Here is a 72,089-nt window from a genome sequence, read left to right as displayed (position 1 = left end):
AGCTCTTGTCTTAAACTTCTCATTCCTAATGTAGTTAATATCAAATCTCTTAGCTACAGTATAAGCTGCTAAAGCATTCTTGAATTGAGAACTATTAGTAAAACTCATTCCAAGCTGGAATTTAAATATTGTGACTGATGTATCAAATAAGAAATCTTTCCTTTTCATACAAGCTAACTCACCATCTGAATCAGTTTCATAACTACCCAACTCAGAAGATCCTAAATACTCAACTTCATCTCCACCAGACCTATCAAAATATGCTTCTATATCATTTACTTTCCTACTATTTATTTTCTTCCTCTTAATTTCACTAGTGAGGTCTTCAAAATTTAGTTCAAGTTAAAGGCCATCTACCATAACAATTCTCTTTTTTTTTTCCTTTAAAAGCTTTATATTTTTCCCTATATTTTTCTCTAATCCCTTTTATCTCTTTATCCTCATTATCAGGCCCACCCTCTAACTCCTCTGTACCACTAGAGACCATCTTCTCATCATTCTCTAAACTTGTGACTCAATTATATTATCATTACCCCTTATACCACTAACATAATTAGATCCACCAAACCCACCCGTCTCTTTACTACTCCTTTTCCGTTAGCTTAAATCACCTATCTCAATTTCTATACTATGAAATAAAGGCTCAGAGTCTACATCAATTGGTGCACTAATCAAATCCATGTTCTACTCTGCAAAAACAACCATTTACAAGCCTACACTTACTGCTTTTAATAGCCCATTTTTCAGTGAAATCGGAACAGTGGTTTCGGGACCACAAATCTGATCCGAAAATAAGGTTTATTTTTATTTCATTATATGGTTCTTATTATAATAGACATGTCGTGTGAAAATTTTGATACTAAAATTTCATCGATTAAGTGTTTAATTACGAGAAGGACTAAATCGCATAAAATGCGAAAGTTGAATTCTAGTAGCTGTAAGGATTAAATATCTATGGAATTCAAATCTAGAGATCCTTATATGGTAATTAGACCATTATGTAGAATCTTGGTGACTCATCCATGGAATTATAGAAAAAGGGCAAGGACTAAATTGGAAATTGTAAAATATGAAATTAATTAAAAGATGAAAAGAAAAATATCATCTTACTTTCTCATCATCTTCAACCTAAAAACACCTAGAAACCCTAGGAGAGAGAGAGAAACTTTCAAGGCCTAATTGGGTAAGTTTTCTTGTCTTGCTTTTAGTAATTTTGATATTTTTGAAACCGGAATAGCTTAATCTCTCTATTTGAGGGATTAATTTGAAAATTTATCAAAGTATGGAAAATGGGTCAAGTATGTATATGCTGAAAATTAGAAATTTATGGTAGACAATGAAAGGTTGTTGATAGATAAACAACCTTTACAAAGTGATTTTTGATGGAAACATGATTTAGGGACTAAAATGTAAACTTGTGAAATTGAAGACAAAAATTCTAAATTTTTATGAATACAAGTGCTGTAGAATTTGTAATGGGATTTTGGTTAGGCTTGGAATAGGAAGTAAATTGCACAACTTTCATTTTCCGAGCCTAGGGATGAAATTAGAATTTATGGAAAAGTTAAGGGCAAAAAGGTAATTTTACCTAAGACGTAAATTGAGTCCATTTAAATATGAAATGTGTGAAATTGATGATTAAATTTATATATATAGATTCAAACAATATTAATTTGAGGTTAGATTGAGGAAAAGAAAAGGTTTCGAATTAGTAGATTTCTAACGCGAACAAGTATCGAGGTAAGTTCTTGTAACTTAATCAGGCATGTGATATGTTTAATTGAATGTTGTATTGAATGGAATGTGACTTTTATTTATGTACATTACTTGAATGCTATAATGAGAGAACTAATACATGCTTGATATGGTGAAAAAGGGGTTAAGTCCGGATTGAATATTGAATTCCGATGAATATTGCGCTTTCCTGAAACGAATAAGGTCTTACATTTGTTGCGAACGGGATTTAGCTCTAACGAGTAATCCTATCAACCTTATTATGTAAAGGATTTATCCCAGATGGGTAATCCTAATATAATACCTCTCAAGTATACGTTATGACTAGGGTTTAGCCTAGACTGGTAACCCTAATTGAACTCTTTGAGCATGCATTATATAAAGGATTTAGCCTGGACTGGTAATCTTGTTATACGATATGTTGCTCGAAAGTGTGTTCCTTGATTAAGTGCCCTAATGGGTTTTATTGAATAAGAATTGATGGATTATGGAATCATACACCTCGAGTGTACTACTTGAGCATCCATCGGAATTTCAATGATTCAACAGACATATAACTCTAGACATAACATGAGAATTATGAGATGAAATGATAATGTTTTGAAAGAGTATTGCATGATGAGTTCATCTATTCTTCTTGATGTATATGTAAAATTTATGACTAACATGTTTGATTGGATGCATGTGTTTAGGCAATTTAGCCAAATGGATGGAAAACTTGTTATTGTATGCTTAGATTTAATAAACGAGATTGGTAAGTTTAGTTTTCATTATGCGAACTTACTAAGCATGTAATGCTTACTCCGTTTGTTTTTCCCTTTTTGATAGTGTTCAGAAGCTCACGAAGGTTGGAAGATTATTGGAGCATCGTCACACTATCAACTAGTCATTTTGGGTATATTTAGTAAAATCATTTTGGTATAATGACATGTATAGGACAACTTGACCATTAGTAGCTTGATAATTGTTTTGTGACCTAACCATTGGAATGGCTAGTAATGGCTTATTTTGGTATGATTAAATAGGTTATTAATATATATATTCAAATGTGTTATTGTAACACCTCTAACCCGTATCCGTCGCCATAGTAGAGTTACGAGGCATTATTTGACAAAACACAGCTTAAACAGGTATTCATTACATTTCATGCTTCGCAAATTAACCACATCAATGCACTTATCCAATTCAAATTTCTAATCATAGTACTACAATATTCACATCCATCACATATTACTACATTATTTAAGTCTATATTATTATATGACATATATCGTACATATATCAAAACAAACATTTTCAAAAACTGACTATCAAACATTTTATTCCAATACATGTGCATATTATACTTATTATGCAATATCACATGACATATAAAACAAAACACATTTGGTATAAACAACCTCACCAAATAATCAAATATAAATTTTTCAGACATCAAAGTCATGTACTCATTTTAACTAATTAATATAAACCATTTTAAAGCACATATTACAAATCAAAGTATACTCAATTTACAAATTTAATAATCAAGCCAAACCACATATATCTATATATTCACCTCATGAACTATTCTGCTAGCATAATAACCTAAATTAAATTATTATCACTGCATAGTAAACACATATATTTTACACATAAACAATCTTTACAATAAGATGAATTATACCTCTTCACTCATCATGAAATTATATGCATAACTCCACATTAATTTAAACCCTCTTGAGCACAAATAACAACTAAAATTACACCCATTTCACATGTCCACTACCTTAGCTGAATATGCTCACACATTATTCATCATTTCTAACCGAATCACCAATACCAACATACTATTTCAAATCGAATCAAAATAACCACATTCTTTAATCAAATTATTAAAGCCTAACCTAGTCCACACATGACCAATACAACAAATTCAAAATTAACATTTTACAAAACACTTGACTAAATAATTTAAACCATCAATACCGAATCACAAAGTTGATTATAATCATCACATAGCCGAATAGACAAGCACATTTTAAACAATTTCCAAACTGATTTATATACCAATTACACCACATACAAGTACCATGAAACCTAATTTCCCACATGAACATATATCATAATCAAAACTACATAATCATAAGCATCATTTCTAGCCATTTTCGCATGGCTTTATATAAATATACAAATCCAAAACCAACTAACACAAAGGCTAGCCTATACATGCCATAAGTCATAGTTTTAAACTTTTGTAATGCCATAATAACGATCGATAGTGTGACAGATTTCCTTGACGATCCCCGAGCTCGTAACCAGCTTTCAAGAATCTATAAAACAAAGAATAAAAACTCACACAATAAGCTTAAATAGCTTAGTAAGACATAAGAAAATAATTCATTTTAATGACATCCATAATTCAATTTAACTAGATCGAACTAAACAAATCTTAACCAAATGTACATGTACCATACTTACAAAATCATACATATCTCATAATCATTAACATTTTAATATCAATGGTCGAATATACATATACTCATAAACATATATAAATCTCACTTTTATAATGCATATTTCAGATATATATCACAAGTACACACTTACCTTATTTTCCCAATCATTTAACTTAGCACATACCTGACCTCTTAGCTTGATTTCACATTCAATCATTACTCAATATTGCCTGTTGAACCATTTGGAATTAATAAGGATACTCGAATAGTTAAAAAGCTCGTACAATGCCAATGTCCCAGACGTGGTCTTACATGTAATCACATTCGATGCCACTGTCCCAGATAGGGTCTTACATGAACTCATATATGATGCCAATGTCTGAGACATGGTCTTACACGTAAATCAAAAATCGAGGCCAACGTCCTAGACATGGTCTTATACAAAATCACATACCGGAATCCTATGTCATGACATATGTATCCTAACTATTCTTAAGGTTCATACGGGGCTTTTGGATGTCGTAACTTGATCGATTCAAGCTTGCAAATATTGCTTCCATGCTTAATTCAATTCAACATATACATATACACAAGTAATAATTCAATTCAACACTATTAAAATATAGACAATCAAATTTAACGACATTTATTTACTTATGACTTACCTCGGAAGAAGACGAATGAACCGAGACGACTATTCGACAACTTTAGTTTCCCCTGATCCAATTCTGATTTCCTATTTTCTTGATCTAAATTAATATAAATTTGACTTATTTAATCTCACATTCATTCAAATTAATCCAAAACCACATAAATGGGCAAATTACACTTTTGCCCCTGACATTTCATATTTTTCACAATTTAGTTCCTATTTCACAAAACACAAAATATTCAAAATTTGACCACACCAATGCTTGGCCAAATTTCACTAAGGTCCCTAGTAACCCATTTATTTCATTTATTTCACATTTTAACCCCAAAATTTACAAAATTTGCAATTTAATCCTAAATAGGCATTTTTACTAAAAATCACTTAATTAAATTTAACAATCTAACAACATATATTTATTTTTCATCATCAAACACAAAATTCATCAAGCTATCAACAGTGAACATTCATGAATACATCATCAAATTCACAAATTCAAGCATGGGCTAGCTAAAACACGAAGCAACGATCTCAAAAACGTAAAAATTATCAAAAACGAGCTAAATACATACCTTAATTGGACTTGGACAAGACCGAACCTAAGAACTCTTTTTTCTTTTCTTTTTCTTTTGACTTTCGGCTAAGATGAACACAAAATGCATGCCTTTTTTTAATTTTTATTTTATTATATCATTATTAATTTGCATTTTTACCATATTAACCTTTTTAATTTAATAACCAAACAACATATATCAAGTCCAATATCATCCATGCATGGTTCCAAGGGTGAAATTTCATCTTAAGGACTCCACATTATAAAAACAATAGCAATGTAGCACTTTAACAATTAGCCAGCCACTTTTACATTTTACGCAATTTAGTCCTTTTAACTAAATCAAGCACACAAACGATAAAATTTTCACACGAAATTTTCACACATATAAATTAACATGCTGTAGACACCACAAATAATATTAAAATATTTTTTAACTTGGATTGGTGGTCCCGAAACCACTATCCCGAATAGGGTCTAAACTGTGTTGTTACAGATATGTTAAGTACATGTGATCAAATTATGTTAATGCCTAGTAAATCTAAGGTAATATTGTAAACATGATTGCATGTGATGATATGTCATGTTGAATGATGAAAATATCTTAATTTGAATGCTTGAAATGGTTGGAATGTGTTTGTATGTTTTGGTGTAGAAAAATAGTGAGTTTTGGGTGACAAATGAGGGTAGGAAATGGCCTTATTTTGTCCACAATGGTAGACATACGGGCGTGTTTTTTGGCCGTGTGTGACACACGGCTTATCCCATGGGCATGTGGTCAGGCCGTGTGTCCCCTACATATTAAAACTAAGAAACAATTGGGCACACGGGCAGAGACACCGGGTGCGTGTCTCAGCCATGTGGTTGACACGGCCTTGGACACGAGCGTGTTACATGGCCGTGTGAAAACTGCACCTAAATTTTGAAAATTAAATTCGCCACACAGCCTAGCACACAGGCTTATGACTTGGCTGCGTGACTTCAATTCCTTCATGCCTTAAAAGTCAGAGAGTTACAGGGGTTAGGGACAAGGGCGTATGTAATAAACGACCTGACCACACGAGCGTGTCCCTAGACCAGAAGGGCGCGTGAGCCTTGCAACTTTGGAAAATTTTTGAAATGTCGCAAAAAATTTTATGAGTTTTTGATTAAGTCCCAACTTGATTCTAATGCTCGTATTGGACCTTGAGGGTCCAATTAAGGGATGTTTTCAATGATCTCAGTAAATTAATAATAAATTTATAAGAATTATCTATAAAATATTTTGAATGTTCTGGTAATACTCTTAAACCCTGTTCTAACGATTGGTACGGGTTAGGGGTGTTACATTTTTTGGTATCAGAGCTACGGTTTAGTCGATTCTCAGATTTGACGTAGCAAACACGATTTTAGCTATACATGCCATTATATAAGTTGTGATAGTGTGATGACTCCTAATCATTTTAAACATGTTTTTCATATAGTAATGTCATCCAACTGAGCTAGAGCTGGATCCGAGGAAGCTGAGAGCAATACTTCAGCTTTAGTTCAAAGAGTTGAGTCTGTATCTTGTAGTGAAAGGCCAGTGTTTGATGGCCAAAATGAAGAGGCAAAACAAGCCTTCTTTCAAATGATGAATGAATGGTTTACCCAGTATCTGAGAACAAACCCTGTTGTACAATGACCTTCCCCACCTACTCCCCAACTGATTTCTAAGGTACCACAGGGCGCTGAATCTGTTAGAATTGGTAAGCCTCCGATAAATAAAATTCGTAAGCATGAGGCAGAAGAATTTAGAGCTACCGCAGATGACGATCTGGAAAGGGTTGAGTTTTGGCTAGAAAATACTATCAGGCTTTTTGATGAATTATCCTGTACACCTGCTGAATGTCTGAAATGTGCAGTATCTCTACTGAAAGATACAACTTGTCATTGGAGGAATACCATAACTTCAGTAGTACCGAGGGAGAATGTCACATGGGAATTCTTCTAGGTTGAATTCAGGAAGAAGTATGTGAGTCAGAGATTCATGAATCAAAAAAAGAAAGAATTTTTAGAGCTCGAACAAGGGAATATGCTCGTGTCTGAATATGAACGAGAATTTGTTCGGTTGAGCAAATATGCCAGAGAATAGATTCTAACAGAGTTTGAAACGTGTAAAAAATTTGAAGGGGGTTTAAATGAAGATATCAAGTTATTGATTTGTATTCTCGAAATAAGGGAATTTGCGGTGTTACCTGATAGAGCACACAAAGCTGAGGAATTGAGTAAGGAAAAAAGACAAGCTGAAAGAGAGTCTCGAGTTTCCAGAAAAAGAACCATGAGTAACTCACAATCATTTTCTTCTAAGAAGTTCAAGAAGTATTATGATCATGTTACCACCTCTATCAGATATTTTGGAAGAGAGCGAGGCTCTCAACGTTCTAACCCGAGGTCTTCATCTCCGTCTGTGACCGGTGTGGGTAGTGTTGGTAATCCCAAACCGAAATGTAAACATTTTAACAAATTTCATCATGGGGAATGTCAGTCTAGAAGTGGAGCCTATTTTGGATGTGGTTCACTTGACCATTTTCTTAGAGATTGTCCAGAAAGAGTTGAAAAAGAGATAGAACCAGCTCCAAAGCCAAGTAATCCTGTCTCAAAGGGCAGACCACCCCGTCATCCCGACAATATTAGTGGTAGTTGAGGTACTACCAAGGATACAACAGTTAGATCCGAGGCACGAGCACCTGCAAGGACATGCTATTCGTGTAAGAAAATATGCCTCTGCACCAAACGTCATTACTGGTACATTTTCTCTACTTCAAACTGATATTAATATACTGATATATCCTGGTTCCACACATTCATACATATGACGAACTTAGTGATAGTTAAAAATTTACCTGTTGAATTCACTGAATTTGTGATTAAAGTTTCAAACCCCCTAGGCAAGTGTGTTTTGGTGGATAAAGTCTGTAAGAACTGTCCATTAATGGTAAAAGGTTATTGCTTTTCGACTGACTTGATGTTATTACCATTTGATGAATTTGATGTGATCTTGGGAATGGATTGGTTAACCCAATATGATGTAGTGGTGAATAGTAAGCAGAAATAGATTATATTAAAATGTGAGAATGGTGAATTATTCCATATTGAATCTGATAAACTGGATAGATTACCTAATGTGATTTTAGCAGTATCTCCATAAAAAATATGTCAAAAAAGGTTATGACGCTTATCTTGCATATGTGTTGGATACTAAAGTGTCTGAGTCAAAATTCAGTCAATGCCCGTTGTATGTGAATTTCTTGATGTATTCCCAAAAGAATTACCTAGTTTACCACTGGATAGAGAAATGCAATTCTCTATAAATCTTGTTCTAGGTACAACACCTATACCTATAGCACCTTACAGAATGGCTTCTACTGAATTGAAAGAGCTGAAAGTACAGTTGCAAGAATTGATTGACAGAGGTTTTTCTCGACCTAGTTTCTCACCTTGGGGTACTCCAGTTCTATTAAAGAAGAAGGATGGATCGTTGAGGCTGTGCATTGATTATAGATAGCTCAACAAAGTTAAAATAAATAATAAGTATCCATCGCCTCGAATCAATGATTTTTTTAACCAGTTAAAATGTGCCACTATATTTTCAAAGATTGATATCTGTTCTGGTTACTATCAACTAGGGGCAAAACAATCAGATGTGCCAAAGACAGCTTTTAGAACTAGGTTTGGGCACTATGAGTTTCTTGTGATGCCATTCCGCTTGAAAAATGCACCTACAGTGTTTATGGATCTGATGAACATAATTTTCAGCCTATATTTGGATACATTTGTGGTGGTATTTATAGATGATATTTTGGTTTATTCCCGATATGAAAATTAACATGATGAACATTTGAGAATAGTGTTGCAAACTCTGCAAGGGAAACAATTTTATGTCAAATTCAGTAAATGTGAATTTTGGCTACGGAAAGCTAGTTTTCTTGGGCATATAGTATCTACTAAAGGTGTTAGGGTAGATCCGAATAAGATTTCAGCCATTGTTAATTGGAAGCCACCGAAGAATGTGTCTGAAGTCTGAAGTTTTCTGGGACTAGTTGGTTATTATCAGAGATTTGAAAAAGTTTTTCAATAATAGCTTCTTCGATGAATCATTTACTACAGAAAGATGTAAAGTTTGAGTGGACTGATAAATACCAACAAATTTTTGACAGATTGAAAGCTTTATTGACAGAAGCAACAGTGTTAGTTCAACCAGAATCGGGTAAGGAATTTATTGTTTACAGTGATGCGTCATTGAATGGTTTAGGTTGTGTTTTGATGCAAGATGGTAAAGTAGTATCCTGTGCTTCTCAACAGCTAAAGCCACATGAAAAGAACTACCCGACACACGATCTCAAATTGGCAGCCATAGTATTTGCATTGAAAATCTGGCGACATTACTTATTTGGTGAAAAATGTCACATATTCACCAATCATAAAAGTCTGAAATATTTGATGTCATAGAAAGATTTGAAATTGAGATAGTGCAAATGGCTTGAGTTATTGAAAGATTATGATCTTGTTATTAACTACCACCCAGGAAAAGCCAATGTGGTAGCGGATGCTTTGAGTAGAAAATCCATGTATACTTTGCTAGCAATGAACACCCGATTGTAATTGTCTAATGATGGTTCAATCATAGCTGAGTTAAAAGCTAGGCCAATGTTTTTGCTACAGATCTCTGAAGCTCAGAAAAATGATAGTAAGTTGCAAGCAAAACGAGTACAAAGTGAATCGACTTCTGACTCAGAATTTCAAATCAGGACTGATGGTTATTTATTATTCAAAGGCAGAGTACGTAAACCGAAAAGTTCAGAACTAGTACAGAAGATTTTGAATAAAGCTCACAATGGTAACATATCTATTCATCCTTCTAGTAATAAAATGTACAATGATCTGAAAAAGATGTACTAGTAGCCTGGAATGGAACGAGATATTTTGGAGTTCATATCTAAGTGTTTGATATGTCAGCAAGTAAAAGTTGAACATCAATTTCCTTCTGGACTGTTACAGCCAGTTACTATACCAGAATAGAAATGGGAAAGAATTACTATGGATTTTGTATTGGGGCTACCCCTATCTCTAAAGAAGAAAGATGCCATTTGGGTAATTGTTGATCGGTTGACAAAGTCTGCACACTTTATTCTGGTATGTATGGATTATTCCTTAGACAGATTGGCTGAATTATATGGTTCTAAGATTTTCAAATTGCATGGAGTGCTTGTCTCTATTATTTCAGATAGAGATCCTCAGTTTACATCTTATTTCTTGAGCAAATTACAAAAAGCTCTGGGTGCTCAGTACACTTTAGCACTGTATTTCATCCCAGACAGATGGTCAATCTGAATGGGTAATACAGATCTTGAAAGATATGCTTCGGTGTTGTATACTTGAGTTTGAAAGTAACTGGGAAAGGTATTTTCCTTTGGTTGAATTTGCTTATAATAACAGTTATCAGTCTAGTATTAAAATGGAACTGTATGAAGCCTTGTATGGTCGTAAATGTAGAACTCCATTGTACTGGAAAAAACTTAGTGAGAAAAAGTTACATTGAGTTAACTTGTTCCAAGAGACTAAAAAAAGTGAAAGTAATTTGAGACAGTTTGAAAGCAGCCTCTGATCTTCAAAATTCCTATTGATTTGAAGTGAAAAGAAATAGAATTTCAAGTCGGTGAAAAAGTAGTCTTGAAAGTGTCACCTTGGAAGGAAGTTCTCCAGTTTGGTCATAAAGGAAAACTAAGTCCACGGTTCATTGGACCATATGAGATTATAGAAATAATTGGACTGGTTGCTTATCAGTTAGCTTTACCACCAGAACTTGATCGAGTTCATAATGTGATCGTGTGATTCGTAACAAGTAATAAATATTTATAATGAAGATCAAACCTAGACTAACTATTATTACGACGAAAAGGCAAGCGCACCTATCGAACAATAGTATAGTAACGGCAAGACCGGGATATCGTACCCAAGGGAACCAAAAGTACCAGTAATAACTATCTTTTTATTATCTAGCCTACGAATAAAAGGATTTGTTTATTAAACTAATTAACTAATTTAATTAAAGTGAAGAGAAAATTTGAAAAAAGGCTTAAAGAGAAGCAATTGATGAAGACAACACCGAAGGAGGAATCCAGCACTTGACTTGATCCGTGAGACTCCCTAACCTATGTTATTATCCTTTCGAGACTAATAACGTCTAATCGTCAGTTGAATTAATCGAAATTTCTTTCTTAATTAAAACCCCTAGGGAAGCAATAAATCACTCTATGGACTCCCATATTATGTTTCACCCTGATCCGGCAAAATCTCGTAACCCTATTTCTAGGCGTTCGATCAACTCTGCTTAATTATGCCAAATCTACTCTTAGGCAGGGTCTATTCCTCCTCTGAATAAGCACATCAAATCATGAATTAATACCCAAAATATTAACTCAAGCATTAAGAACAAATCAAGTATTTATCATACAGTTCAGATAATAATAACAAGATCCATCATAGGTTTTATCCCCCTTAGGTATCTAAGGGGTTTAGTTCATAATAAAATAAGAGTACATCTCAAAAGTATAAAAATAAAAAAATATAAAGAAAACTCTAAAACCTTTGAAGGAATTCTGAGAGAGATCTTCAGTCTTGGAGTAGCTTCGGCTTTTGGGATAGATCGTCTGGCTTCCTTCAAGTAATTCCTGGCATGTGGTTCTGTATTCCAGAAAAGTTCTAGAAGAGGCCTCCCCTCTGGGTCATACTTAGGGTGTTTATATAGGCTTTGGATTGGCTTTCTTCCTCCCTAAGTACCCTTTTCCGTGTAAAATACAACTCTTTGAAAAAGGGACACGCTCGTGTGCCACGGCCGTGTGACGTAATTACCAGGCCGTGTTCGATCCGTTAAATTGCCACAGTCGTGTGGGCTCAATGAGCAGGCCGTTTGAATCGTGTAAACCTTGGTCGACACCCCCAAGGCCACGAGCATGTGAGATGCCCGTGTGGCAAGGCTTAGGCCGTGTAATCTTCTCGATTTGGTCCATTTTGTCCCTTTTTAGCTTGTTTTTGGCTCCTTTTGACTCTTGGTGCTCTCCTGAGTAAAAAACATGAAATAACCAGATTAAGAGCACCAAAATCCACAAATATAGTAGTAAACATCCATAAAATGCTAAGTATTTGGAGTAAAACTATGTATAATTTAACGTTTATCAAATACCCCCACACTTAAGCATTTGCTTGTCCTCAAGCAAAACTCTCATTTACTGCTAGAATTCATTCTTTTCAATCACATGATCAATATTGATAATGTTACAAACTATTCCATGGAAAATTATACAATAAGAATTTAACTATAGGGGCATTAAAAGCCTCAAACAATCTAAATCGGATATTTTGATAATAAAAATCATAGGTAATCTCCTTCCTCTAAGTAATCAACTTTAGTCCTAAATATACAAGATATGACATCCTTACTAAAGATTGACTCAAATCACTCAAAGTGTTTAAGGTTCCAGATTAAGCACTCGATTGTCTAACATGAAAAGTTATTACCATAAGCTTTCATAAAAATCAAATCTCCACCACTTGTAAATGATATGATACACTAATCAAAAGGTCTTTGCATGGTTGTAATGGGGTTTAGGTTACAGGTATGGATACAAGCTAAAGAACAGGGGTTAGAATCGAGATAATTTCAATATGTTACCCCACTATCAAAAACTTAATTACTGAATCACAAACAAATATCTAGAACTATTTTACATGAGTTCATGAGAACTTTAGCTTACTAAGAATTACATTTTTTTAAGAACAAATCAAGTCAATACAATACAGAAATCATACTTCATGATTCAGTAACAAAAAATGGGAACATAGTGAGGTAATAATATTAAATTTAATCTCGATAAAAAGGTAAATTAAGTAAGAGGATTTCAACAATAATAGGTTAATGGGTTAATGATAAGGGTTAATCAATAAAGAAAAAGGTTAGTAGGCTCAAAGGGGGTTCGATAAGGGTTTAATTATGTGGAAAGGCTTTTTATGGAGTAAATGGGTTAAATCCTAAGTGCCTTTATCATCTCAGTATATCAAATCATAGTGTGATCTCGACATATATAATCGAAGCAAGTTCTAGAATAACAGTTCAATGTTGACACACTCAAAAATTTGGGTTTTTGATGTCATTTCTGTATACTTAGGATTTCAAGATAATACCTCAATTTAGGAGAAATAGTCTAAAAATTTTATTTCTCAAAATATCAACTTATCATGCTCGATTCTTTAAGGTCCTATAATCAAATAATCATGCATAATTCCCTTGGTCTAATTTACGGCATATCAACAATAATTATAAATCAATCAGAATTCATTCTATCAATATTATGAGAAAATCACTTAAGCACAAGACCAAATTCAGGGATTTGAGAATAATGCAAAAAGTTAGGTTTCATGTTCACCCCCCACACACTTAAGATGTACATTGCCCTCAATGTACAGAGATAGATTATTCAAAATAAAGAAAATTATAAGAGGAAAGGAGGTGAAACTCCCAGTTATATGGATGTGGAGCTTGATTCTAAGGATGGAGTGTTCGGGGAAAGTGGTAGTTGCCATTGTTCTTGGTTAGATAAAGAAATTGGGTCGTTGAACATGGCACTCGTGAGGTATTGTTTCCCTTTTGTTTCCCTATTCCGTAAAATATTCCTAGCAGCTTTGCTTGGAAGTCTGTAGAATCATGAAGAGCTTATTAAGAGTTGGTGTGGAAGAGACGTAGTGGAATTACTTGTTAGAAATACCAGAAAATGGAAAAAAGTAAAATTTACTAATATAGATATGTCTTTCGAAATAAAATAATAAAATTGAAATGAAAATAAAAATCAAAAGAAAAATAAAAATAAAATAAAATAAAATAAAATAAAAATAAGAATAAATAAAAAAATAGGAGGATTCAATGATCCTCGTCTGTGGGGCCCTCAGGTGGTGGTGCTGGAGTGGCGATGTGAAAGTGCTGGCACAGCTGCTGCATCATGGCCTGCATATCGTCCATCTATCGGTCCCGTCACCGATCTCGCTCGTGAATCGTCTCGAACTGCGTAGTGCAATACTGCTCAAAGTGGGCGAGTCAGTCGGAAAGATGTGCCAATGACGCAGCCGCATGAACTGGTCGTTCCTTAGGTGGCGCGGTGGAAGGCTCCTCGTGCTGTGGGGAACATTATCAGGGATCTCCTCAAGATCCTCCTCATCAATGGCATGTGAGAGACGGTATTGAGGAGGATCGGTCTCACGTCGACGCTCGATCATCCTTATATGTAACATAGTCGTGATGTCCTGTGGGGACATCTGACCTATCAGGGTAAGCGCTGATGACTGGGCCGCGGTGTTGAGGAGGCCAAAGTGTCTGGCAAGGCACATCACTTAGGGGTCGATGGAGATCACTCCCTTCCTATGCCGCTTAGTCTGATGGCAAATGGCGAAAGCAATGAAGTAAGCCAAGTCAGTCACGTGTGCATTCACCATGCACCATAAATAGTAGGCGTCGTGGGTGTTGATGATGCCGGTGCTCTCTCTCCTTCCGGTCAAGGTGTGTGCCAATATGGCATAGAGACATCGTAGGGAAGGGGAGAGCTGAGGCCTTCAAGCGGCTGGGGTCGTAGGTGGAAAAGAGTGGTGCCAAAGCCTTCCAGCACAAGGAAGGGGAGATATGGATATTACGTGGTAGTGCATTCATGTCCTCCTCCTCCATAAACTCATCGCTGTAAAGGCCTAGAGCAACTCCAAACTCTGGGACACTCATCGCACGAACTAGACTGCCTAATCGGAAGTGAATGGTGCTTGGGTCATCATTGTTCGTCATCACCACCTGTAAATGAAAAGTAGAGCATAATCCTAAAGTTAGCTTTAAATAAGTGGGCTCGATAATAGCGAAGAACCGTTCCCATGGGTCTGTAGACAGGAGGGCGTTGATGGCATCAGCGAGCTGGACTTGCTCTACGACAGCCCAGTTGATGCAGCGACCTGTGGTGATAGATCGTGCGCGTAGTATCTGAAATAGCTCCTCCTGCAAAGCTTGTAAAAATTCAAGGAACGGGTGCCAAACTTCGGCTGTAGCACGTACTGAGGAAGTACCCGGTCCCCTACGTCTCTTTGAGGAAGGGACCGCGGCCTTCTTGCCTCTTGATGACTACATAATATACCTGAAAATACATGAGCATTGATAGAATCCAAGATACATCAGTAGTTAAGCAATAGGCCTAAAATTAGTATATGCTATTTAGTAGCTTAAACAAGTCAAATATAGAAAATTCTAAAGCAAATTCCTAACTTGTCTAAACCATATTTGTAATAGTAACAATATCTATGCAAAGTATGTAGAATACTAATGTAGCAACACAAATTGGAAAAATAAGGTTGAGAAAGTGAACCAAAGGCTGTTGTAAGGCGGTGCACGGGCGTGTGGTGACGAGCACGGGCGTGTGACTCAGAGAGGAAGCTGTGTGGTGGGAAAATGGAAGGTATATGGAGGGGGAAATGGGGATTAATACAAGGCGACTGGATTTGAGGGTGGTTTGGGGGTTGGGAAAGTGAGAATCTGGCAATGGTGGCCGGAATAGAGATTAGGGGTTGGGGGAGGGTAGATTTCGGCTAGGTTTTTGAAAGGAGGAAGAAGATGAATAGTGGTTTGTTTATATAGGGAAGGGTCACACGGCTTAGGGCCACGCCCGTGTACTTTGAGGGTAAGCCCGAGTTTTTCGAGATCCCAAAGTTATGTAATTATCCCTATTCAAGACTAATAATGTCTAATCCCTAGATTGAATAACCGAGACTTTTCACTAATTAACACTCTAGGGTTGTATTAACTCGATCTATGGATCCCCTTATTAGGTTTCACCCTAATCCGGCAAAATCCTGTCACCCTATTTCTAGGTGCGCAATCAACTCCGCTTAACTATGGAAAATGTACTCTTAGACAGAGTCTATTCTCCTCTGAATAAGAGCGTGTCTTGAATCACTATCCTGGGATATCAAAACAAGAATTAAGAACACATAATTAAGATCAAGTTAAATATTTATCATATAATTCAGAAAATAATAACAAGATTCGTCTTAGGTTTCATTCCCCTTAGGTATTTAGGGGATTTAGTTCATAACTAAATAAGAAAAAATCTCAAAAGAATAAAGAATACAAAACATAAAGAAAACCTAAAACTCCTGAACGGGAATTGAGGAGAGATCTTTAGTCTTGATGATGAATCCGGCTTCTGAGATGGATCAATCGGCTTCCTTGGGGTAATTCCTTACCCCTCTTCTCCATCTCCCTTTTTCTCCTCATCTACTGCGTATTTATAGGCTTTGGAATGCCTAGAAACCCTCCAATGTGGCCTTTTTCGAATTAGACTTAACTTGGGCTCAATAGGGACACGCCGGTGTGACACGACCGGGTGACGTAATTGCTAGGCCGTGTTCGATCCGTTAAATTGCACACGGCCGTGTGGGTCAATTGCTAGGCCGTGTGAATCGTGAAAGCCTTGGTCGACACCCTCGAAAGACACGGGCGTGTGAGCTGCCCGTGTGGCAAGGTTTAAGCCATGTCATCCTCTCGATTTGGTCCGTTTTGTCCCTTTTTGGCTCGTTTTTAGCTTCTTTTGACTCTTAGTGCTCTCCTGAGTACAAAACATGAAATTAAAGCATTAGGAGCATCGAATTCACCAATTCTAATGAGAAATCATCTATAAAATGCATTAAACATAGGGTAAAAATATGTATAATTTACGGTTTATCAAATACCCCCACACTTAAGCATTTGCTTGTCCTCAAGTAAAATTCTCAACTCGTAATCAGAATAAATCCTTCTCAACTTATAATTTCTATCAATAATATCTGAAATTAATCCATAGGTAATCATACATTGAGAATTTAACTAAAAGAACATAAAAGTTTCAATCATTCCTAGTTGAGCATTTATCCCGAAAATATAAATGTCTTCCCTCATCTAAGTAATTACCTTTAATTCAAAATATCACAGAGTTTTACATCCTCACTAAAGATTCACTCAAATCACTCGAGGTGTTTTAAGGACAATAAAGGAAGCACTCAATAGTCAATAATGGAAAGTCATTACCATAGGCTTGTATGAAAATCAAGTCTCCACCACTTTAATTTTAAGATGTACATCAATCAAAAAGTCTTTAGAGGGTTGTAACGAGGCTTGGTTATGGGGTGTGGTCACAAGCTGATAGAAAGGGTTAGAATCGAGATTGAATTGAAAAGTTGCCTAACTAGAAAAAGAGTTAATCTTCACTTGCGTACAACAGAGCTTCTCTCAGAATATGAAATTACAGATATGCATACATAGTTGTGTTTTTTTTTAAGAACAAGTTAAATAATATAGACTAAATATCAGGAACGAAACATAGCTAGAAAATCCATTCAACTCAAATCTCAACAAAAATAGGGATTAATTTAGGAGATTTCAACAATAATGGGTTAAAAGTTAATATTAAGGGTAATACAAGAATTGGTTTGTTGGGCTCAAGGGGGTTTACTAGGGGTTAATCGTGGAGGTAGGGTTTTCATGGCATGAGTGGGTTAATCCTAAGTGCCTTAATCATCTTGATATATCAAATCAAATGGTGTGGTCTCGACATGCATAATCAAGCAAGTTCTAGAATAACAGTTCAATACTGACGCACTCAAAGCAATAACAAAAGTGAGCATGAAAGGATGAATAGATGCTCAAAAGGCTCAAAAATCTCACAAAAAATTATGGCTTTTTGATGTTTTGACTCGTGAATTCTAATTCAAAGTAATACCTAGACTTGGGGAAACAACCTATAATTTAATTTCTTAAAAATCAACTTATCATGCTTGATTCTCTAATGTCTTAAAGTTTAAATAATCAATGCATAAATCCCTATGTTTTAATTCAAAATATATCAATCAAAATCATAAATCAATTAAAATTTATCCTAAATATGATATGCGAGTTTTTCATGAGAACAAGGTGATTATTCAGGGATCTTTTTCTGATAGTGAAATAAATACCCCCCCACACTTAAGATGTACATTTCCCTCAATGTACAATGATAGATGTTAGAGAATAAAAATAAGATAGGGAGAGAAGTGAAACTTCCTGTATGATGAATTCCTTGAACTTAGAGTTTTTGAGAGTGATCGGTTTGAAAGTGGAGGAGGATACTCCGGCAATCGTAGAAGTTCATTAGGCCATAAGTCCTGCGCCAAAAGAATATTATATCTAGTGGTAGCTATGGTCATGGTCGAGCAGGACATGGTAGTCGTGGAGAACCTTCCCCGGTGGAGTTGTAGTTCCTATGTGATGATGAGCTTAGGATTTCTATATAACTATGATAAAATCAGGAACTTTTTAGGATATATTAGCAAGTATAATGATTCGAAAAGAAACAACCGAAATAAAGAATAAAAATAAAATTCTAAAATCTAATAAAAATAATAGAAATAGTTTCAATAATAAGTAAAAACAGAAAATAATAAATAAATTTTTCTAAACATCTTCATCGCTGGATGGTTCGCGAGGCGGGACTAGCGATGAGATGGGAAGGTGCTGACAACTCTGCTGTAGAGTAGCATCAATGTTGTCAAATTGTTGAAAACACTGAAGCTCGAATCGGACGAGGTGCTCAGAGATGTTAGCATATGAAGCTGCCACATGAATTGGCCGAGAGGGTAGTGGTGGCTGAGAATAGGGATCATGGAGTGGAGAAGGGGAGCTTTCAGCTAGGGCTTTTGAAAGGAAGAAGAAAATGAACAGTGATTTGCTTATATAGGGAAGGGCCACACGGCCTAGGGCCACGCCCGTGTACTTATGAGGGTGAGCCTGTGTGTTTCGAATTTTGCAATTTTAGGTCGTGATTGGCTATTCTCCAATGCCCGTGTGTCTTGGGCGTGTGTGGTACGCGGCCATATCGCACAGTCATGCCTAGCATTGTTTGCTTCTCTCCCGCCCATGTTTTATGGTCGCACACCTGTGTATTGTTCTACACGGCTGAAAGGCACGGGCATGTCGCACGCCCGTGTCGAAGAAATAGAATCGAGCCTTGTCCCTGGTACGCCCGTGTTTTTCCTATCAAGTTCACCCACGGCCAAGTCGCATGGCCATGGGGATTTATCGCACTCCGGGTTTTGGGGAAATCATGTCCTGCTTCAACAAGACCGTATCGCAGGGCTGTGTCTCTTCCCCTATTTGGCCACGGCTTTAAGCACGCCCGTGTACCTGGCCATGTGTGCTAAAAAACTTTGCAATTCAAAGACTAAGTTAATTGATTCGAAGTGTGAGAAGTTAAAAATAAAGAAATCAAAATATGTTAGTGCTCGGGTTGCCTCCCGAGAAGCGCTTATTTATAGTCTAAGCTCGACTTACCTCTCCGTTGATTTATCATGGTGGTTTGAGGAGTTCATACTCCTCATTCCTGCTGTCAATCTTAAAATAAGGTTTTAATTGAGTGTTGTTTACCTTAAAAGTGCCGAACTTGGGATGTGTAACACCCTGAATTTGTGCCTAGAGGTTTTGGGCCTTGAGCATGGGAGCGGTTGTTGTGCATGTAAATTTCGTTAATGAAGGCTTGTTTTAGTGGTTAAGTGTGCTGAGAAGTGTTGGAGAAGTCCTGGGTTCAAACCTGGACTCTAGCAAAAATTTTGGTTTAAGGTGAATCAAACCCTGGGTCTAGTAGGTAGGCCTTAAGAATATTGTTGGAGAAATTGTGACACAAAAAGCCTTATGACTTAATGGGAAGTAGCGTGTGGAGCATTTAAGGGGAGGCATGGGTTTGAATCCCATGACAAGCAAAGAGCATCTATTTTGCTAACAGGGGCGGCAAGAGTTGGTGTTGAATTTAAACTCTAATGATGGAGGGATCCCACATTGGGAAGCTAACATAAGAGTGGATGCGAAGCTGGCTTTAAATAGAGAGAACCATGAGGAGAGTAAAAGTACCTTTCTTGGCTGATCCCTTTCGCTTTATGGCGTGCTTGTTTAGGTTGGGCGTCGGCTAAGAGTGCTCGGAGCGTGGATTAACTCCAGTCTCCAATCAGGTGTGTATTTCTCACTACTCTAGCTGTAGGATGGCTACTTCGGGCCGCGATAGGCCGAAAGGGATCATGTGGTCCCAATGGGCCTACGGGCCCAATTGGATAAGTTGTTTGATTGTGTAGTAAATATTGGACTGGGCTAGGTGAATCTCATATCTGTGGCTAGATTTGGGGTAAAAGGGCCACACGAGCGTGTGGGCCCATTTGGGTTGAGAATAGGCTTTAAGCCCATTCGTTTTGTTATCCCTGTTTAGAATACTTTAGTTTACCAAATTATTAAAATACCCCTGGTTTGTAAAATTACTAAAATACCCTTGGTTTATAAAATTACCAAAATACCCCTGGTTTGAATAATTACCAAAATACCCCTGGTTTGTAAAATTATCAAAATACCCCTAGTTTGTAAAATTACCAAAATACCCCTAATTTGTAAAATTACTGAAATACCCTCGACCTGTAAAATTATTGAAATACCCTCGACCTGTAAAAATTATTGAAATATCCTCAACTTGTAAAATTACCAAAGTACCCCCGATTTATAGAATTACCATTTTACCCTCAATTTACAAAATTACCATTTTACCCTTGATTTACAAAATTACCGTTTTACCCTCGATTAATAAAATTACCGTTTTACCCCCGATTTATAGAATTATCGTTTTACCCTCGATTTATAGAATTATCGTTTTACCCTTAATTTACAAAATTACTGAAATACCCATGTAAGGTAGAATTACCGAAATACCCATGTAAGGTAGAATTACCGAAATACCCCTGTAGGGTAAAATTACTGAAATACCCCTGTAGGGTAGAATTACAAAAATACCCCTGTAGGGTAGAATTACTAAAATACCCCTGTAGGGTGGAATTACAGAGATACCTTGTGAGGTAAAATTACCATTTTGGCCCTAAGGTGTTAAATGACTGTTTTGCCCTTGTGGCCAAGTGACTAACTTGGACTGTGTGGTTGACGAATTTGATTCTGAATATATGTTGGTATATGAATGACTTGACTGTGATTGTTTGATTAAATATGGGCATGACATTCTGCATACATGACATGTTGCATGGGTTGGGATTTTGTACGGAGGAATATCTGATCTGTTAAGATCGTATGGTTGCTTGACAACTGTGGATCCACCGAAGGCTTAAGAGCTGTATATTCGTACTGATTTGATTAGGTCGCACGGGTCGCCCAAGACAACTGTGGACCGACCAATGGCTGAGTGCCGATCATATTTACCCGAGGCTGTGAGCCGACTATATTACCGTCGCTGATGGCTATGTGCCTAACATGATACAGCTACCGATGGCTTAAAGCATTCTGATTATGGCTTTGTGTCAACCTACATATAGCTCTGTGCCAACCTGATTATGGTTGTGTGCCAAACGTATTTGCCTAAGGCTATGTGCCAATATATGGTTATTGACGACTCTGTGTCGATCACATTTACCTAGGGCTGTGTGCAGGTTATGTTACTCTAGTTGATGGCTATGTGCCTAACATAATGCAGTTATCGATGGCTTTGTGCCACGTTTTCTGTTAAGTGGCTTTGCCACATTATCTGTTCTGGTGGCTCTGTCACAATATCTATATCTGGTGACTCTGTCACAATATCTGATAACTGAGCAGCAATGCTGCAACTGTGGAGTGCAGGGCTGGGTGGGTTGAGCTATTCCCCACATGGAGTGTAGGGCTGGTACGGGTGGAGTGTAGCAGTTGGTTATAAGCTGGATTGGGTTGGGATTGCATTCACATTTTGATTTTTGATTCTGTTACCTAATACTGATTCTGATTTTGATTCTGTTACCTGATACTGATTCCGATTCTGATTCTGTCACCTAATTCTGATTCTGATTCTGATTCTGATTCTAGTTCTGATAATGTTTCTTATTCTGTAATGGGTTAAAGCCCATCTGGTACTGTCTGTTAAAATGGGCTAAGGTCCAATTGGTACTGAAACTGTAAGTAAGCTGGGGCCAGACTTTTAATTCTTTTATATGACTGACTGTTCCTTTTTATAGTAGGGGATTTCACATTGAGTTTTCATAAACTCACCCCGTTTATTAACCTTTCAGGTAATTTCCAGCCTTAGACGGATCGGGGATGCGAGGGGCTCGGAGGAAGCCACACACACTGTTTATGTTACAGTTTTGATTATTACTTTTAAATGTTTTTATGTGGGTTGTAGTAAAGCCGTTGTAATTTTCTGGATTTCAAATTTGGAATTTTATTTATTGTTCTTATAATTGCTAGTATTAGAACACGGTTTAGCAAAGCAACTACTGTTGTTCAAAATATCATGTAACCGCAATTGTTTTTAAATCAAGCTTCCGCAACTACCAAGATTTTTACAAAGTTGTTAAGAATGTTATTCAGCTGAGGTTTCTAACAAGGTTGGTATAAGTTTTCAATTCTTAAGAAGGATTTTTAATGGAAACATGGTTTTCAAAAAACACTTCAATGTGACATGCCAGATTCGAGTCAAACTTCTAGGCCGGGTTTGGGGTGTTACATTTAGTGGTATCAGAGCCAGGTTGCAACAACTCGGCTGTGGATTGGGATTTCAAAGGTTGAATTTTAGAAAATTATTTTCAACTACGTGGTCTGTTTGAAGTATTTTTTTAAAAAAGTGTGGCACACCGAGTCTCCGACCCCGAATCCGTAAGTCTTCTGAATACTTTTGTTTGTTTAGAAATTGAAATACTTTGGATTCCTTAGATATTGGTCTGAATTTAAATTTGGTATTTATTTTATGTGGATGTGATGTTTGGATATAGAAATTGTATATATGTGTGATAAATATGTGGCTGCTTCTGTGAATAAGTGTTGTATGTATGAGATGTTTCAAGTTCTAGTTGAAGTGTGATAGTGATAGTAGGATTAGAGTGCGCAGCGGTAGCGTAGTGGGGTAGATGTTATACGACTACCCTATTAGACGGAAATTTCGGGGACGAAATTTCTTTAAGGGAGGTAGCGTTGTAACACCCTGAATTTGTGCCTAGAAGTTTTGGGCCTTGAGCATGGGAGCGGTTGTTGTGCATGTAAATTTCGTTAATGAAGGCTTGTTTTAGTGGTTAAGTGTGCTGAGAAGTGTTGGAGAAGTCCTGGGTTCAAACCTGGACTCTAGCAAAAATTTTGGTTTAAGGTGAATCAAACCCTGGGTCTAGTAGGTAGGCCTTAAGAATATTGTTGGAGAAATTGTGACACAAAAAGCCTTATGACTTAATGGGAAATAGCGTCTGGAGCATTTAAGGGGAGGCATGGGTTTGAATCCCATGGCAAGCAAAGAGCATTTATTTTGCTAACAGGGGGCGGCAAGAGTTGGTGTTGAATTTAAACTCTGATGATGGAGGGATCCCACATCGCGAAGCTAACATAAGAGTGGATGCGAAGCTGGCTTTAAATAGAGAGAACCATGAGGAGAGTAAAAGTACCTTTCTTGGCTGATCCCTTTCGCTTTATGGCGTGCTTGTTTGGGTTGGGCGTCGGCTAAGAGTGCTCGGAGCGTGGATTAACTCCAATCTCCAATCAGGTGTGTATTTCTCACTACTCTAGCTGTAGGATGGCTACTTCGGGCCACGATAGGCCGAAAGGGACCATGTAGTCCCAATGGGCCTACGGGCCCAATTGGATAAGTTGTTTGATTGTGTAGTCAATATTGGACTGGGCTAGGTGAATCTCATATCTGTGGATAGATTTGGGCTAAAAGGGCCACACGAGCGTGTGGGCCCATTTGGGCGGAGAATAGGCTTTAGGCCCATTCGTTTTGTTATCCCTGTTTAGAATACTTTAGTTTACCAAATTATCAAAATACCCCTGGTTTGTAAAATTACTAAAATACCCTTGGTTTATAAAATTACCAAAATACCCCTGGTTTGTATAATTACCAAAATACCCCTGGTTTGTAAAATTATCAAAATACCCCTAGTTTGTAAAATTACCAAAATACCCCTAATTTGTAAAATTACTGAAATACCCTCGACCTGTAAAATTATTGAAATACCCTCGACCTGTAAAAATTATTAAAATATCCTCAACTTGTAAAATTACCTAAGTACCGCCGATTTATATAATTACCATTTTACCCTCGATTTACAAAATTACCATTTTACCCTTGATTTACAAAATTACCGTTTTACCCTCGATTAATAAAATTACCGTTTTACCCTCGATTTATAGAATTATCGTTTTACCCTCGATTTATAGAATTATCGTTTTACCCTCAATTTACAAAATTACTGAAATACCCATGTAAGGTAGAATTACCGAAATACCCATGTAAGGTAGAATTACCGAAATACCCCTATAGGGTAAAATTACTGAAATACCCCTGTAGGGTAGAATTACAAAAATACCCCTGTAGGGTAGAATTACTAAAATTCCCCTGTAGGGTGGAATTACAGAGATACCTTGTGAGGTAAAATTACCATTTTGCCCCTAAGGTGTTAAATGACTGTTTTGCCCTTGTGGCCAAGTGACTAACTTGGACTGTGTGGTTGACGAATTTGATTCTGAATATATGTTGGTATATGAATGACTTGACTGTGATTGTTTGATTAAATATGGGCATGACATTCTGCATACATGACATGTTGCATGGGTTGGGATTTTGTACGGAGGAATATCTGATCTGTTAAGATCGTATGGTTGCTTGACAACTGTGGATCCACCGAAGGCTTAAGAGCTGTATATTCGTACTGATTTGATTAGGTCGCACGGGTCGCCCAAGACAACTGTGGACCGACCAATGGCTGAGTGCCGATCATATTTACCCGAGGCTGTGAGCCGACTATATTACCGTCGCTGATGGCTATGTGCCTAACATGATACAGCTACCGATGGCTTAAAGCATTCTGATTATGGCTTTGTGTCAACCTACATATGGCTCTGTGCCAACCTGATTATGGTTGTGTGCCAAACGTATTTGCCTAAGGCTATGTGCCAATATATGGTTATTGACGACTCTGTGTCGATCACATTTACCTAGGGCTGTGTGCAGGTTATGTTACTCTAGTTGATGGCTATGTGCCTAACATAATGCAGTTATCGATGTCTTTGTGCCACGTTTTCTGTTAAGTGGCTTTGCCACATTATCTGTTCTGGTGGCTCTGTCACAATATCTGTATCTGGTGACTCTGTCACAATATCTGATAACTGAGCAGCAATGCTGCAACTGTGGAGTGCAGGGCTGGGTGGGTTGAGCTATTCCCCACATGGAGTGTAGGGCTGGTACGGGTGGAGTGTAGCAGTTGGTTATAAGCTGGATTGGGTTGGGATTGCATTCACATTTTGATTTTTGATTCTGTTACCTAATACTGATTCTGATTTTGATTCTGTTACCTGATACTGATTCCGATTCTGATTCTGTCACCTAATTCTGATTCTGATTCTGATTCTGATTCTAGTTCTGATAATGTTTCTTATTCTGTAATGGGTTAAAGCCCATCTGGTACTGTCTGTTAAAATGGGCTAAGGTCCAATTGGTACTGAAACTGTAAGTAAGCTGGGGCCAGACTTTTAATTCTTTTATATGACTGACTGTTCCTTTTTATAGTAGGGGATTTCACATTGAGTTTTCATAAACTCACCCCGTTTATTAACCTTTCAGGTAATTTCCAGCCTTAGACGGATCGGGGATGCGAGGGGCTCGGAGGAAGCCACACACACTGTTTATGTTACAGTTTTGATTATTACTTTTAAATGTTTTTATGTGGGTTGTAGTAAAGCCGTTGTAATTTTCTGGATTTCAAATTTGGAATTTTATTTATTGTTCTTATAATTGCTAGTATTAGAACACGGTTTAGCAAAGCAACTACTGTTGTTCAAAATATCATGTAACCGCAATTGTTTTTAAATCAAGCTTCCGCAACTACCAAGATTTTTACAAAGTTGTTAAGAATGTTATTCAGCTGAGGTTTCTAACAAGGTTGGTATAAGTTTTCAATTCTTAAGAAGGATTTTTAATGGAAACATGGTTTTCAAAAAACACTTCAATGTGACATGCCAGATTCGAGTCAAACTTCTAGGCCGGGTTTGGGGTGTTACATTTAGTGGTATCAGAGCCAGGTTGCAACAACTCGGCTGTGGATTGGGATTTCAAAGGTTGAATTTTAGAAAATTATTTTCAACTACGTGGTCTGTTTGAAGTATTTTTTTAAAAAAGTGTGGCACACCGAGTCTCCGACCCCGAATCCGTAAGTCTTCTGGATACTTTTGTTTGTTTAGAAATTGAAATACTTTGGATTCCTTAGATATTGGTCTGAATTTAAATTTGGTATTTATTTTATGTGGATGTGATGTTTGGATATAGAAATTGTATATATGTGTGATAAATATGTGGCTGCTTCTGTGAATAAGTGTTGTATGTATGAGATGTTTCAAGTTCTAGTTGAAGTGTGATAGTGATAGTAGGATTAGAGTGCGCAGCGGTAGCGTAGTGGGGTAGATGTTACACGACTACCCTATTAGACGGAAATTTCGGGGACAAAATTTCTTTAAGGGAGGTAGCGTTGTAACACCCTGAATTTGTGCCTAGAAGTTTTGGGCCTTGAGCATGGGAGCGGTTGTTGTGCATGTAAATTTCGTTAATGAAGGCTTGTTTTAGTGGTTAAGTGTGCTGAGAAGTGTTGGAGAAGTCCTGGGTTCAAACCTGGACTCTAGCAAAAATTTTGGTTTAAGGTGAATCAAACCCTGGGTCTAGTAGGTAGGCCTTAAGAATATTGTTGGAGAAATTGTGACACGAAAAGCCTTATGACTTAATGGGAAATAGCGTCTGGAGCATTTAAGGGGAGGCATGGGTTTGAATCCCATGGCAAGCAAAGAGCATTTATTTTGCTAACAGGGGGCGGCAAGAGTTGGTGTTGAATTTAAACTCTGATGATGGAGGGATCCCACATCGCGAAGCTAACATAAGAGTGGATGCGAAGCTGGCTTTAAATAGAGAGAACCATGAGGAGAGTAAAAGTACCTTTCTTGGCTGATCCCTTTCGCTTTATGGCGTGCTTGTTTGGGTTGGGCGTCGGCTAAGAGTGCTCGGAGCGTGGATTAACTCCAATCTCCAATCAGGTGTGTATTTCTCACTATTCTAGCTGTAGGATGGCTACTTCGGGCCGCGATAGGCCGAAAGGGACCATGTAGTCCCAATGGGCCTACGGGCCCAATTGGATAAGTTGTTTGATTGTGTAGTCAATATTGGACTAGGCTAGGTGAATCTCATATCTGTGGATAGATTTGGGCTAAAAGGGCCACACGAGCGTGTGGGCCCATTTGGGCGGAGAATAGGCTTTAGGCCCATTCGTTTTGTTATCCCTGTTTAGAATACTTTAGTTTACCAAATTATCAAAATACCCCTGGTTTGTAAAATTACTAAAATACCCTTGGTTTATAAAATTACCAAAATACCCCTAGTTTGTAAAATTACCAAAATACCCCTAGTTTGTAAAATTATCAAAATACCCCTAGTTTGTAAAATTACCAAAATACCCCTGATTTGTGAAATTACTGAAATACCCTCGACCTGTAAAATTATTGAAATACCCTCAACTTGTAAAATTGCCAAAGTACCCCCGATTTATAGAATTACCATTTTACCCTCGATTTACAAAATTACCAGTTTACCCTCGATTTATAAAATTACTGTTTTACCCTCGATTAATAAAATTATCGTTTTACCCTCGATTTACAGAATTATCATTTTACCTTCGATTTATAGAATTACCGTTTTACCCTCGATTTACAAAATTACTGAAATACCCATGTAAGGTAGAATTACCGAAATACCCCTGTAGGGTAGAATTATCGAAATACCCCTGTAGGGTAGAATTACCAAAATACCCCTGTAGGGTAGAATTACTAAAATACCCCTGTAGGGTGGAATTACAGAGATACCTTGTGAGGTAAAATTACCATTTTACCCCTAAGGTGTTAAATGACTGTTTTGCCCTTGTGGCCAAGTGACTAACTTAGACTGTGTGGTTGACGAATTTGATTCTGAATATATGTTGGTATATGAATGACTTGACTGTGATTGTTTGATTAAATATGGGCATGACATTCTGCATACATGACATGTTGCATGGGTTGGGATTTTGTACGGAGGAATATCTGATCTGTTAAGATCTTATGGTTGCTTGACAACTGTGGATCCACCGAAGGCTTAAGAGCTGTATATTCGTACTGATTTGATTAGGTCCACGGATCGCCCATGACGACTGTGGACCGACCAATGGCTGAGTGCCGACATATTTACCCGAGGCTGTGTGCTGACTATATTACCGTCGCTGATGGCTATGTGCCTAACATGATACAGCTACCGATGGCTTAAAGCCTTCTGATTATGGCTTTGTGTCAACCTACATATGGCTCTGTGCCAACCTGATTATGGTTGTGTGCCAAACATATTTGCCTAAGGCTATGTGCCAATATATGGTTATTGACGACTCTGTGTCGATCACATTTACCTAGGGCTGTGTGCCGGTTATGTTACTCTAGTTGATGGCTATGTGCCTAACATAATGCAGTTATCGATGGCTTTGTGCCACGTTTTCTGTTAAGTGGCTTTGCTACATTATCTGTTCTGGTGGCTCTGTCACAATATCTGTATCTGGTGACTCTGTCACAATATCTGATAACTGAGCAGCAATGCTGCAACTGTGGAGTGCAGGGCTGGGTGGGTTGAGCTATTCCCCACATGGAGTGTAGGGCTGGTACGGGTGGAGTGTAGCGGTTGGTTATAAGCTGGATTGGGTTGGGATTGCATTCACATTTTGATTTTTGATTCTGTTACCTAATACTAATTCTGATTTTGATTCTGTTACCTGATACTGATTCTGATTTTGATTCTGTTACCTGATACTGATTCTGATTCTGATTTTGTCACCTAATTCTGATTCTGATTCTGATTCTAGTTCTGATAATGTTTCTTATTCTGTAATGGGTTAAAGACCATCTGGTACTATCTGTTAAAATGGGCTAAGGCCCAATTGGACTGAAACTGTAAGTAAGTTGGGGCCAGACTTTTAATTCTTTTATATGACTGACTGTTCCTTTTTATAGTAGGGGATTTCACACTGAGTTTTCGTAAACTCACCCCGTTTATTAACCTTTCAGGTAATTTCTAGCCTTAGACGGATCGGGGCTACGAGGGGCTCGGAGGAAGCCACACACACTGTTTATGTTACAGTTTTGATTATTACTTTTAAATGTTTTTATGTGGGTTGTGTAAAGCCGTTGTAATTTTCTGGATTTCAAATTTGGAATTTTATTTATTGTTCTTATAATTGCTAATATTAGAACACGGTTTAGTAAAGCAACTACTGTTGTTCAAAACATCACGTAACCGCAATTGTTTTTAAATCAAGCTTCCGCAACTACCAATATTTTTACAAAGTTGTTAAGAATGTTATTCAGCTGAGGTTTCTAACAAGGTTTAAAAAGGGTATAAGTTTTCAATTCTTAAGAAGGGTTTTTAATGGAAACATGGATTTTAAAAAACACTTCAATGTGACATGCCAAATTCGAGCCAAACTTCTAGGCCGGGTTTGGGGTGTTACAGGATGACTCACCTCAACCGTACCGAATAGGAAAATACTGAGTACCGTAAGAGGGATTTCCTCATTTGGCGTGGTAGTGAAAATGTGGGGATCTGCGGCATCCAGTAAGACTTTATCGCCAAACTGAAGTTGATTAGAAGAGGTATCGGGCTTGTTTTGGCGTAGTTTCAGTTTATCACGTGTTCTCAGTTTGTGTGCTCGCCATTCATCTAGCTCTTCTATTTGAAGCCTTCATTCCTCATGGGTGTCTTTGTTCTCTACATGATAATAGTGCACTGTCTCTATTGTCTTGGTTTGAGGGGGTTCCTACAAGGATGATTGAGTATTATTTTTATCATCGACAGGTTTTATAGCGTTATCTTGAGTTTTAGAGGTTTTGACTGAGTCGCGTGCTTGAAGTGTTACTACGTCCTCACCTGCACGAAGTGTTAGCTCTCCTGTGCCTACATTAATAATGGTTCTAGAAGTTGCTAAAAAGGGTCATCCAAAAATTAAAGGTACCTCGTTATCCTCATCCATATCTAAGACGACAATGTCTACTGGGTAAATAAACTTATCAATTTTAACGAGAACATCTTCAATAATACCCTGAGGAAATCTAACTATTTTGTCAGCTAATTGTATGCTCATCCTAGTCTGTTTGGGTTTACCGAGACCGAGTCGTTTAAACATTTTATAGGGCATAACATTTATACTTGCCCCTAGATTAGCTAAAGCATTATTCACAGATAAACTACCAATTAAGCAAGGAATTGTAAAACTCCCTGGATCTTTCAATTTGTTAGGTAGCTTATTCTTTAGAATAGCTGAGCAGGCTGCATTAAGTTCCACATGCGATGTAGCATCTAATTTCCTTTTATTGCTCAGAAGTTCCTTTAAGAATTTTGCTGAGTTGGGCATCTGCGAAATAACTTCAATAAAGGGTAAGTTAATATGTAATTTCTTTAAGAGTTCGACAAACTTACCGAATTGTTCTTCTGTTCTGTCTTTCGTCATCGCTTTAGGATATGGCACACAAGGTTCATGATTCGTACTTACCTGTTTGGGATCATTATTGTTTACCTCTTCTCATCCTTTGTTCATCGCATTGTTTTGCTATATTTCTGGCTTGGGTGCAATGAGTCCGTCCTTATTTTGAGTGCTAATTGCTTTGAGGTGTTCCCTCGGATTAGGTTCAATATTACTTGGTAAGCTACCTTGTGGTCATTCGGAGATTAGTTTGGGCAGCTAGCCTATCTGAGTTTCGAGTCCTTGGATCGATGCTTGTTGATTCTTAAGTGCTGTCTCGGTATTTTGGAAACAGGTTTCTGACACCGAGATGAATTTAGAAAGCATCTCTTCAAGGTTTGGTTTCTTCTCTTGTTGATAAGGTGGCTGTTGAAAACCCTGAGGATTTTGTGGCTTTTGATTCCTTTGACCACCCCAGAGAGAAATTTGGGTGGTTCCTCCAACCTACATTATAGGTATTACTGTATGGGTTATTTTGAGATCTAAAGTTATTGTTACCCATATAGTTGACTTGTTCTTCTTCAGTTGTAGGATTGAAGGATTGGTATTCTGTATGCACACCTCCTCCGCTTGAGTCACACCTCATTACTGGATGTACCTGCATAGAACCAAGAAAACTATCAATCTTTTTATTGAGAAGTTCTACCTGATTAGAGAGCATGGTAACTGAATCAATGTTATAGACGCCAGCCAAAGCGGTAACCCATGGTGAGGGCACCTTCTCAGTAAGTCCTTGTATCTCTCCCACGCATCGTAAAGTATTTCTAAATCCATTTGCACAAAAGAAGAGATATCATTACGTAATTTAGCCGTTTTACCTGGCGAAAAATATTTTAATAAAAATTTCTCGGTCATTTGTTCCCAAGTAGTGATAGACCCTCGTGGTAATGAGTTCAACCACTACTTGGCTTTGTTTCTCAGTGAAAAAGGAAATAACTGAAGATGAATGGCATCATCAGAAACACCTTGAATGTATCGCAAAATTCAAGAAAATTAGCCAAGTGCGTGTTGGGATCCTCATCCTGCAAACCATCAAACTGAACAAATTGTTGTATCATCTTAATTGTGTTAGGTTTTAGTTCGAAATTATTCGCAGCAATAGTAGGTCTAACTATACTAGACTCACTTCTTGTTAAATAAGGTTTAGCATAGTCACACATAGTACGTGGAGCAGGATTTTGATTAGCTGCAATTGCAGGAGGTAGCTGATCGCCTGGGTTTTCGGCCATCTCTTCGGTTAGGGTTTGTGTATCGTCTTCTCGCTCATTCTCCGTGTATCTTTTTACTTTGATTTCTACAAACTATGCCTTATTTCTCTTTGATTTCTACAAACTGTGTGATTGATTTCTTCGTCAAAAAGTAATGGTCCTGATGGGTTTCTTCTAGTCATAAACTATAAAAACCTGCCAAGAGAGAGAAAAAGTAAATTAATAAATAATAAAATCAAATCAAATTGCAAGAAAAATAAATGGCTAAAGTAATAAAAATTTAGTGTTCCTAATATTTTAGTTCCCCGGCAACGACGCAAAAAACTTGATCGCGTGATTCGATAACAAGTAATAAATATTTATAATGAAAATCAAACCTAGACTAACTATTATCACGACGAAAAGGCAAGCGCACCTGTCGAACAATAGTATAGTAACGGCAAGACCGGGATATCGTACCCAAGGGAACCAAAAGTACTAGTAATAATTATCTTTTTATTATCTAGCCTAAGAATAAAAGGGTTTTTTTAATTAACGAATTATTTAAACTAAGAACGCACAAAGAAAAGAATTGGGGAATTGCTTTTGGGAAAATCGATTGACTTGAGACAATATCTAAGGAAAAATCCACCTAAACTTTACTTGTTATCCTGGCTCCGAATTGGATGATTTATTCATTCAACTTGTTCCGTAGAGATCCCAAAGTTATGTTATTATCCCTATTCAAGACTACTAATGTCTAATCTCTAGATTGAATAAGCGAGACTTTTCTCTAATTAACACTCTAGGGTTGCATTAACTCTATCTATGGATCCCCTTATTAGGTTTCACCCTAATTTAGAAAAATCTTGTCACCCTATTTCTAGGCGCGCAATCAACTCCGCTTAATTATGGCAAATGTACTCTTAGACAGGGTCTATTCCTCCTTTGAATAAAAGCGTGTCTTGAATCAGTATCCTGGGATATCAAAACAAGAATTAAGAACACATATTTAAGAACAAGTTAAATATTTATTATACGATTCAGAAAATAATAACAAGATTCATCTTAGGTTTCATTCCCGTTAGGTATTTAGGGGATTTAGTTCATAACTAAATAAGAAAACATCTCATAAGAATAAAGAATACAAAACATAAAGAAAAACCAAAACTCCTGAAGGGGAATTGAGGAGAGATCTTCAGTCTTGATGATGAATCCAGCTTCTGAAATGGATCAATCGGCTTCCTTGGGGTAATTCCTTACCCCTCTTCTCTGTCTCCTCTTTTCTCCTCCTCTAGTGCGTATTTATAGGCTTTGGAATGCCTAGAAACCCTCCAATGTGGCCTTTTCTGAATTGGACTTAACTTGGGCTCAGTAAGGACACGCCCGTGTCAAGCCATGTTCAATCCGTTAAATTGCACATGGCCGTGTGGGTCAATGGTCAGGCCGTGTGAATCGTGAAAGCCTTGGTCGACACCCTCGAAAGACACGGGCGTGTGAGCTGCCTGTGTGGCAAGGCTTAAGCCGTGTCACCTTCTCGATTTGGTCTGTTTTGTCCCTTTTTGGCTCATTTTTGGCTCATTTTGACTCCGAGAGCTCTCCTGAGTATAAAACATGAAATTAAAGCATTAGGAGCATCGGATTCACCAATTTTAATGAGAAATCATCTATAAAATGCATTAAACATGGGGTAAAAATATGTATAATCTACTGTTTATCAAATACCCCCGCACTTAAGCATTTGCTTGTCCTCAAGCAAAATTCTCAACTCATTATCAGAATAAACCCTTCTCAACTTATAATTTCTATCAATAATATCTCAAATTAATCCATAGGTAATCATACATTGAGAATTTAACTAAAAGAACATAAAAGTTTCAATCATTCCAAGTTGAGCATTTTATCCCGAAAATATAAGTGTCTTCCCTCATCTTAGTAATTACCTTTAATTCAAAATATCAGAGAGTTTTACATCCTCACTAAAGATTCACTCAAATCACTCGAGGTGTTTTAAGGACAATAAAGGAAGCACTCAATATTCAATACTGGAAAGTCATTACCATTGGCTTGCAGGAAAATCAAATCTCCACCACTTTAATTTTAAGATGATACATCAATCAAAAGGTCTTTAGAAGGTTGTAACGAAGCTTGGTTAGAGGGTGTGGTCACAAGCTGAAAGAAAGGGTTAGAATCGAGATTGAATTGAAAAGTTTCCTAACTAGAAAAAGAGTTAATCTTCACTTGCGTACAACAGAGCTTCTCTCAGAATATGAAATTACAGATATGCATACATAGTTGTGTTTTTTTTTAAGAACAAGTTAATTAATATAGACTAAATATCAGGAATAAAACATAGCTAGACAATCCATTCAACTCAAATCTCAACAAAAATAGGGATTAATTTAGGGGATTTCAACAATAATGGGTTAAAGGTTAATATTAAGGGTAATACAAGAATTGGTTTGTTGGGCTCAAGGGGGTTTACTAGGGGTTAATCGTGGAGGGAGGCTTTTCATGGCATGGGTGGGTTAATCCTAAGTGCCTTAATCGTTTTGATATATCAAATCAAATGGTGTGGTCTCGACCTGCATAATCAATCAAGTTCTAGAATAACAGTTCAATACTGACGCACTCAAAGCAATAATAAAAGTGAGCATGAAAGGATGAATAGATGCTCAAAAGGCTCAAAAATCTCACAAAAAATTATGGCTTTTTGATGTTTAGACTCGTGAATTCTAATTCAAAGTAATACCTAGACTTGGGGAAACAACCTATAATTTAATTTCTTAAAAATCAACTTATCATGCTTGATTCTCTAATGTCTTAAAGTTTAAATAATCAATGCATAAATCCGTATTTTTTAATTCAAAATATATCAATCAAAATCATAAATCAATTAAAATTTATCCTAAATATGATATGCGAGTTTTTCATGAGAACAAGGTGATTATTCAGGGATCTTTTTCTGATAATGGAATAAATACCCCCCACACACTTAAGATATACATTGCCCTCAATGTACAATGATAGATGTTAGAGAATAAAAATAATATAGGGAGAGAAGTGAAACTTCCTGTATGATGAATTCCTCGAACTTAGAGTTTTGGAGAGTGATCGGTTTGAAAGTGGAGGAGGATACTCCGACAGTCGTAGAAGTTCATTAGGCCATAAGTCTTGCGCCAAAAGAATATTATATCTAGTGGTAGCTATGGTCGTGGCCGAGCAGGACATGGCAGTCGTGGAGAACCTTCCCCGGTGGAGTTGTAGTTCCTATGTGATGATGAGCTTAGGATTTCTATATAACTATGATAAAATCAGGAACTTTTTAGGAGATATTAGCAAGTATAATGATTCGAAAAGAAACAACCGAAATAAAGAATAAAAATAAAATTATAAAATCTAATAAAAATAATAGAAATAGTTTCAATAATAAGTAAAAACAGAAAATAATAAATAAATTTTTCTAAACATCTTCATCACTGGATGGTTCGCGAGGCGGGACTAGCGATGAGATGGGAAGGTGCTGACAACTCTTCTGTAGAGTAGCATCAATGTTGTCAAATTGTTGAAAACACTGAAGCTCGAATCGGATGAGGTGCTCAGAGATGTTAGCATATGAAGCTGGCACATGAATTGGACGAGAGGGTAGTGGTGGCTGAGAATAGGGATCAGGGAGTGGAGAAGGGGAGCTTTCGGCTAGGGCTTTTGAAAGGAAGAAGAAAATGAACAGTGATTTGCTTATATAGGGGAGGGCCACACGGCCTAGGGCCACGCCCGTGTACTTATGAGGGTGAGCCCGTGTGTTTCGAATTTTGCAATTTTAGGTCGTGATTAGCTATTCTCCCACGCCTGTGTGTCTTGGTCGTGCCTAGCATTGTTCGCTTCTCTCCCATCCATGTTTTATGGTTGCACGCCAGTGTATTGTTCACGGCTGAATGGAACTGGCGTGTGACACGCCCGTGTCGAAGAAACAGAATTGAGCCTTGTCCCTGGCACGCCCGTGGTTTTCTATCCCCACGCCCGTGTTTTTCGTATCAAGTTCACCCACGAATAGGTCACACGGCCGTGGGGATTTATCGCATCCCATGTTTTGGGGAAATCATTTACCCTATTTTCGCACGGTCATTTCGCACGGACGTGTTTCCCTCCGTGTTGGGCACACGGCCTTAAGCACGGCCGTGTTACCAGCCGTGTGGTGCTGGGAACCTGTGCTTTAAATACTCTGTTAGTGACCTAAATGTTTAAAACTTGAATTTAAAATAATTTAAAATGGTTAGTACTCGTGTTGCCTCCCGAGAAGCGCTTGTTTATAGTCTAAGCTCGACTGTTTCCTTGTTAGTATACTCAGGGCGGCTTGTGGAGTCGTAGCTACTTTCCATCGACTTTAAAATCCTCACCATTATAAAGTTTGAGACGTTGTCCGTTTACTTTGAAAGTTCCATATGATGGGTGACTTACCTCTATCGTGCCATATGGATGAACAGATTGAATTACAAAAGGTCCTGACCATCGTGATTTTAGTTTCCCAAGAAAGAATTTGAGTCTTGAGTTGTATAGTAAGACAAGATCTCCAACTTCAAATTGTTTTCGTTGCTTTAAACGAATGTCATTGTAACACCCCTTACTCGTATCTGATGCCGGAATAGGGTACGAGGTATTACCGGACTTAAGTACTTGTAATCATTTAAAACTAAGACATAAAATTTCATCAAATTTTAAACTTTTCAAACATATATAATTTGTCCCTTAAAAGGGCCTACGAGGCCCAAAACAATCATTGAAATTGGTTTGGAAACAAACCGAAATCTTTCAGACAGTTAGTAATTTTTTTTACCAAAGCAGGGTCACACGCCCGTGCTAGACCCCGTGTAAAAATTAGTTAGCTACTGACTTGCTCACACGGCTAGACCACACACCCATGTGGTGGCCGTGTTCTTCACACGGCTGAGACACACGGCCGTGTCTCAAGCCCATGTGTATCATATGCTATTTTCCAAGCCCTTTTTGTGTTCTTAACTTAGCCACACCAAGATATTTATCTATGCATACATAAAATAGGTTTACAGAACTTTAACCATTATGAGCCAAATCTTATGGCTATATACAATGAAGCAAAATACCAAATATAACTTATTATCTATACATGCCACTTATTTGACAATAAATAAGAATTACCATTATTCTAATTTGATAAACTAATAGTGTGATGATACTTCCGACGATCTCCAACCCCGAGCCAACCTGACAACACTAAGAGAAATGGGAAAATGGTGTAAGCTTAAAAGCTTAGTAAGTTGGAATATTAATAATAATAAGCAATTTAATTAACAATATTATCCCATTCCTCAATAAATATGCTCAAGAAAATAGAATCATTAATCACATGATTTCATCTTTTTACACAAGATCAGCTAAGGCTATTTTCCTGAATCATAGTCACTAATTTATTTATATCTGGAGCTACAAAACTCCGAATTAAGTTCCATTAATTTTCCATGAAACTAGACTTATTTTCCTTTCTTCCATAAAATTTCCAGAATTTTTGGTTAAGCTAAATAGTACAGTTTATTCCTTAAAGTTACACCTGATTCATTGTCTGACAGTTCTGACCCTTCTGTACTAAAGTTCAATTATCTCATAGTAAAAGACTTGAATAATGTTCTTGTCTATTTCTCTTGAAACTAGACTCATATGTCTACTTACTAATTTTTTTCTAGAATTTTTGGTTGGGCCAATTAGTACAGTTTATTAGTTAAATTCTCCCCTGTTTCAGGGTATGACCACTCTGACCCCTGTGAACTACGAACCAAATTTCTTCCTGTACAGAATTACAACGACCATTCTGTTTATTTCCCCTAAAAATAGACTCAATAAGGAATCCATGCATGTAAGTATGACTCTTAATAATTTTTTTACAATTTTTGGTGAATTTCTAAAGTCAGAACAGGGGATCTCGAATTCATTCAGACCCTGTTTCACAAGAATTCAAATATCACACAATATGGAATTCTTTTTCTTCTCCTATTTCTTTCATGTGAATATAGACTCATTAAGCTTTAATCCCATATTTTATTTTGCCTCTAACTCATTTTCCACTATTTTTAGTGTATTTTCAAAGCTACACTACTGCAGTAACTCAAATCTGTCAAGGCTAAATTACTCATTCATATTTTCGATATACCCGTTGAACTATTTGGAACAAAAATTGGATACTCGGGAATCTCGCACACTAAGTGCCAATATCATGGCCCGAAGCCAATCAATGTAACTTTAATGACATGCCCTTTGTATCCTAATTTATTCCTAAGGTTCAACAGGAATTTCCAATGCCAAATTTTCATAAAATACTTCCGTACAATCATAATCATCAACAATTCAATTATACAGCATTAAATCTCAATTATAATAATGCTTATTAACAAGCTCATACATACATGAACATACCTGTACCGATCCATAACAAAATCATACTTACACGAAATGTCGCTGCACAATCGATGTCTTGCACGCTAAGTGCTATACCGGATGTTTCGCACACTAAGTGCCATCCTCGATACTTCGCACACTAAGTGCCATTTCAGATGTTTCACACACTAAGTGTCATCATCAATACTTCATACACTGTGTCATTTCGAATGTCTTGCACACTAAGTGCCATCCTCAATACTTCGCAAACTAAGTGCCGTTCGTTTGGTCGATAAATCATTAATCATTAAAATACTCATAAATATTCCATTTATATGATTCCAACGCATTAAATGCTCAATATAATAATACTTAATACGTACGAACTTACTTGTTTATAACCTTGCCACATCTCAGTCACTTAATGAACACATCATTCACATAACCAAGTTCCTGCACTTATTCCTCACAAAACTCACAAAGCAGTACATAGTAAGTTTTCTATTGAACACTTCAGATCAATACTCGATACTTGGTGGTTTCAGCACATAGCTCCACCCATCATATAGTTCGGCTCTCTTGTACACATGGTGAACACTTAGTACCACCCATGTGACCTAGCCAGTTTATCTCGTAGCTCTCTTGTCTACATGGTGTCCTTCACCTGGAACCACGCATGCGACCTAGCTACATATATCCCATAGCTCTCTTGTCTACATGGTGTACACATAGTATCACCCATGCGACCTAGCTACATTATAATGTCTCGTAGCTTTCTTGTACACATGATGTGCACTTAGCATCATACATGTGACCTAGCTACGTACCATCTGTATCATTCAATCTTTCCGAAGGTTCAACTGGGATTTCTCTCTCTTTTCCAACAATTTCACCAATCAAGTAATTATCAACAAACATATTTCCAATATTATTATAAAATATCATAATACAAGTAAAATTGATGTATTACTTACATATAAAATTACATCTCATTTAATATCAAGGCAATAACATTATTGCAGTATTATTATCATACCAACTTACCTCAAATGCCGAAACGGCTAACTTTCCTAACTTAGCACACAACTTTGTTCTTCCCTGATCTTAATCCAAAATTTCATGTTTTCTTGATCTAACATGTCAAATAACACTTATTTAACATATTTTATCAACACACTAACCAATTCAATTCATATATCAAAATTTGGAAAATTTACAATTATGCCCCTAACTTTTCAAAAATTACACTTTTACCCCTAGGCTCGTACAATAATTTTTTATTCAATTTCTATAAGGTTTAAGACATGCTAAACATTTTTCTCTTCTATGGCAACTCCAAATTTTCACTAATTCACACACTTATGACCAATTTATAACTTTTACAATTTAACCCTTTTTGACATTTGTATCGAAATTCATTGAATAAAACTCATTTTTAACACATCAAACATTCATTATCCACTATAAATCATCAAAACACAACCATATGATGAATGGGTAAATTTTTAAACTCTAATTTCTCTTCAATCAATTGGTAGAAATAGAAAATTTAAGCTTCGGGGATCTCAAAAATACGAAAATCATTAAAAACAGGACAAAAACCGTACCTGTATAAGCCATAGAAGCTTGGCCGAATGGAGCGCATCCATGGCTGCCATTTTCGGTTCTTTCCCACGGTTGAAGAAGAAAGAATGGAAAAAAATGATAGCTTTTATCATTTTTGTCTTATTAGGTTATTTTAATTAATTTACAAAATTACCCTTTTTATTTCAACCAAATTTCAAAAATACCAAAGAAATATCCATTCACTAACTTATTAAAGGAATAATTATACATAAGGACTTTCAATTTAAAACTCATAACAATTAGGCACCTCATATATAAAGAACTCAACTTTTGCACTTTTTACAATTTAGTCCATTTGACTAAATTGAGTGCTCAAACGTCAAAATTTTCGAATGAAATTTTGACGAAATATTTTCATAAATTTATAGACTATAAAAATATAATAAAAATAATAATTTTTCTCGTCGGGTTTGTGGTCCCGAAACCACTGTTCCGACTAAACCCAATTTTGGGCTGTCACAGTCATAGCACCGCTTTGTTGCTTCCTTGTATAGGCATGAATTTTTGTCTGCATTGGCTCGCCATTCATCTAGCTCGTTTAGCTGCATCAACCTATTTTTTCCTGCAAGTTCGGGATCAAGGTTTAGAAATTTAATAGCCCAAAAAGCTTTTTGATCTAGTTCGAATGGGATATGACAACTTTTGCCATAAACAAGTCTATAAGGTGATGTCCTTATAGGAGTCTTAAAAGCGGTTCCGTAAGTCTATAAGGCATCGTCTATTTTTGTTGCCGAGTCTTTTCTGTTTGATTCTACCGTTTTTTCAAGGATCCGTTTGAGTTCTCGGGTTGCTACTTCAGCTTGTCCCTTAGTTTGAGGATGGTATGGGGTGGCCGTTCTATGATGAACTCTGTATTTCTTAAGGGTTTTTTCAATTTGGTATTACAAAAATGAGTGCCCCTGTCGTTGATAATTGCTCTATGTGTTCCGAATCTCGAAAAGAGTTTTTTAAGGAAACGTACTACCACTCTAGCATAATTAGTAGGTAGAGCTTGAGCTTCTACCCATTTGGACATGTAGTCAACTGCTACTAAGATATATTTATTTCCAAATGAACTGGGGAATGGGCCCATGAAATTGATACCCCACACATCAAATATTTCACAAGAAAGCATATAGTTTTGAGGCATTTCATCATGTTTAGATATGTTACCTGTCCGTTGGCATTTGTCACATAAAGTAACATACCTGATAGCATCTTTGAATAACGAAGACCAATAAAAACCTGATTCAATTATTTTCTATGCGGTCTTTGTTCCAATATTTTTGATATTTCTGATCCTTTAACGTATCTTCTAATGACTTGATCTGCACATCTGTGAAACAGAAATGGATCGTCCCAAAAGTAGTTTTTTACATCATTAAAGAATCGATTCTTTTGCTGGTGTGTTAATCCTTTTGGGATAATGTTAGTAGCTAAAAAATTCGCGATGTTTGCAAACCAAGGTACCTCGAAGTTAGATATAGCAAAAAATTGTACTTCAGGGAACGAATCATTTATTTCCACGTCAACTAGTTCTCTGGTATTGGTTTTCTCGAGTCTGGACAGATGATCAGTCGCTAGATTTTCAGCTCCTTTCTTGTCCTGAATTTCCAAGTCAAATTCCTACAAAAGGAGAATCTATTGGATGAGTCGAGGTTTTGCATTGGTTTTCGTTAAAAGATAGCGAAGGGCGGAATGGTCAGTGTAAACAACAACTTTAGACAATATGAGATATGATCGAAATTTATCAAAAGAAAAAACCATAGCTAGCAACTCTTTTTTTGTAGTAGTATAGTTTTCTTGTGTAGCCGTTAAGGTTTCGCTGGCGTAATAGATAGGTTGAAAATGCTTGTCTCTTCACTGTCCTAATACTGCACCTACTGCAAAATCACTCGCATCACACATTAGTTCAAATGGCAAGTTCCAATCAGGTGTAATTATAATTGGAGCATTAATTAATTTATCCTTTAAAGTATTAAATGCTTCTAAACATTCCTAATCGAAGTTAAAAGGTATATCTTTTTCTAGCAATTTAGTTAAAGGCATAGCTATTTTAGAAAAATCCTTAATGAATCTTCTATAAAAACTAGCATGTCCTAAAAAGCTTCTAATAGCCTTAACTGAACTAGGAGGTGGTAATTTCTCGATTGTTTCTACTTTAGATTTATCCACCTCAATCCCTTTACTAGAGATTTTATGCCCTAGTACAATACCTTCTTGAACCATGAAGTGACATTTTTCCCAGTTAAGCACAAGGTTTGTTTCTTCACATCTTATTAAAACCCATTTTAAATTTTTAAGGCAGAGATGGAAAGAGTTACCGAATACCGAAAGATCATCCATGAAGATTTCCATGATATCTTCCACGAGTTTGTCGAATATAGCTATCATACAGCGATGAAAAGTAGCAGGGGCATTACATAATCCAAAAGGCATTCTACGATAAGCGAACGTACCATATAAGCATGTGAATGTCGTCTTTTCTTGATCTTCAGGAGCTATTGGGATTTGGAAGTAACCAGAGAGTCCGTCTAGGAAGCAGTAATACATGTGTCCGGATAATCTTTCTAACATTTGGTCAATGAATGGCAAGGGGAAGTGATCTTTTCTTGTGGCGTCATTTAGTTTCCTGTAGTCTATGCAAACTATCCATCCTGTAACCGTTCTTGTTGGGATTAGCTCATTCTTCTCATTGGGTCACAACCGTCATGCCTCCTTACTTGGGGACAACCTGCACTGGACTTACCCAAGAACTGTCAGAAATAGGATAAATAATTCCAGCATCTAGAAGTTTAATTACCTCATCTTTTACAACTTCCTTCATGTTGGGGTTCAGACGTCTTTGAGCTTGCACACATGGTTTGTATTCATCTTCCATTAAAATTTTGTAGGTGCAAAAAGAAGGACTGATTCCTTTAATGTCAGAAATTTTCCATGCTATGGCCTTCTTATGTTCTTTTAATACTTGGATTAATTCATCTTTCTCCTTGGGTTGTAAATTAGAAGCAATAATAACTGGTAATGTAGAATTATTTCCAAGGAATGCATATTCTAAATGGTTTGGTAATTGTTTAAGTTCCAGTTTGGGAGGCTCCTCAATAGAGGGTTTTTGCTTAAGTTCATCATTGATCTTAATACCCTCATATTCTACTTGTCTTGACGGATGGTTATCAGGTTCCTCACCTATCTCTTCATCTTGAGCTGGACATGGTTTTGTCGTCTCCTCTTGTACAATTTCCTGAAAAGAGTCTTGAGTAATATGATCAATAGAGTCAATGAAATAACATGAATCATCTTACTCCCTAGAGAATCTCATAGCATCATAAATTTTAAAGATCATTTCCTCGTCACCTACTCTAAGTACCAATTTACAGTCACCCACGTCAATCACGGCTCTAGCAGTGGCTACGAATGGGCGCCCTAAAATTAAGGGTACTTCCACATCTTCATCCATGTCAAGCACAACAAAATCAACAGGGAATATAAATTTATCTACTTTTACGAGTACATCTTCTATAATACCCCTAGGATATTTAACAGATCTATCGGCTAATTGAATACTCATCCTAGTGGGTTTAGGTTCCCCAAGACCAAGTTGTTTGAACATTTTATAGGGCATTAAATTAATGCTAGTGCCTAAATCAGCTAGTGCTTTTTCAATATTCAGATTACCAATTAAGCAAGGGATAGTAAAACTTCCTGGATCTTTTAGTTTGGTTGGGAGTTTATTTTAGAGTATGGCGAAGCACTCCTTGTTGAGTTCTACTGTAGATAAGTCCTCAAACTTCCTTTTATTTGTTAAAAGCTCCTTCAAAAATTTTGCGTATGTAGGCATCTGCGAGATAGCTTCAACAAAAGGTAAGTTGATATGTAATTGCTTAAAAAGTTCAAGAAACTTACCAAATTGTGCATCAATCCAATCTTTTTTTAATTTTGCTGGATATGGAAGCGGTGTTGAATATTCCTCCGGTACTGGTTTGTCACTATTTTTTGGGTTTTTCTTCCCTCCTTTCGTTTTCCACGGCTTCTTGTGCTAACTTTTTTTCAGATTCCACTAACACTTTCCCACTCCTTAGTGTAACTGCTTTGACATGCTCTCTGGATTTCGTATTGCTAAAAAAATTTTCTGGTGGTTTTTCCGAGATTAGTTTAGAAAGCTGGCTTATCTGAGTTTCTAGTCCTTGGATCGATGCTTGTTGATTCTTAAGTGATGTCTCGGTATTTTGGACACGGGTTTCTGACATAGATATAAATTTTGAGAGCATCTCCTCAAGGTTCGATTTCTTCTCTTGTTGATAAGGTGGCTGTTGAAAACCCTGAGGATTTTGTGGCTTTTGATTTCCTTGACCACCCTAGGAGAAATTTGGGTGGTTCCTCTAACCTGCATTATAAGTATTACTGTATGGGTTATTTTGAGATCTAAAGTTATTATTACCCATATAGTTGACTTGTTCCTCTTCGGTTGTAGGATTGAAGGATTGATATTCTGTATGCACACCTCCTCCGCTTGAGTCACACCTCATTACTGGATGTACTTGCGTAGAACCAAGAAAACTATCAATCTTTTTCTTGAGAAGTTCTACCTGATTAGAGAGCATGGTAACTGAATCGATGTTATAAACGTCAGCTATTTTCGTTGGCTTTGTCCTCATAACTTGCCACTGATAGTTGTTCAGTGACATCTCCTCTATGAATTCATAGGCATCTTCTAGTGTTTTATTGTTGATGGTTCTGCCAGCAGCTGCGTCAATCATTTTTCTTGTCGAGGGATTTACACCATTGTAGAACGTTTGACTTGCAGCCAAAGCGGTAACCCATGGTGAGGGCACCTTCTAGTAAGTCCTTGTATCTCTCCCATGCATTGTAAAGTGTTTCTAAATCCATCTGCACAAAAGAAGAGATATATAATTTAGCCATTTTAGCCGGCGGAAAATATTTTAGTAAAAATTTCTCGGTCATTTGTTCCCAAGCAGTGATAGACCCTCGTGGTAACGAGTTCAACCACTGTTTAGCTTTGTTTCTCAATGAAAAGGGAAATAACCGAAGATGAATGGCATCATCAGAAACGCCATTGATTTTGAATGTATCGCAAAATTCAAGAAAATTCACCAAACGCGTGTTGGGATCCTCATCCTGCAATCCATCAAAATTCACCAAACTGCTGCAATCCATTAAAGAAGGTTTAGCATAGTCATACATAGTACGTGGAGCAGGATTTTGATTAGCTGCAATTGCAGGAGGCAGCTGATCGCCTGGGTTTTCGACCATCTCTTCGGTTGGGGTTTTAGTATCGTTTTCTCGCTCGTTCTCTGTGTATCGTAAACTACGCCTTATTTCTCTTTGATTTCTATGAACTGTGCGATCGATTTCTTCGTTAAAAAGTAATGGTCCTGATGGGTTTCTTCTAGTCATAAACTATAAAAACCTGCCAAGAGAGAAAAAAAGTAAATTAATAAATAATAAAATAAAATAAAATTGCAAGAAAAATAAATGGCTAAAGTAATAAAAATTTAGTGTTCCTAATATTTCAGTTCCCCGGCAACGGCGCCAAAAACTTGATCGTGTGATTCGTAACAAGTAATAAATATTTATAATGAAGATCAAACCTAGACTAACTATTATTACAATGAAAAGACAAGCGAACCTATCAAACAATATTAGGATAAATTGCATTAGGGATCATTGCATTTAGTTTCATATACTTAATTTTTCATCACGTCTCAATTATATTGTTTTTTATTTGTCAAATTATTATTATAATGTTACAAATTAATTGGCTTAGCACAAATACAATTCTTGTGGAGACGATAACTCGATACTTACTTATTATTTGATAATGACTGTGTATACTTGCACAAACCCGAGCATTACAAGTTTTTGGCGTTGTTTTCGAGGATTGTCAACTGTTGCCTTAGTCATTTTTTGTGAAATTATTTATTTTCAATTTGGTTACTTCTAACATTACTAACTTATTCTTTTTAATTTTGGGATTTTCTTTTTAGGGGTTTATGAGCATAGATCAGATTATCGATTTACTCCTAATAGACCCTAAAATTGAGCGAACTTTTAGACAAAGAAGACGTGAATGAGCAGCTCAAAAATAAGTCGAGATGGACCTTGGAAATCAGAATCAAGACCAAGGTAATGAAGCTGATCATGTACGAAATCCTATCCTCATTGTCGATGATAGGGATCGATACGTCAGACAATATGCTGTGCTGCTTTTCAATGAGTTAAATCCAGGAATTAGAAGTCTAGATATTGAGGCAACCTAATTCGAATTGAAACCAGTGATGTTTCAAGTGCTACAAACGGAGGGCCAATTTAGTGGTATGCCCACAGAAGATCCACATCTCCACCTTCGATTGTTTATGGAGGTGAGTGATTTATTCAAGACAACCGATGTGACTGAAGATGCACTGAGGTTGAAGTTGTTTCCGTACTTGTTGTGAGATCGAGCACGAGCATGGCTCAATTCATTGCCACCAAGTTCTATATCCACATGGCAAGAATTAGCAGAGAGAATTTTGGTTAAGTATTTCCCGCCTAGCAAGAATGCTAAGTTGAGGAACGAGATCACAACTTTCCAACAACTGTTGACGAGTCTTTGTATGAGGCTTGAGAGTGATTCAAGGAGTTACTTCGTAAGTGTCCTCATCATGGGATTCCTCATTGTATCAAGTTGGAGACATTCTATAATGGTCTCAATGCACATACAAGATTGATGGTAGATGCTTCTGCGAACGGTGCAATTTTTTCTAAGTCTTATAATGAGGCTTATGAGATCATTGAGAGGATTGCAAGCACTAACTATCAACGGCCAACAAATCGAACAACTTCAGGAAGACGTGTAGCTGGAGTTGATGAAGTTCATGCTCTCACTTCATTATTAGCTCAGGTATCGTCTATTTCCTCTATGTTAAAGCAGTTTACCGCTAATAGTGTTAATAATTTTGCAGTTCGGCCACCAAGTCCGTTTGAAGTAGTTTCCTGTGTGTATTATGGGAAAGGTCATTCTTTCGAGAAGTGCCCATTGAATCCTGAGTCAGTGTACTATGTGGGGAACTAACATCAAAATAGGAGTGGACAAGAACCCCAGTCCAACTTCTATAATCCTTCATGGTGTAATCATCCTAAATTTTCTTAGAGCAACCAAGGAAATGGACCAAACAACAACTTTATGCATCATAGACCCAACCAATCTCAAGGGTTTAATCAGCAAGCTCCAAAACCACCTCATGTTGAGGCATCAAACAGTTTGGAGAACTTATTGAAAGCGTACATGGCAAAGAATGACACTGTGATCTAGAGCCAAGCAGTAACACTGAAAAATTTAGAAAACCAAATGGGTCAGTTAGCTACAGAGCTTCGTAATAGACCGTAAGGAACCTTACCAAGCGATACTGAGAATCCAAGAAACTTGGGTAAAGAACATATCAAGGCAGTGGCATTGCGAAGTGGTAAAATTCTGGAACCCCGATTGATTGATGTCGAAGACGAGCCTATTGAAAAGGAGGAAAGTCAACCAGCTATTGAAATTCCTACACCAAAAGAATCAGAAACTACAAAGACTGACAAGGTCAATCCTAACTTAGTGAATTCAGATACTTTAACATCTTCTTTGGATACAGATTTACCTACTCAGAAGAGTTGTCCGGTTCAACCAAAAGTTCATCACCTCCATATCCACAAAGATTGTAGCAACACAAGTAAAAACAGGAGGTGCAATTCAAGAAGTTTTTGGATTTTTTGAACAATTACATATCAATATTCCATTGGTGGAGGCTTTAGAACAAATGTCGAATTATATGAAGTTTATGAAGGATGTACTATCCATAAAGAAACGACTGAATGAGTATGAGACTGTCGCCTTGACAAAGGAGTGCAGTGCATTCCTGCAGAATAAGCTGCCACCAAAATTGAAGGATCCAAGAAGCTTTACGATACCTTGTAACATTGGTGAATCTTACTATGGTAAAGCATTGTGTGACTTAGGAGCAAGTATTAAATTGATGCCTAAGTCTATTTTCAAGATGCTAGGGGTAGCAGAAGTAAGACCTACAATTGTGACGCTTCAGCTAGCGGATCGATCATTAGCATATGAAGAAAAGATCGAGGATATTTTGGTAAGAGTTGATAAAAAAAATTTTCTTGTTGATTTTATTATTTTAGATTTTAAAGCAGATAAGGAAGTGCCAATTATCCTTGGGAAACCTTTCCTAGCCACGGGAAGAATGTTAATTGATGTGCAGAAAGGCGAACTCACCATGCGAGTTTAACATGATCTAGTAACTTTTAACATTCTTAAAGCGATGAAATTTCCCAATTCGACAAAAGAGTGTTCAGTTGTGGAATATATAGAAACCTTGGTTTATATGGAAAGCAATTTTAAAGAAGATCCATTGGACAAAGCCTTAGGGTTTGACCCTTTGGAGGATGAAAAAAGTGAAGAAAACATGGTTCTGGTGGAAGCCAATCTGAGAAATTTTATTCAATCCACACAGTTTGAACCATTGGAGTTAGAAGTCAGAGAATTTGTGCAACCCTAATTGTCAATCGAAGATCTACCTACACTCGAACTAAAGGTACTTCCTTTCCATTTGAAATCGTTTATTTAGGTGACTGTTCCACTTTGCCTGTGATTATTTCAGCAAAACTGGCAAAAGATCAAGAGGAGAAATTAATTTCTATTTTAAAGAAATTTAAGAAAGCAATTGGTTGGACCATAGCTAATATTCGAGGTCTAAGCCCTTCATTTTGCATACACAAAATTATTCTAAAGGAAGGTGAAAGAGCTCGAATTGATGGGCAAATGAGGCTCAATCCTATTATGAAGGAAGTTGTGAGAAAGGAAGTGATCAAATGGTTGGATGCATGAATCATCTATCCTATTTCAGATAGTTCGTGGGTAAGTCTGGTACAGTGTATACCGAAGAAAGGTGGAATTACGATTGTTGAGAATGAGCATAACGAATTGATCCGAACAAGAACTGTTGCTGGTTGGAGAATTTGTGTTGACTACAGAAAGCTAAATAAAGCCACTCGGAAGGACCATTTCCCGTTGACTTTTATGGATCAGATGCTAGATAGACTAGCAGGTAATGAATTCTATTATTTTTTAGATGGTTATTCGGGATAAAACCAAATAGTTGTAGCCCTGGAGGACCAACATAAAACAACCTTTACTTGTCCGTATGGTACATTTTCTTTTAGGCGAATGCCTTTTGGTTTATGCAATGCACCTATAACATTTCAACGATGCATGATGGTAATATTCACTAATATGGTTGAAAATTTTGTTGAGGTTTTCATGGATGATTTTTCCATTTTTGGTAACACTTATGATATTTGTTTGAGTAATTTGGCTAAGGTACTGAAGAAATGCGAAGAGACGAATCTTGTCCTTAACTGGGAGAAATGCCATTTTATGGTTAAGGTAGGAATTGTCTTAGGGCATAGAATTTCAAAGAAAGGAATTGAAGTCGAAAAAGAAAAGGTAGACATAATTGAAAGATTACCAACCCCAGTGAATGTGAAAGGAGTAAGAAGTTTCTTAGGCCATGCCGGTTTTTATCGAAGGTTTATCAAAGATTTTTCAAAAATTTCTAAATTGTTGTGTTTGTTGTTAGAGAAAGATGCAGAGTTCGATTTTAACAAAGAAAGATGCAGAGTTCGATTTTAACAAAGCATGTTTAGAAGCTTTCGAAGAGATGAAAAAATGGTTAATCTCAGCCCCCATAATCATTACACCCGATTGGAGCACACCTTTTGAGTTGATGTGCGATGCAAGTGATTATGATGTTGGAGCTGTGATGGGTCAAAGAAAAAACAAAGTGTTCCACCCCATTTACTATATAAGTAGAACCTTGACGGGAGCCCAACTCAATTATACGATAACTGAAAAGGAACTATTTGCTATAGTCTTTGCTTTTGACAAATTTCGTTCATATCTAATAGGTACCAAAGTTACAGTATTTACTCACCTTGCAGCCATTAAATACTTACTCACAAAAAAAGGTGCAAAACTGAGGCTAATTTGTTGGATACTTTTACTCCAAGAATTTGACCTTGAGATCCAAGACAGAAAAGGTGCTGAAAATCAAGTAGCTGGTCATCTGTCGAGGTTGTAGCAAGATGAGGTAACTCGATCACATGTGCCTATCAATAAGAATTTCCCAGATGAACACTTATTTGAGGTAAGTCAAATTCATGAAACACCTTGGTTTGCTAATTTTTCCAATTATCTTGCTTGTGGAATAATTCCTCAAGAAATGACATACCAACAAAGGAAGAAATTCCTTCATGATAGTCGGTATTATTTTTAGGAGAGCCTGTTCTTGTTTAAACAGTGTGCAGATAATATAATCTGAAAGTGTGTAGCTGAAAGTGAGATTGCTGAGATCCTATATCATTGCCATTCATCTCCAAGTGGGGGACACTTTGGTGGTGCTCGTACTGCAGCTAAGGTTTTACAAGCATGTTTCTTTTGGCCCACACTACTTAAAGATGCTTATGCCTATGTGAAGAACTGTGATAGATGCCAAAGGAGTAGAAACATATCAAGGAGGAATGAAATGCCTTTAACAAATATTTTGGAGATTGAATTATTCGACGTATAGGGCATTGACTTTTTATGCCTGTTTCCTTCTTCATATGGGAACAAATACATCTTAGTTACTGTGGATTATGTATCCAAGTGGGTTGAAGCTGAAGCATACCCTATAAATGATGCTAAGGTATTCATGTGATTCTTACATAAGCATGTGTTTACACGATTTGGGACACCAAGAACTATTATTAGTGATGAAGGTTCTCAATTTGTGAACAAATGGCTTAAGTGGTTGCTTGACAAATATAATACGAAGTAGAAGATTGCTACTTCTTATCACCCCCAGACCAATGGGCAAGTTGAAAGAGTGAACCGTGAAATCAAAGGTATCCTTGAAAATGTAGTACGCCCCAGCAGAAAAGATTAGTCTCGAAGGCTCGATAATGCATTATAGGCTTATCAAACAACATTTAAGACACCGTTAGGAATGACTCCTTATCGGTTGGTTTTTGGGAAGGCATGTCATTTTCCATTAGAGTTGGAGAATAGAGCTCACTGGGCTTTGAAAAAGTTGAATTTTGATCTTAACCAAGCCGGTGAGAGAAGGATGTTACAATTGGATGAGTTGGAAGAGCTGAGGTTATTTTCCTATGAGAAAGCCAAAATGTATAAAGAAAGATCAAAAAGATGGCATGATAGTCATATACGACCTCGTGAGTTTAAAGAAGGTTAGAAGGTTTTGTTGTTTAATTCAAGGCTGAAGTTATTTCTTGGAAAGCTAAAACCCGATGGAAAGGACCTTATACCATCTATCGAGTTTATCCTTATGGAGCTGTTGACTTATACGACAATTACGGAGGTATGTTTAAATTCAATGGTCAACGTCTCAAACATTATTGGGATGGTGACGTTGAGCGAGTTGAATCCTCGTTCAAATTAACAGACCTTTGATTTTTCATAAACTTGTTTTGTAAATAAATAAATAATTAGGATTTATTTTCTTAATTTAGTACATTTAATTAATTCTGTCTAAGGAGATTGGAACTTAAGCGGGACCACTGTGACCCCTCCAACCATTCCTGGGAATTAATTTAATGTAATTTATTGAGAAGAAATTTTCTAATTAAGATTTAAATTATTTTTTTTTAGTTTCACTTGTTTTGTTTAAATTTTAAATTTTTATGTTAATAAAGGGGGTCAAATTTGGCCCAAGTACTAATCAATTTGTTTTTTAGTAAGATACAGTCTTAATTTGAGGCCCAAGACAGCGAAAAGAGGGAAAACTCCACACCTATTGCCACCACTTCTATTACTTGCCGCCCAAGTAAACCTAATTAGCTAAGTTTTTCCTACATGTTGCCCTAATTTTTCCCTATATAAACCCCTCTTCATTCTACTATTTTTCATACCCCTCAAAGCTATTTGCTTAAACCCCAAAAGCCTTAAACTTTTCTCTTAAATCGTCAACCTTAAATCCTGAAAGAAACCCTAGTTTCTCTTCCCCTTGTGCTGAAATCATCTAGTGCCGCCGCAAAGAGATTGCCGAAGTACTGCCGTTGCACCATTCTTGCCTTCGAAAGGTTATTACCGTAGCAAGTTCTACCCACCTTGCCGGTTTCTCTTTTTCCCTTGTAAGCAGAACTTTGCCAAATTTTCGAGAAAATACCTTGTCTAGCAAAAAAACTAGATCGTCGAAGACTACTCTTAAAAACCCGATTGTGATTGATGAAGAAGTGAGAGAGATTTGATTCAATTTTCAAGCATCAACCTATGATGCTGGAAAAAGGTTTTAACTTGAAGAGTAATGATTTTATGGTTGTCCCTGTGCCAATTAGAAAGACAATCAATGCTCTCAAGTGGGAACGATTTTGTGAAGCTCGTTCACTTCCTGATGATGAACTAGTTCGAGAGTTCTATGCAAGTTTGACCACACAAGATGCAACTGAGGTCATCGTTCGAAAGAAAAATGTACCTCTTACTTCTAAGTTCATCAATGATTTGTTTAACTTACTGATGTTGAAGAAAATGAGTACTACCCTATGATAAACAACATAAATTAGGATTTTCTTCAACAAGTACTTAATGTTGTAACAAATCCAGGATCCCAATGGATTATAAGAAAGTATGGAAGTCATTCTTGCTGAAGAGAATACCTAAAACCAGTAGCAAATGTATGGTTTTATTTTGTTCGCTACAGTTGCCTATCTCACATAGTTCCACCATCTCGATGGAACGAATACTCTTGTTATATGCAATCTTGACAGAAAAGTCCATTAATGTTGGGAAAACTATTCTCAAAGAGATTTCTTATTGTGCTAAAAAGAAAACAGGAAGTGCTTATTTCCCATCATTAATCACTTCACTTTGCTTAAGGGCCCGTGTTAAAACACAAGCGAATTTGAAGGGGCAATATGTCCCAGGGTGCATTACAAGTGATGATCTTCAAAGGTTAGTAGAGAAGGTGCATGAGCTGAATCAAGGTGAGCAAGAAAAACCAACTGAGCTAGATACTGAGGAGTCAACAAATGAAACTGAAACTGAATCAGTTACAACCACTAAAGAAGAATAATCTGATAAGGAACCAAACAGTCATAAACTAGTTGAAGGATTTGAAAACCCTGAACCAAGGGTCGAGTCAGAAGAAGAACCAATCAATCTAAGTGTTGAACCTGAGTATACAACTCCCATGCCAACTGTTGCAAGTACTTCAAGGAAATCAGAGTTGTCAATATTGATGGATATGTGCAAGTTCATGCACAATCAACAACAAACTTACTAGAAATATGTAAAAAATGGAGATGATTCGATTTGAAATTCTTTTAAGAATATCTCAACATTTTTTTTCCTGAGTTCCCAAATGGCATCTTTGAGACATGGACGGAAGATACCGATTATACAAGTGGAGAAGGAACTAAAAAAGACAAGGGGAATGAGTCAGAAGAATAAAAAGGGAGATTCTTGTCTTTTTATTTATTTATTTTAGGTCTTTAGGAATTTGTTTCTTTAGTAATTAGGATTTAATTTCTGCATAATAAACATAGCAAGCATGAATAAATTCTTCTTTAAAAAGAAAAAGACTAAGTGATGTGGTAATGGGAATGAACATGTCTAGGATTGGATTATGAGGAAAGACTTGGTATTTAAGCAGTCTTAATGACTCACCTCTCTTTCTTTTTAACCCTACCTGGTGTTTAGTTTTCATTCATTACTTTGTTCTTGAAATGAGGACATTGCTTCTTTTAAAGAAGGATAAGACAAATAATTGCTCAAAATTTTTAAAATTTTCAATTATGTTTCAATCATTTCTTCCATGAGTATGTTTTAATAAATAAATGTTTAGAGAAATTCTTTGTTAATGAGATAGCTTGTATGCGAGCATGAATAATGATTTTATCTGAGTGATTGTATGTTATCATGAAGAATGAAATGATTGTATGATCTTAGTCTTAGGTAATGTTTGCCATGAAAACTTAGTTTCTTTTGAGATTAGACATGCATGAAGGTTTATATCTTTAGAATTGACTTAGTAACTTTCTTGAGGCGAATTCCTAGGAGACATAAAAATCTAAAATGATATTGGCACTATTTCTTTGAATCGTTTGAGCCTTTTCAAGCCCACCTTATGATATTAGACCCTTGAAACTATAATTTTGAGCTTAAAAGGCTTGTTTATTGCAATGAAGCTACATTACAAGCCATATGTCCATCTTTTGAAGCTATCCTAATTTTGTGCACCTATCTTAACTAAAGTTGTTTGGTAAGCAATGTTTGAGGAAATTTTCATGTATGTGCTCATTTGAGGAAATTTTCATAAGGATGTATGTGCTCATGCTAAAAAAAAGGAGCGAAGAAAAGTTTGCTCAGTTTCCACAAAGAAAAAATGTATGAGCATGAGTTCAAAATAAGTTTGGGGGTATTTCAAAGGATCACTTAAGAAAAAGGTTGAATTTTGAGAAATCCAAGACAAAATTAAAGGTTAAGATTTTGAAACTGAAATATCTCATCTCTTAAAATCCCTACCTTTAACCGAGCCCCATTACAACCTTATACAAGACCTATTGATTTGATGATTATGTCGCCTACATTAGTGGTGATGGAGTTCTAAGTTCAACATATGAAGATCACAAATAAGCCTTATGATTGTTTGCTTGATTGAGGAGAAATTATGTTGAATGAAGAATATTATCTATGGCTGTGACATATATACATACTATGATTCATGTTGGCATATCTTGAAACTTAGTATAAAATTTTCAAAATGTTTGCATATGATTTACTTGTTAATGAAGAAGATCGATGAGTATGAAGTTATTAATGCATGATTATGGGATAAAGATTGATGCTGCTTGCACAAATTAGCAATTTTTGCTTTATCAAGACCTTGTGCTGTACATGGACATTACTCGGGACGAGCAATGATTTAAGTTTGGGGGTGTGTAAACTAAAAAATATATAGGATTTTTCCTATATAATTCGTCACCTTTTTACTTAAATTTGTTGTTAAAACCAAGTAATTGCTGAATAAATTAATGAAATATATGAAAATATGAAATTGGGACATAGAAATTATTAAAATGTGATTTTATATTTTATTATATAGTTTTCATGTAGAAAATGACTTCTTTTATATTAATTTGAGCATATTATATTTTCAAGCTACAAAGTGGGCCATGCATGATTAAATTAAATAATAAAATACAAAGTTATATTTAATAATTTATTTTACTATGTTTCATTCATTATGTTTTAATTAATTAAGTAAATTGATTAATCAAAGTGGTTAAATTATATTCATTGGTCCTCTAAATTATCTACTATTTTGGACAGGTCTGAGAGCTTTATGTTGGTTACAAAACCATCCAAATAGAAGACTAAGTCAACCCAAAATTTAGCTGCATGTGGATGTTCATAAATCAAATTTTGGTTTAATTGCATAAGGCCCTTGAAGAGTTGAAGAAATCAAAGATTTACCCGGAGACTTGCAATTGACCGAGTCCTGATCCTGATGATGCGTGGCACTTAAATCAAGCAAAAATCAGCCACATTTCAACAAATCATGGCCGGCCACCCTTAGAGGAATTCTCAAAAGATGGACACTCCTATTTTTAGCAAACTAGCTCCCTTACCTCACCTATAAATAAGACCTCATTTCTCACTTTTCTAATCATCCCTCACTCATTCATCATTCTCTCCTATCTCAACTCTCTTAACCCTCATGCCTATCATCATCTTTGCATAAAGATTTTTAGCAAGTTAGCCTCTTAAAGAGCCCTTGGTCGGCCACTTTGGAGAGCCGTCAGCAAAGGAGCGAAGCGAAGGAACGAAGTAGCCCTCGTCAGTCAAAGTTTTGGGTGACAGCCACTTTGATTTGAGTTTAATCTTTCTTTTCTTTGACTTAATTCAAGAATGTTTGCTATGTGTTTACTGTTCTTGTTTACAACAATGATAGCTTAATTTTATTTAAGCTAGGATGATTATTTTGATTGAATAATATTTATTTGATTCATGCTTATAATATTTGTGCCTCAGCCGATCATGGTTTCAATGAAAATGAAGTCTATATTTCATTCATACGTGATTGAAAAGCACCTGAATTAGTTGAGCGATCCTAACTAGACAATGGCTAATGGGTGCATAATTGAAATGTACATGCTCAATTTAGATCCTAACCCGATTAAATTGCAGGTTGCATAACAACCCTAACCAGGCTCTGTTATCTACATAGTTTTAAGATTTGTGTGATTAAACTGTTTCAAACCTAACACGTCCCTGTTACCTCGCACCCCTTAGTAAATAAGGATCAGTAAAATGCATATTTATGAAGTAAAGGATTCTAAAAGGACCTAATGTGGTTTCCAAACTCATGAAAGATCGGGTTGCCATGGAATGTTTTTCTGAATAATAAGCATGTTGATAATAATTTGAGTTTAATTAAAGTAATTGTCCTAGCTTATTTATGTTATAATTGTTGTTTATTGTGTTAATTCTGCTAAAATCTATTTCATTCATATATTTTGCATACTTAGGATCAATTGCATTAGGGATCATTGCATTTAGTTTCATATACTTAAGTTTTCATCACGTCTCAATTATATTATTTTTTATTTATCAAATTGTTAATAAAATTTTACAAATTAATTGGCTTAGCACAAATATAATCCTTGTGGAGATGATAACTCGATACTTACTTTGGAAGCTATAAGTTTATGGCTATATATGTGACTGAATACGTATTCGATTAAAGGTTTTGTTATATATATATATTGTTCATATTATTTGATTAGTGAATAATTGATGAATTTTCTTATTAATTCATACGAGCTTACTAAGCTTTATAGCTTACTTGTTTAATTTTCCATGTTTTATAGTGATATCAAGCTAGCTCGGATTCGAGAATCGTCGGAGACCTCATCCCACTATCCAACTATCATTTTGGTACTTTTAAACTTAATTGTTTTGAGTATATGACATGTATAGGAGTTTGACTATTTTGGTACATATATGATAATAACGAATGTAGCCATTTGAGTTGGCTTGTAAATGTTTAATGTTTGGTTCTGTATATATCTATGAGAGTTGGCTTATTTTGGTTGATTTGGTTGTGTACATATATATGCAAATGGCCTTTGTTTTGTGTTGATGATTGCTATATTAGTGTTTGTGGTGAAAGGTTGATATTTGAGAAGTTATATGCTTGTAACTTTGGGCAAAATTATACATGTTTGAAAGTGTCTATAGTTGAATTGTGAATGTGAATTTTGTATAGAATGGCCTATTTTGTGAATTGTGTGTATTGTGGATGATGGTATAGAACTAGCATGAATTAGGCTTGATTTAGTTGGTTTAAATGCCTTTTTATGCCATGTTTTGGTGCCATTTAGTTTGATGTAGGTATATGCAAATTGGGTGGCAATATGGGTTGGTAAATAGCCTAGTTTTGTCCACATAGGCAGAGACATGGGCGTGTGTCTCAGTCATGTGTGATACACGGTTAGGTTGCACGGTCCTGTGTCCCTTATTTTTAAATTACAATTCAAGTCTGTATGCTCCACATGGCCTAGTACACGGGCATGTGACTTGGTTGTGTGGCATAAGTCAGTATACCTTACAGGATTGGCACAGCCTAGCACACAGTCTGGAACACGGGCATGTGTGGCCATTTTGTAGGGCATAAGGGCATGTATATTAGCCATGTGACCCAAGTCAGAGAGTTACACGGGGTCGGACATGGGCTGGGACACAGTCATGTAATCCCATATTGAATGTCTACACGGCCTGTGACATGGGCGTGTCTTTAGCTGTATAAACACACGGTCAGGCCATACGGGGGTGTGTCTCCTGTATTTTGTAAAAATTTTCTAAGTTTTGTAAAATTTTCCTGAGTTATCAATTTAGTCTCGAACCACCCTGAATGCAGGTTTAGGGCTTCGTAGGCTCGTATTAAGGACAAAGTGGTTGATGTTGAATGATGATTACATGAAATTGAAAAATGTATGAGAAATGGATGTTTATTTATGTTATAAGTCTGATAATGCTCCGTAACCTATTTCGACATTGAATACGGGTGAGGGGTGTTACATTTATTGGTATTAGAGCTACGGTTTAGTCGATTCTTGGACTAACATAGTACATGTGAGAGTCTAGCTATACATGCCTTATATATACTGTGATAGTGTGATATCTCCTGACAATTTAAATCGTGTTTTCGTATAGTAAATGGATCCCAATCGATCTGTAGCACCTTATACATCATGTTGAGAGTAAAGCGCAGCCTCTATTTACGGAGTAACGCAATTCGAGTCGAGAATTGTAACGGGTAGTCAAGGAAAAGAGCCCAAAAAAGCCTTCTTCCAGATGATGAATGAGTGGTTTACGGAGTTTTTTTCAAACAAATCTGGCTACTCAACAACCTCCACCCCTTTCTAATCCCCAACTGGTTCCTATAGCTCCTCATGGTGTGGAACTTTTACGATTGAATAAGCCGCTAGTTGATAAGATTTGAAAATATAGAGTTGAAGAGCTTAGAGCTACTGTTGACGATGATCCTGAGAAAGTCGAGTTTTGGATTGAAAATACGATTCAGGTGTTTGATGAGCTTTCTTGCACACCATCTGAGTGTTTAAAATGTGCCGTATCACTTTTGAAGGACACAGCGTATCAGTGATGGAATACTCTAGTATCAGTGGTGCCGAGAGAAAGGGCTACCTGGGAATTCTTTCAAGATGAGCTCAGAAAGAAATACATCAGTCAACGGTTTATCGATCAAAAACGCAGAGTTTTTGGAGCTGAAACAGGGTCGTATGTCTGTGACTGAATATGAGCGAGTTTGTGAGACTCAGTAAGTATGCTCGAGAATGTGTTTCCACTAAGGCAATTATGTGTAAAAGATTCGAAGACGGACTGAACGAAGACATCAGATTGCTAGTTGGGATTTTAGAGTTGAAAGAATTTGTTGTATTGGTCGACCGAACTTGAATAGCCAAAGAATTGGGCAAAGAAAAGAGAAAAGTTGAATTCGAAGCTAGAGATTCAAGAAAAAGATTAATGAATAAACCATATCAGTCTTCATCAAAGAAATCAAGAGATTCATACACTCGTACGAATGCTTCAATAGATTATTCAAATATAGATCGTAGAAAGCAATACTCAAGTCCTAAAACTCAAACTACTTCGGTGTCAAGTGTGGGTAGTGTGCGAAATAACAAACCCAAGTGCTAACAGTGTGGTCGACGACATTTTGGTGAGTGCTAGATGAATAATAAAAGTTGTTTTAAATACGACTCACAAGATCATTTCATTCGAGATTGCCCAGATTTAGCCGGGAAAGATAAATTCCAGAATGCAAGACTGAACAACACAGCTACTAAAAGGGAGGCCACTTAGAAATACAGAGAATGTAACCAGTAGTAAAGGTATGACAACAGATTCAGCTATGAGATCCGAGGCTAGAGAACTTGCCAGAGCTTACGCAATTTGCGCTTACGAATATGCGTCATCACCAGATGTTATCACTGGTACATTTTCTCTCTATGACACTAATTTTGTAAAAACTTTGTATTTTGTAAAAATTTTGTAAAAAGTGTGTCCCCTGTATTTTGTAAAAATTTTCTAATTTTTGTAAAATTTTCCTGAGTTATCAGTTTAGTCCCAAACCACCCTAAATGCAAGTTTAGGGCCTCGTAGGCTCGTATTAGGGACAATGTGGTTAATGTTGAATGATGATTACATGAGATTGAAAACTGTATGTGAAATAGAGGTTTATTTATGTTATAAGTCCAGCAATGCTCTGTAACCCTATTCTGACGTTGAATACAGGTGAGGAGTGTTACATTTATACTTACACCCAAGTCACATAATGCCTTACCATAATATGTTGCTCCAATGTTGCAAGGTATGGTAAAACATTCAGGATCCTTCAACTTTGGGGGTAGTTTGTCTTGAAGATACGCACTGCATTTCTTTGTCAAGGCTACCGTCTCAGATTCTCCAAGTCTTCATTTTTTTTACAAGATATCCTTCATGAATTTGACGTAGTTTAGCATTTGTTCAAATGCTTCAACCAACGTGATGTTGATATGAAGTTTCTTGAATACGTCTAGGAAATTCTTGAATTGAATTTCCTACTTCTGCTTCTGAAGTCTTTGAGGGTAGGGTAGTGAAGGCATCTTTACTGGACCTGGTTATTTTGTCCTCTGTGGCAATTTTGCATCTAAAAAAGTTGTTAGCTGATTAGAATTAGCCGGTTCTGAAGTTACCGTGTCAGATTTTGTAGATTTTGGTTCTGGTGAAACTGAAATTTCAACACTCAGTTCAACTTCCTCTGAGTCTTGAGCATCAGCTGGCTTCTTTTCAACTTCGACGGTGTTGAGTTCTAATTTCTTTCCGTTCCTCAATGTTAATGCTTTACAATGCTCCTTCCATGGATTCCTCGAATTCTCTGTATCACTAGGTAAAGCACCTTATGTTTGGTTTCTGAGTTCAGTTGCAAGCTAGCTCACTTGATTCTCCAAATTCCTTAGAGTGGCATCATTTTTTTCAATGTATGCCTTCAATAGATTTTCTAAGCTATTGGATGGTTCAGCTTGGGTTGGTTTCTGAACTTGTTGGGGAAAACCAGGTGGCTGGGTCACTCTAGGTTGGGTGTAAGTGTTACTGGTTCTCGCTCCTTAGTTACTCCAAGATAAATTCAGGTCGTTTCGCCACGATGGGTTATAAAAATTGAATTGTAGTCCTTGCCTTCCTTGATTTTGGTTCTGGTTACCCATGTAATACATAGATTCTAGGTTTAATGGACATTCTTTGAACAAATATCCTTCCACACGATAGACACAGGCTACATTTTCAACTTGATTCGGTGGCTGAACTGTAAAACTATTAAACCCATTGGCGGTAAAATTTTTAAGCATTGATGATAATGATGATACCTGAGATGCAAGTGTAGTGAGAGCGTCCACTTCATGTATTACAATGACTCGTCTTCCTGACATTGCCCGATTGGATGGCCATTGATAATTGTTGCTGACACTCCTCTCAATGATTTCATAAGCCTCATTATAAGACTTAGAAAGGAGAGTACCATTAGCAAAAGCGTCCACTACCATCCTCGTGTGTGCATTGAGACCATTATAAAACGTCTCAAGTTGGATGCAATGTGGGATTCCATAATAAGGGCACTTCCATAATAATTCTTTGTACCTTTCTCATGCCTCATACAAGGACTCATCATCTGTAATAGCCCTTTTTTGTTAAATCAAAACAGTGGTTTCGGAACCACAAATCTGAGATAAAAAAATTATTTTAATATTGTTTTTGGTTTTTATAGCTTGTGACTATGTAAGTGTGAAAATTTCGTAAAATAATTTTAGCGTTTGATAGCTCAATTTGAGAAAAAGGACTAAATCACGTAAAATGCAAAGTTGCATTCTATTTTCTAAAGGTGTCAAATGGCCTTGGCTTTTAATTATGATGGAATTAAATGGTAATTAGACCATAATTAAGGTTAGTGGACATTTATGACCATGGTTTAAGTGATTTTTAAGTTATATTTTAAAGGTTAAATATGTAATTTGGTAAATAACTTAACATAAATAAAACCAAAATCAAAATTATGCTTATCATCATCCTTTAGCCTAATTTTGAGAAGAAAAATAAAGCTTCCGTGTTCATATAGGGTTCGGCACTTGCATAGCTTGATTGAGGTATGTTTTGAGCTCGGTTTTTAATGATTTCTAGTTTTTTTATCGTTATATCGAGTACTAGCTAGCCCAGGGACTAATTTGCAAAATTGTTAAAGAATTTGAATGTTTCCATTGATGAATATGTATGAATTTTGATGATTGATGATAGATTATGAATATTTGATGTTAGTTAAACAAGTTTTGTTAAGTGATTTTTGATAAAAATGCAAATTAAGGGCTAAATTTAGAAATGTTGAAAATGTGTGGTTGAAATGTGAAATAAATGAGAAATATGGGATGCTAGGGGTATATGGGTAATTCTTCTAAGCATGGGTATTTTGATAATTTCACTAATTTGTGATATTATGTAATAAGGACTAAATTGTAAAAATGTGAAATATTGGGGGCAATAGTGTAAATATGCTTTAAAGAGTGTTTTGGATTAAATTGAATGAATATGTGATTGAATAAGTTAATTTTCAATCTATTTAGATCAAGAAAGGAGGAATTCAGACCTAGATCGAGGAAAAACAAAAATTATCGAGTAGTCGACCTAATACGTCAATTCTGAATATGAGGTAGGTTCGTATATACTAAGAATTATTATATTTATGCTTTTTAATGCTTTGATATCATATAAATTGTATGTACGTGACTATTGTTATGTTTGAGGACATATCGGCTACATGTGGCATTTAATGTGCGGTTCAATATAGCTTTGGATAAATTTGGCACTTAGTGTGCGATTTGAGATGGCTTCGGCTATGTACGGCACTTAGCATGTGAGACATTGATTATGGCACTTAGTGTGCGAGATATTGATTATGGCACTTAGTGTGTGAGGCATTGATTGTGGCACTTAGTGTGCGATGCATTGATTATGGAACTTAGTGTACGAGACATCAAGTGTGCGACAACATTCCATGAATATATGAACTTGTTTTGGATTGGTACAAGTATGTATATATATTATGAGCTTGAAATTGATGAAGTTACAAAGGTTGTATATAAGCTTATAAATAAGCATGTTAAAGGCTTGTTAGAAATCTTGAATTTCATGTCATATGTTTAATTTGATGAATGGTAATTGTAATTAGTTAAGTTTATATCATACGAACTTACTAAGCTTTAAAAGCTTACTTGGTGTATTCTTTCCTTATTTTATAGATAATCGAAGCTAGCTCAGACTCGGGGATCGTTGGGAAATGTCATCACACTATCGATCACTTAGTTGGTACCTTAGAAGTTTTGTAAATACAGCATATGGCTTGTATTTGAGCTGTGGATTTAGCCATGTGAGTTGGTTTGAAAATAATGTTGATGATGGAATGGTATTTGGCTTATAGTATGAATTGCAATATGGTATGTGATGTATATATGTGTGCCTTGTGAATTTGGTAATCTTGGTATGGTTTTGAGATGCACAAATGACTAGTTATTGATGGTGTATAATGGCCTAATAGGAAATGATATTTTTAGTTGGCTAAATGCTTGATGTTTGGATGCCATATTGTTTGGCAAAGATTGATGAATTGGTGTATGATTTAGTAGGTAAGTAGTGAATAATGAATCAAGTGAAGTTAGTATACTTTTGAGCTAATTTATGTTCATTAAATGAGTAGTGAAATGGATGGATTTTAAATGGTATGATTTGTATATGAACTAGCATGTTTTGGTTGTCTATAAATGAATTGAAAAGGTATATAAAGTTATGATTTAGGTATACATGAGGTGGGTGAGAAATATGGCTTAAACTAAGTCTATTTACTCTTCACACGATTGAGCACACGGGCATGTGACTCGACCGTATGCCTATCGTAACTTAATTAAACAAGTCAAAGAGTTACACAGTTTAGACACATGGATGTGTCTATTGGTCTTGTGTGGCACACAGGCTGACACATGGGCATGCAGTCAGCCATGTGGCCAAGTTAGTATACCCTTTATATTTTACACGGCCATGGCACACGGGCGTGTCTCTGACCTTGTGATGCAAGTCAGTATGTATGCCCTGTTTCCATACGACCTATGACACGAGCGTGTCTAGTGACCGTGTGAGGCACACAGCCTGTTCACACGGGTGTGTGAACCCTGTATCCATGAAAATTTTATAAGTTTCTCAAAGTTTTTAAATGTTATCGATTTAGTCTCGAATCTCTTTTAAACATGTTTTAAGGTCTAGTAAGGCCTTATAAGAGACAATGTGAATGTGTTGAATGGATTTTGATTATGAATGTATAAACGTATGTGTTATATATATGAATGACGTGTATTGTTCAGTAATGTCTCGTAACCTATTCTGGCGAAGGATACTGGTTAGGGGTGTTACATCATCCATTTGTTGGAAAGTAGTGATCTCATTCCTCAACTTAGCATTCTTGCTAGGTAGGAAATACTTCATAAGGAATCTTTCAACTAACTCTTACCATGTGGAAATTTAATTTGGTGGCAATGAGTTCAACCAAGCTCGACCTCTGTCCCCTAGCGAATATGGGAACAGCTTCAATCGTAATGCATCTTCGGGTACTCCAGCTAACTTGAAAGAATTGCTCACCTCCAAAAATAGTCTTAAGTGAAGATGAGGATCTTCGGTAGGCATTCCACTGAATTTGCCCACTGTCTAAAGAATCTAGAACATGACTGGCTCTAGCTCGAATTATTGTGCCTCAATTTCGGGTCTCCTAATACCTTGATTAAAATCAACATACTATCTTAAAGCTCTATCCCTATCATCAGCAATAAGGATAGGATTTTAAGCAGGGTCTGCTCTATTTCCTTGATTCAAATTTTCAAGATTCATCTCTTCGATCCTTCTCTAACTTGCATGTCTTCTTCGCTGTTGAAAAGTTCTTTCAATCTCAGGGTCTATAGGGAGTAAATCGATAATTCAGTCAATACTCATAAACACCTGAAATAATCACAGAAAAATTAATTTAAGTTAAAATTAAACAGAAAAATAAATCAAAATGCAAAACTAACAAATTCACAAATAATGACTTTTTAAAACAGTCCTCGGCAACGGTGCCAAAAACTTGGAACGACGGAAATGTGCAAGTGTACACAATCGCAACAAGTAATAAAGTGACAAGTAAATGTCAAGTTATCGTACCCACAGGGATTGTAAAAAGAATTATTTATGAATGCAATTTAAAACACTTTGGTGAAAAAAAAATATTTTGTTTTGAAGAGGCGATTAAAAACTAGAAATCAAAGTAAAATAAATAAAATAAAATAAAGTTCCAATGCATGATTTCGAAAGATGATTTTAATCAAGATGACATAATTGTGCTAGGTTAATTACATTTCTTTATGTTGTTACGAATAAATTCACAGCAACTCAGTAATTTGCTAACTTATGAACATACTCACCTACCAAAATCTATTCATCTCTTGACTATACCTCTATATCAATTGAACCGATTAAACAAATTTTAATAGGCAAATGTGTTAATGCACATACATACTTATGAAATTAAAATAATCTGCTATACATATCTCTATGCCAATTCAAACAATTAATTCAATCTTATAAGACCATAAAAGATTACGCAAGGTAACAGTGTATTTCTACCTTGAAACAGTTTAATCACAATAATCTTGCAAGTAATGCAAGGTAAATGTATAGTTAGATACTGTTGCTAATTTAACCCTCAACTACCTTAGATGATCAAACATGCACTGATTAAGTATTGTGTCAATTAATTACAATTTCAATCCGTTTAAATAATTAATTCATTATTTACCTTACAATTGTAATGCAAGAATAACTTAGTCATGGTTTTACTTAATCAAACATCTTATCGATGCCTATAACAACACAAACACATTTTTACTAAATTAAGTAGACAAAATGCAATCAACCTAACACAAATTAAATTCAAGCCATATCAATTAAATTAAACATTTCAACATCAAAAATATTCATAGACATGTTCATCATAACAACAACAAAAATTAAAAGGATAGGGAACAAGAATCAAATCTGGTGTTTCTCCGTGGCTTGACTAGTTTGCTCCGCTCTTCCTTCTTCGCTTGTTCTTGTCGAATGATAAACCGTAATTTATACATATTTCTATCCCATGCTTAGCACATTTTATGGATGATTTTTCCTTATATTTGGTGAATTCGATGCTCCTAACGCCTTAATTCCATGTTTTATACTTAGGAGAGCATAGGAGAGTGAAGGGAACGAGAAACGGACCAAAAACAGAGAAAATGGGCCAACGTACAAAATCAACACGGCCTGGACTTCCTCACACGGAAAGAGCACACAGTCGTGTTAATTTGGCAGAATCGAACCATGACTCACACGGGTGGACCACACGCCCGTTCCTATTTAACAGGCTTGACCACGGCCTAAAGTAATCACACACAGGCGTGTCACACGAGCGTGTCCCTGTTGAGCCCAAGTTGAGTCCAATTCGAAAAAGGCTAATTTTGAGGGTTCTTAGGCATTCTAAAGCCTATAAATACACCCTAGAGGAGGAGGAAAAGGGGGCCACAGAGGAGGAAGCAGGGAACCGCTCAAGGAAAGCCGATTGATCCATCTCAAAAGCCGGATTCATCATCAAGACTGAAGATCTCCCCTCAATTTCCTTTCAGGAGTTTTGGGTTTTTCTTTATGTTTTGTATTTATTATTCTTCTGAGATGTTTACCTTTTTAGTTATGAACTAAAACCCCTAAATACCTAAGGGGAATGAAACCTAAGACAGATTTTGTTATTATTATCTGAATTGTATGATAAATATTTGACTTGTTCTTAATTATATGTTCTTAATTCTTGTTTTGATATTCCAGGATATTGATTCAAGTTAATCTCTTATTCAGATGAGGAATAGACCCTGTCTAAGAGTACATTTTTCATAATTAAGCGGAGTTGATTGCACGCCTAGAGATAGGGTGACAAGATTTTGCTGGATTAGGGTGAAACCTAATAAGGGGATCCATAGATCGAGTTAATGCAACCCTAGGGAGTTAATTAGAAAGAGATTTCAATTATTCAACCTAGGGTTAGACGTTGTTAGTCTCGAAAGAGAAAATAATATAACTTAGGGATTTCTACGGATCAAGTCAAATGAATACATCGACCGATTTAGAGTCAATAACAAGTGAAGTCTAGGTGGATGTTTCCTTAGGTATTGTCTTAATTCAATCGTTTTCCCAAAAGTAATTCCCCAATTCTATTTTCTGTGAAATTATTAGTTTAGTTAATTAGTTAGTTAAAACAATCCCCATTATTCTTAGGCTAGATAATAAAAATACAGTCATTACTAGTACTTTTAGTTCCTTTGGGTTCGACAATCCGGTCTTGCTAAAACTATACTACTGTTCGATAGGTACACTTGCCTTCATCGTGATAATAGTTATTTTAAAGAACGGTTCATTATAAATATTTAAAATCTGTCACGAATATCACGTATCTTCGAACTGAGGATGCTATGAACACTTTAATGCTACTCCAAATGGTGGATGAATGACTCTTTTCAAGAGGTGAAATTAGCAAGAGAATAAAGAAAAATGGATAGGAAATGAAGAGAGAAAATTAAGAGAGAAGAGAATAGATGAGAAAAGTTGAGGTGTGTTTCAAATGAGTAGCCAATGGGGGTTTTTAGAGGTTGAGAGGGCTGCTAAAAATTGAAAAAATTAGCAGCCAAAGAGCCCTCCCTTCGCCGGCCACACATGTGGCAAGTTTGAAGTTTTTGAACTTGCTATATTAAGGTAGGGGCAAATCTAGAGAGGCACAAATAGTGGAGAGGTTTATTTTTAATTTGAAAAAGTATTCAATGACCATTTTGCAAGCTAATTAATCAGCCAAGCAAGTTGATTGGGTCAGCATGTGGGACGGTTTTGGGCTGCCCAGTACTCGGTTAGTTCAGTTTTCTCGGTTTAGCTCAACTAGGCCACTTTTCATAATTAATTAATAATAATTTATTTAACCCAAATTAAATTGGATATAAATTAAAATTAATTATATTATGAATTAATACACATAATTTGGACTGTCTTAGACTGAAAAATTTAATTCACCTTGATGTTTTAAAAATTGTTTCTCGGTTTTGTGCTTCTAGTAGTGTCTGCAGAGCCATTTTTCGCCCTTTGTGCAAATCTGTCAAAAATAATCAAATTTAATTATAAAATTTGTAATGCCCGAAATTTCTTATTTTTGTTTTTGTGAATTTGTGACACAAGTGTGTATCTGCTTCAGCGGATTAGTGTTCTAGGTGTGTGTGAGAAGTCTCAAGTTCAAGCCATGCCATTGGCGAAATTTTTAATTTTTTCTGAAAAAAGCCTTACTTTTGTTCAGTAGGCTTGTATTTGATTGTTTGTATAAACATACCAGAATGAGGTTGCTGGTTTGAGTGGTAAGGGAGTCTGTGTGTTGTGTGGACGTCTTTTGTTCGAATCCCTACTTGGGTATTATTTTTGCGTAATCATCGAGTAAAAGTTTGAGTTTTAATAAGACTCTGAATAGTGGGTGGTTAGGATGTGGATTAGTGGGGAGTTAGTAGAATCTAGCAAAATTGTTGTTTCCATCAAGAGAAAAAAAATTGACGTCAGTTTCATTGTGTTTCCCCTCTGCCAAAAATCCCTTTCCCTCCTTTTTTTTGAAAATCTGCTCCCTTCCCTTGCCGAAAGCTCCTTGAATTTTGCCTCCCCTTTAGTTTCCTCTTTTATTTCGTATTATTTTCTGTACAAGGTTGGATTGTGTGCGCTTGGTAAGTTTTTTGTTTTAGTAAACTCTAACGTTACACTAGCTAAGTGTTTAAGAGGGGTTTTACTTGTGGTTTAGGAGTTAACCAGAGGCTAGAGATCATCCATTGACGTTTTAAGGGGTGGAATTCGTGTTCTCGATTGAAGGTAAGAGTTTGAAGGTTTTGGGTTCAACATCTCGTTATAATATCGATTGAGTTTTGTTAATATTACTGAAATTGGGCGTTGGAATATCGATTTTTAGGTTTTAGAGTGCTCGGGAATCGTTTTAGCTTCAATTGAAACCAGGTGTGTACCCAGAAATGTAGAAAATAAGGTTTCAGTGAAAGTCGAAAACCATTCTATCGAAGCCACATGGCTGTGTGGTAGGCCGTGTGCCATAACACGGGCGTGTGATCGATGAGGCCAGGCCGTGTGCACCAGAAACGATCGTGTGATGGCCAAGTAGACCGTGTGCGACACATGGGCTAGACTGAATTGGACCGTGTGGGCCACACAGGCGTGAAGGCCCACACGGGTAGGCTACATAGGCGTGTGAGCCCATTTTAACTAAAAAGTTTCTAAGGTTGCACGGGTTGCCCAAGTTGACTGTGAACCTACTGTAGAGCCGGTAAGCTACTCTTAGACCGTTATATATGTGAATAGCCTGTATGATATCTGTACTGAGCCTGAAAATACTGAGCATGTATTCTAAGCTGAATGTATGTACTAATAATCACATATTTGTATGTCATTTATTGTATGTTGCATTGCATCAGGGTAGGTTGACGATATTTGGAAGAAGTGTCTGAAAGACTCTGAAGCCTGTTATCTGGCAGCTCAGCTGCAAATTACTGAGTATGTGACGCATTTCAGTACAGCATGGTGTGTAGGGATGAGTGGGTGTTTTTAACCCTACATGGTGTCTAAGGATGGACAAAGATGGTGTGTAGAGGCTGGTGGGTAGGATTCTGATTTCTGTTACTACATACTATACCTGATGGGCAAGGCCCTAATTTATATCTGAAACTGTATCTGATTGGGCTAAGGCCCAAACTGAACCTAAAATGGGCTCAAGCCCATACTGAACTTGATTGTACTCTGATGTATATCTGTAGGTATGTTTTCTATGAAGATTATACATTGAGTTTACGAAAACTCACCCTTTTCTGCTAATCTGTACAGGTAATCCCCAGTCTTAGATGGATCAGTGCAACGGAGGACTTGACGGTGACCACCACTATTTCGTACTGCCTTGATTCAGTTTTCGGAATACACATTATTTTGGGTATTTGTTGTGTAATTTAGGGACTTTGGACTGTTTAGTTTTGAATTTTGGATTTTTAAACTGCTTTACGATTTTAGCACGGCTAGACGGTAAAAACTAAATTTTGCTTAAAACAAAAGTTTCTTTCCACACAAACGATTTTTCCAAATAAAAAATGTTACCAGAGCTTCCACTAAAAAGATATGATTTTAGACATAATAAAGAACATGCATTTTTACTCCGACTTAAGATAAAACTAATTAACTAGAACGGTCTTAACTCGACAAACTCAGCTTTGAAATCTATTCCATGTGGAGTCGCCAGATTCGGCTATTACTTTTAGGCCGGGTTTGGTGTTACATTTAGTGGTATCAAAGCTAGGTTTCAAAACTCGGCTGTGGATTTGGATTTAAAATTTGGTTTTTGAGAACTGATTTTCAAATGATTTTACTTGACTGAGAATGTGGTACACTGAGTCTCCGGCACCAATCCTATAAGTATTTTGAAACTTATTTTTGTTTTAGAGTGAAAATGTTATGATATTCTGAAACTATTGTAGGTAGTATACTGTGAAAGCACTCTAGGCAGTGTATATTAAAACCGTAGTGAAATTGATAGAGACTGTGATTTACGAAAATTAATCTAAATTACTGAAATTGTATACATAAAACATCTGCTAATAAATACTGGAACCGTAACTAATTCATAAATTTTGCAAGACAGATAAACCTGATTAGATATGAGAGTACGAGGTATCCGCAGATTGGGTTTTAGATGCCGTGGAAAAGGCCGTAAAAGGGCTTGAGCTGAGTCCTCTTCACTAGGTAGTATGTCAAATCTGGACACGAGTTAGACACTGGTGTCACCTGCGACTGAGACTAGGTCTTAAGATCGCATGGCTGGGGGTAACGTATTGTCCCAGGCTATGTTAAGGATTTTGAATAAGGTCACTGAGCCCAATACTGGATCTGGGGGCCGAGATGGTCAGTTACGGAACGACTCCGGTTTAACAGGGCTGAATTATTTAATAGTGTCACTGAAGTCACCTCTAACATGGCTGAGTACTAGATAGAGGCCACTAAAACAATCATGGACGATTTGGATTTTACACCCTAGCAGAAACTGAGAGGTGTTATTTCTTTGCTTCGCAATGAAGCATATCAGTGGTGGTTGACCGTCAAGGAAGGAACTCAGCTAGATCGATTGACTTGGGATTTCTATAAGTCTGCATTTCAAGGAAAATATGTAGGAGCTAGCTACATCGATGCTAGGAGGCCAAAGTTCATGAATCTTACATAGGGAGACTGATCAGTGGCCAAGTATGAGGCTGAATTTCTGAGGTTGAGCCGCTATGCGCAAGGTGTGGTGGCAACTGAGTATGAGAGGTGTGTCAGGTTTGAGAACGGCCTAAGAGATAATCTGAGGGTACTGATAGCTTCGTAAAGGGAGCAGGAGTTCTCGGTTTTGGTAGAAAAGGCAATGATCGCCAAAGAGGTAAAGCGCACTGAGCTCTAAAATAGAGATAGAGAAAGGGGCAAAAACAAGAGGGATTCGGAGCGCTCGGGTTCTGCATTGAGGCCTATGAAATAGGCCAGTTAGAGTTGGGCCCCCTGTTGAACCTACTAGATTTTGCCTTATAGGCATTGGGGTAGACGCCATCCGGGTGAATGTTGGAGAATGATTGAGGCATGTTTAAGATGTGGGTTTACTAAGCACCGCGTTTGAGAGTGTCTGCTAAGGGCCGATTAGATGCAAGCTCCGGATTCTAGTACTGTATAGCCGCCGAGGGTAGTTCAGCAGCCACCTAGGGGCCGTGGTTAAGCTAAGGGTGGTAATGGTATTGGCAGTGGACAGGGAGCACCGGGCAGAGATGTTGGACATACTAAAGTGAGGCAGTCCGCTCTTGTTTGTGCTGCTCGTCAACGAAAGGACAGGGATGCTCCAAACGTCATCAAGGGTACGTTTTTAATTTATGATATACCTTATCTGGCATTAATAAACATAGGTTCTACACACTCCTATGTAGCTAGCATGTGTCTGAAACTTTAGGTATTCCAGTTAAGAATACTTCTAGTGAGCTGATTGTTATGAGTCCTTTAGGGCAATCTATCCGAGTTAGCAAATTGTATAGAGACGTTCCGTTAGAGGTCCAAGGGACAGTATTTTTGGCTAATCTGATGGAGCTTCCATTCAGGGAGTTCAATTTGATTTTGGGAT

General features: G+C 36.7%; 3 non-coding genes across 3 annotated transcripts; 2 read left to right on the top strand and 1 right to left on the bottom strand.

The window, feature by feature from the left end:
* Window positions 1-31,688: 31,688 nt before the first annotated feature.
* Window positions 31,689-31,795, top strand: LOC121213396 (small nucleolar RNA R71). Its single transcript, XR_005908778.1, has one exon. It is a non-coding gene; the product is annotated as a small nucleolar RNA R71 (small nucleolar RNA).
* A 13,204-nt stretch (window positions 31,796-44,999) lies between these two features.
* LOC121212906 (small nucleolar RNA R71) lies at window positions 45,000-45,105 on the top strand. The gene has a single exon (XR_005908278.1). It is a non-coding gene; the product is annotated as a small nucleolar RNA R71 (small nucleolar RNA).
* Window positions 45,106-46,748: 1,643 nt separating this feature from the next.
* LOC121213161 (small nucleolar RNA R71) lies at window positions 46,749-46,854 on the bottom strand. Its single transcript, XR_005908531.1, has one exon. It is a non-coding gene; the product is annotated as a small nucleolar RNA R71 (small nucleolar RNA).
* Window positions 46,855-72,089: the final 25,235 nt, after the last annotated feature.

This window comes from Gossypium hirsutum, chromosome A13 (assembly GCF_007990345.1).
Source record: "Gossypium hirsutum isolate 1008001.06 chromosome A13, Gossypium_hirsutum_v2.1, whole genome shotgun sequence".
Lineage (NCBI taxonomy): Eukaryota > Viridiplantae > Streptophyta > Magnoliopsida > Malvales > Malvaceae > Gossypium > Gossypium hirsutum.
This window is presented reverse-complemented; position numbering and strand designations above follow the sequence as displayed.